The following is a 72,089-nucleotide window of genomic DNA, read 5'->3' as shown; positions in this document are numbered from 1 at the left end:
TCCAGCTCAGAGCCTTCTTCGCCGCTGGTCCTGTCCAGCTCAACACCCTCTTCATCGCTGGTCCTGTCCAGCTCAAAGCCCTCTTCGCCGCTGGTTCCGCCCAGCTCAGAGCCCTCTTCGCCGCTGGTTCCGCCAGTCCTGCCCAGCTCAGAGCCCTCTTCGCCGCTGGTCCCGTCCAGCCCAGAGCCTTCTTCGCCGCTGGCCCTGTCCAGCTCAACGCCCTCTTCATCGCTGGTCCTGTCCAGCTCAAAGCCCTCTTCGTCGCTGGTCCTGCCCAGCTCAGAGCCCTCTTCGCCGCTGGTTCCGCCCAGCTCAGAGCCCTCTTCGCCGCTGGTTCCGCCCAGCTCAGAGCCCTCTTCGCCGCTGGTTCCTCCCAGCTCAGAGCCCTCTTCGCCGCTGGTTCCGCCCAGCTCAGAGCCCTCTTCGCCGCTGGTCCTGCCCAGCTCAGAGACTTCTTCACCCCTGGTCCTGTCCAGCCCAGAGCCGCCTTCGCCCCCCGTCTCATCCAGCCTTGAACCAGAGCCTGATAATTTCCCCAAGAAAATTTTGAGGGGGGCTATAAGTCCTCTGGGGGGACCAATGCCATCCTGGCCACCCGAAGGGTCCTCTCCGCCGTGGTCACCTCCTCAGCCTGCTTCGCCATGGCCACCTCCTCAGCCTACTTCGCCATGGCCGCCCGAGGGGTCGTCTCCGCCATGGCCGCCCGAGGGATCGTCTCCACCATGGCCATCCGAGGGGTGGTCTCCTACTCCGCCATGGCCCCTGACCAGTCTGCTCCGCCATGGCCGTCTGGACCATCCTGGAGTCCGTCCTTCTACACCCGGTCCACCTACCCATCACGGACTCCAGGATGCCCACCCCCCCTCCCGTGTTCTGCTGCCTTCGGCGCGGGTCGCGCCTTGCGGGAGGGGGGAGTAATGTCACACCCACCGTCTGTCTTCCTCATCTGTGTGTGCACTACACTTCCCATCATCCTCCTTGGCACACCTGCACTCTATCAGCCATCATCATCATCACCTGCACTCCCTCGTTAACAAGCCCTATTCAGCACTCTCCCTTCACTCCTCGTCTGGTCTCGTCAATAGGGCTGGGGCGGTTGCCGCATTACCGCAATACCGCGGTCACATGATGCCTACCGCGGGTCTGAGCTCGTCACCGTCATCACCGCAAAAAAAAAAAAAAGCATTGGCCTGCACATGTGTGCACGTTGTGTCTAATTACATTGATTCTAATGACATGGATTGTGTCTAATGACATTGCGTCTTACATAAGTTTTGTTTAGAAAACCTTGAATCCATCAAAAGATGGAGCACATCCGACCTTTCGCGAGTTGGGGAGTGCAATGTTCCATGACACATAATAACATTCCATTCGTATTGACTATTAGGCCTATATGCGAGAGTACCTACAGACATCCCAAGTATCCCAGAAGTTCCGGGAGTCTCCCGCATATTAATAGCGGCTCCATGATGCCCGCAAATTAGTTTAGAGAAGAGAGGGAGAGGGAGCGAGAGAGAGCATCCTGATTGGCCCGTTTCGGTAAGTCAACCAATCAGTTGTCAGTGTGGGTGGGCTTTTATCTCTTCTTCTCTGACTGCGCGCGCCTCCCCAAGTGGTCGAGGCATTTTATGCTTGACGCGCTCGCCGTATACTATTCTTTGAAACGACAGCGGGCGACTCATCCTCTAAACCATCAGGAATCAGCAGTGAGAAGAAGTAATAAGGTACACTCGTGAATGTTTATTTTAGAACAACACTTTAGTACACCAAACTACAAAAGAATCGTGTAAGCAGTAAACCTTGAGATTATTAGGCTACCTGTGACATTAGAAACGTAACCTACAACTTAATTAACGTTATCTTACATACAACATTTTCATTTAGTTTTGTGAACATTTTTATAAAACATGGCTATTTATTTGTATTTAAAGGGCTTATGTGTACTATTGTAGGATTATTTTGTTTATTTAAGCAACTAATTTAGTCCCAGCCCTACTCGTCAATACATGTCTATTCATGACACACAGACTCACTACTTCACCTACCTGCATACTTACCGTTGATCCCGATCTTCTTCAGCCTGTCTTCAGTCCATCTTCAAAGAATCTTCATTATCTGCATCTGCAAGAGAAAGAGAGACTTTGTTATCATTCAGTTAAGCTTCATCCAATTATCTACTTCCTGTTTACTCACCTTTCACGCTGTGTCCGATCCATTCTGCTATTAAAATATCAAACTTACCATCTTGTCTGCTTCGTTTGTACGAAACCTGACACATAGGCTTCTATTGTAATTTAAACTTGCCGGCCCATAAAGTTAGTAAAGACAATGTTTAAAATAGTCCAAGTGACTACAGTGGCTCAAAACAAAAATAACGACTTTGTTCAACTATTAATTTTCTTCTGAGAGCCACGACACATGCGCCGAAGATGAACGAATGTCTAATGGGGTTGGAACAACATGACCGTGAGTGATTACTGACAGAATTTTCATTTTTTGGGTGAACTAACCCTTTAATTTGTTTTTGCTAATTCCCGCATCATTAGGCAGTACTGTAATGGGTCATTCTACAGAAACGTCCACTTTTGGTATGGCAAGATGTCTTATTTTTCTAACATTTAAACTTACACCACATTATTAGATTACCCTTTGACTTTATTAATACGCATAAATGACAGCTTAATGATTTTTTATATTTTTTGTGCATTTATTTAAAGACCGCATGTACCATTTTTTTGTCACTGTTGTTACCTTACTTCTTTGGCAATATTAAAGGTTTTTATGAAATATTATTTTCCATTTTTTTTCCAGCACATGTAGACAGAGTTACCGAAAAATAATAATAATGCAACAAATAAGGAGATTATGCTTTATTTATTTTAATCAGGTTTGTTAAAAGTGTGCTTGAATGAGGTTAGTTCGTTTGCGCAACCATGTGTTTGCTATAACAATGAAAATATTTGAAAACCAGTTAAAATCAATGATGCAATCCTTTAAATCTTAACTTTTGAGTGTAGCAGAATTAAATGGATGTAACATTATTATTATTATGTCACATGACATTGTGTTTAATGTGACAGAAAAAAAGACAGTAACACCAGTGACACAATGAATCAACAATGGCATGCATAAGACCAAAGATCATTATTCTTCAACTATAATTAAGTAGATGAGGCTAAATTGTTATATTTGGCATACAATCTAAATGAATAGCTTTGAATAAAGTTGATCTATAAATGGGAGTCACTGCTGTTACCCATAAGAAAGGTGACACCAGTCACAGTAACACCAGTGACCATTTTCATTTTACAAAATGGCTGCTGCAAGGTATCAAACCACATGTTGTCTACTACCACGGGCTTCTTTTCATAGATATTCAGGAAATTGGAAGAAGGAAGTCGAGTGATGTCATCAGTGTGATATTTATTTCAAAATAAGAGATTTTTGTTTAATGGTAATACCAGTGACACAACTCCAGGGGACCACTGCTTTCATTATACATTTTATAATATTTATTCTGCATTTTTTTTTTTATATGTACATAATATATTTTATAGTTATGTATACATTATTGTATTTTAAATGGTGTAAAAACCTGTTATTGACCTCAAAATAAAGCATTTTCCCTCTGTACGTGACTGGGGACGAGCACTTCTGTCATGCTTGGAATTCTATATAATTAATAAAAATCAAATATTGCCACATTGATGGCTCAAGAAGGTGTAATTGTTCAAATAACATATTGTTTTACTTTAAAATGTAAAGAAATTGCAACCCTAAAGTGTTTTTAAGTGTAATATTTCTGTAAAGGCTAGGGACAGAAAATGGACATTTCCATAGAATGACCCTATAATGACAGAAGGCTAAATGTGCAATTACGGTGTTGATCATTTTAGCCACTTGTAATTCCTTTAACATTCTAATTGTTGTGATTAGCTTGTAGAATAGGTCTGAAACGTTGTGAAAGTTCTGCAGCGTTGCTAATTTCACCATCTCAACATGTTTCTAACCATATGGAGCACAGTGTGTTTTGCGGAATATGCATTCATGACAAAATAATCACAACTGAAACTTTATTATGCCACCACAAATATACAAGTTATCAAACGAAACTATTTTAAAAGACCATCAGAGCAAAACAGAAGCCTATATAATTAAAAGAAACAGACAAACATGGCTGATGGCTCATTTACTACTCAAAGCCTATCCACTGGCAAATGTGGCTGTAATCAATCATAAATCATATTCACTCAGATGTACAAACTATTGAGCATACATGAAGAACAGTTATAAAATAAATAAAAAATGCTTAACTTATTTCGACGCTGAAATTATGTGACCGAAAACTGTTTATGTAAGCCGAGGAGCGCGCGCTAATATTTTCAGTGGAGCTTTAACATGAAACAGGAAAATCATTAATATTCATAAGCTCCATCCAGCGTCACCACAAAAATAGGCTTGTTTGAGATGCGCCTTGCCTCGCCTGAAATGTATGCGAGATAGAGTTGTGACGTTCGCGAACGAACCGATTCTTTTGAACGGCTCATAAACATGAACGATGGGAGCCGAGTCGCGGCTGGAGGGGAGCCGTTCTTTCTGTCGTTCTTTTTTTCCTATGCGTGGTTCACACAGATGCACACAAATTAGCTTCTCCGTGAGACAGAACAGTTAGGGAGGGGCGCACCCAGCGCAGGGGTGCTACTGCCTAACAGCATGATGATAGTTGTGCACGCATCCTTCACGTGAGTACTCCAGTGGAAAAAAACCTGCGTGCCTCTGTCATTGGGTAGGAGCGGAGCCATGACTTGTGCACGCTGCCGTCACATGCTTACTCCAGTTAAAAAAATAAACAAACAAAAAACACGTGCGAGTGCCTCTCTGTCTTGTTCTTGTTCTTGTGTGATAATGTTCTTGTGTGGAAGTGTTTGTAGTAAAAGCTGTTTTGCACAGAAATTCATTGCAGCCGGCTTTGTTTTTGATGTTTATTTGTGAGTAGGTATTGCATGAATAACATAAGTCAACGTAGCTTTACACATACACACACTTTGTACTAAAGGTAAATGTCACTGTCTAAGCAGAGGGATGTTGTGCAACCCTATGGAATATAGTCCACACATGACAAATGAGGTAATAATCAATATTTCAGAATAATTCAAACTCAGATATTGGTGTGTGATATCTGAGTTTTAATTATTTGACTACAAATCTCACCTCATCATTCCTCCCAGTGATTATTTCCAGGATAAACTGAGATGCCCCCAAGCTGGCTTCTTAAAACTGACTAAATATTTAAAAAGAGCCAAAAGAGCCATTCTTTTGAACGGCTCTTTGAAAGGAACGGATCGTCAAGATCCGGATCCCCTCAAAGAGAGCCATAAATCCCATCACTAATGCGAGAGTAGGCGCTGCAGTGAGGGGAGGAGTGAAAAAAGCGCAGGCAAGCCGGACAGTTCTCTCTTCTCGCAGTGAATCTGACACCTGTGAGATCAAAGATGGATATCGCGGGCGGGATTCACGCTCGTGCACAGTGTTGCTAATAAACTGGATGTATTTCAAGTTCTGTTGCTTTTATATGAAAATAAATAAAATGAACAAGACACCCAAATTTAATTCCATTCCAAATATCAATATTTTTTTCTTTAATACAGACATAATTATGTGTTTTTATTTATTTATTTTTTATAAAAATTAAATTGCATAACCCAAAGAGATTACACTGTCAGATAGTTTGGGAATATTCACACATACATACACACATAGTTCGAATTACAGGGGAAATTCTTCCCAAAGGGACAGAAATATCAGTTTTGGGGGGGGGTCAGATAATTTTTCTGATATTGTGAAACAATATAATTACAGTTACAATACAAGTCAACTCCTATTTTCACTGTAGGAACATTTTAATGTAAAGCGATTTCAGACACCCCTATTGTGGACCGTACCATTTTTAACCACCGTGGCTAGAAGCAACGGAGATAGAGAACGACTTCAACTTCTCAAGCAAGTGTCAACGCTGAATGACAAAACGCTTAATTGTTTCATAAAGTATCATTCTTTTCAACATTCCGTATTTGTATATTCAAAAATATTTAAAATAATCGAATTTAATAGTTATATTTTTTCAATGTAAATTTAATTTTATTGGTAACAGCCTAGCGTCTAATTATTTTAATTGAATCTATTTACCAAAGTTAAGAATTTGAAATGAAAGATGGAGCATACATTTAATAAAATTATGGGAAAATTGTCACGAGTCACACACAAGAGAGATCCAAGTGCAGTTCATTTATTGGGGTAATCCGTACTCACAATCAGTTCAGGCAAATGGTCAAAATCCAATAAGTCAATCCAAGAACATAAAACAAGAACAGGCAGCAAACAGGAACAGAAGTGTGAGGACATAAAACAAGGACTCTGTGACAAACACTGAAACTGACAGGGTATATATACACAAGTGCTAGACGAGGTGACGAGAAACAGCTGAACACAATGAACACTCAGTGACAGACAGGATCATGGGAAATGTAGTAACAGAGTGTAGGACACCGTGCGGGAAGAGGACCTCTAGTGGACACCCAGGGAACACAAACCAGACACTGTGACATAACCCCCCCTCTACGGAGCGGCTACCAGACGCTCCAAGACAAACAAAACAAGAGTCCGGGCGGGAGGTGAAATGGTGGAGGATCAGGGGGCGGGATGGGGGGCCAGGTCCATGGAGGGGAACAGGAATAGGGGGGAACAGCTTAGCCGGCAGCCAGGGTGAAGCAGACAGTCCATCTGGCAGCCAGGGCGGAGACGACAGTTCATCTGGCGGCCAGGGCGGAGCGGCCAGTTCATCGGGCGGCCAGGGCGGAGACGACCCCTCGGGCGGCCAAGGCAGAGCGGACAGTCCATCTGGCGGCCAGGGCGGAGACTTTCCCTCGGGCGGCCAGGGCGCAGGAACTGGAACAGACACCAACGGCTCAGGCACTGGAACTGGCACCACCGGCTCAGGCACTGGAACTGGCACCACCGGCTCAGGCACTGGAACTGGCACCACCGGCTCAGGCACTGGAACTGGCACCACCGGCTCAGGCACTGGAACTGGCACCACCGGCTCAGGCACCACCGGAACTGGCACTGGAACTGGCACCACCGGAACTGGCACTGGAACTGGCACCACCGGCTCAGGCACTGGAACTGGCACCACCGGCCCGGGAACAGACACCACCGGCCCAGGAACAGACACCACCGGCCCAGGAACAGACACCACCGGCCCAGGAACAGACACCACCGGCCCAGGAACAGACACCACCGGCCCAGGAACAGACACCACCGGCCCAAGTGTGTGCGTAGCCCACACACACCACATGGCTGTGGCCATAATGGCCAGTGTCGCGGTCACTGAGGGCTCAGGCGGCGCATCCATGGATTGAACAGTCTCTGGCTGGGCGGACGTGACGTGAACAGTCTCTGCCTCATTGTATCCCATTCCTCTCGAGAGCGTCCAAAATGACTGAGCTATGCAACCCACCGGCAGGCCCTGCTGACGAAAGCTCATCAAATTTTGGACACGCCCCATCCTCTCCTTCCCCGTGGTAGGAGGGAGGATACGGAACCCCATCATGCTGGATCTCTTAGGTGATTGAGTCCTTCTGTCACAAAATCCAATAAGTCAATCCAAGAACATAACACACGAACAAGAACAGGCAGCAAACAGGAACAGAAGTGTGAGGACATAAAACAAGGACTCCATGACAAACACTGAAACTGACAGGGTATATATACACAAGTGCTAGACGAGGTGACGAGAAACAGCTGAACACAATGAACACTCAGTGACAGACAGGATCATGGGAAATGTAGTAACAGAGTGTAGGACACCGTGCGGGAAGAGGACCTCTAGTGGACACCCAGGGAACACAAACCAGACACTGTGACAAAAATGCCCTTTATAAAGTTACAACAAATTATTCTGAGTGTTTTCAAACAGTGATGTAATGAAACATTGACAATTTAAGCTTGAAGGGAGTAAAGCCTCTGTTTAGGCTATTAAGGAAATGTAATTTTGCCAAAAGAAGAACTTTTATTTTAAATAGATGTTAATTTTAAATCAGCCTACTTCAGTGTGATATGTTACAATATTATTATGCTTTACTAAGAATTTGAATAATTGTAATGTGATGATCAGATGCAGATATCTAAATCAAAGAATATAGGCGGTTTGCGGGTGGATTATTTATTTTTAATAGTGGATTCGGGTGACTCAAAGTGCACCAGATTAATGAATTTATCTTTAAAAAGTACAAAATTTTCTTCCGGGGGGGCATTCCCCCGGACCCCCCTACAGGTACCAGGCTCCCCCAACAAAAAAAAAGAAGTGGGAAACAAATTAAGTGATATGATGATCTACAAAAAAATACACATTTAATTATCTTATTATTAAAATACATTATTATGATTTTACCACCTCCGCCTCATTTTGAGCCAGGAAAACCCCTGAAATAGGCAATAGGCTTCTTTTAAAGGTATTACTTTTACTAGTAATTAGAATGGTATTTCAGTGCACTTAACTTCTAACTTTTGGGAGTTGATCAAAACAGTTCTCTTTTGGATATATAATAACAATGAGATATTCTGTAGCCTACTGATTATCAGTTTGTCGCATGTTTAGACCTTGTATGTGTGTTGCACAACACATGTTGCACTTGGCGATCACGGTGGGGATTGATATGGTAGTGGACCATGATGGTCATAGAAGAAGTGAAGGAGCTGTACCCCCCAATTATGGTGGGGTAATTCGCACTCTGCATACACACATAAAACATGATATTAGAGTTTTAAAATCAAACATTTTAAAAGAGAACAATAAATCAGAGTTGTTTAAACCAATGAGAATTAAGCTGTGTCGTCAGCAAGTCGTTTCCCATCGTGCTTTTGATCAGCGCAGTCGGTGGAGAGCAACTGCGCTCGACGGCAAAATCCGACACGTCCGCCTTGCGCTCGCGAGAGATTTTTGACATACGTCAGCATGACATCAGAGCAAGGCGGACCGCACTCGGACACATTTCTAACCGGCATGCATCTCGCGCTGATAACCGGTGATCGATTCTGCGCAGATTTTGCTCATCTCAAACAAGCCTAATCTCAGACACCGAATATTTCAGAACATCTCGTGACACTGGCTGTTAGTCAAACGCCCACTAACTGGAAAGACTGGATTGTCCAAAGAACATTTTCGATTGCGCATTAAAAACGACATCCTAAAACTAGAAAAAATAACATTTTTAGAAAAAGCATTATTCATTTCTACAAAATTAATGTCCATAAAATGGTTTGTTTTAGTAATTCCTGGCTGCTTTTGGTCATTTGTTCTTCTTTTGCAACAGGTATAATTTTATATAAATGTTATACTTTAACATAATCATCATCACACTCATGTGAAACTTTGGTATGAAATCCGCTCATATTCCCCCAGATAACAGTAGTGGTGGAAGTATTAAAGGGGACCTATTATGCAAAATTCACTTTTGTATGGTGTTTGGACATAAATGTGTGTTGGCAGTGTGTACACAACCACCCTACAGTGATACAAATCCACTCACTCCTTTTTTTTTAATCCCCATAAATCATAAGCAGTCTCTCCAAACGACCCGTTTTCAGAGTGTGGCTTTAGTGACATCACTAAAGCCACAGGCCCCGCCCACGAGTGTTGACTGACACTGCCGTTATAACTTAGACCCGCCCTGATGCGAGTTTACACATCAGCCATTGCTGCAGCAATGCACTCACGAGAAGCGTCGAAGCATCTCCCAAGCGCTGAAGGTGTTGTAGCTGGATGTATTCATTCACATAGCTCTCTCTATTTACTCTTGAAATCTGCCAGCCACGCAGTGGATTCATTTTGTTTTCAAAGAAAATGCTCCCTCAACTCTACAGAAATTTATGTAAGTCACTTATGCACTTCTTATACTGTTTACTCAGCTCTAACAGCGATTTTCTGAAGAAAAACTGATGCTTCATCTTTTGTGTGACATACAGTAAACTTTATTAAACTCACCAGTATATTTTGTGTCATCATTCAGACAATTCAGATCGTCAGACGGAGTCCTACAGCAGGCTTGCATTAATATTATATATATTTTCTTTATTTCAGACTCAAAAAGGTCCATAAAAAAACATGTAAAAGAGACAGACAGACAAATAAAAACAAAGGATTACTATAATCCATATAAACAATTTCTCCAGTGCCTCCAAAGCAGCGAACTGTGTATACAATGCCAAATAGGTTATAATCGTAATTAAACTTAAATATACCTGTTTCAACTCCATACAGCATATATTCTCTGACTCTGTAGGCATTTTTATGGTCGAAATGAACACCATTACTGTGACTGTCTGTTTTATTATTATCATCTTCCCTGTTCTGGCTCTGATCGCGGCTGCTTAGGCTCCGCCCCCTGTGACGTGAACCAGCAGCTCATTAGCATTAAAGGGGAAGCACTAAAACAGTGCGTTTTTCACAGACCCAAAAAATGATGATTTAAACGTGCTGTAAATAAAATTCTGTTGGGTATTTTGAGCTAAAACTTCACATACACACTTTGGGGACATCAGAGACTTATTTTACTTATCTTGTGAAAAGGGGCATAATAGGTCCCCTTTAAAGCTTACTTGCAGTAGTTCAGATGCTCTTGTCCTACAGGAACAGAATCCAGAAGTCTTTGGTAACACTTTACAATAAGGTTCATTAGTTAACTACATTAGTTAACATTAACTAATAATGAATTGCACTTATACAGCATTTGTTCATCTTTGTTCATGTTAATTTCAACATTTACTAATACTTTATTAAAATCTTGTTAACATTAGGTAATGCACTGTGAACTAACATGAACAAACAATGAACAGCTTTATTTTGATTAACTAACATTAACAAAGATTAACAAAAACAGTAGGCTAGTAAATGTATTGCTCATTGTTAGTTCATGTTAGTTAATACATTTACTAATGTTTAATAAAGGAACCTTATTGTAAAGTGTTACCAACACTTTCAGTTTGAGATCGCTGTAAAGACTCACCTGTGCGATCCGTATGACTGATGTGTGTCACGTGGTACAATTCAATCTTTAGTAAAATATTTCAGTCTGTAGTAAAAGAGATTATGCGTCATTATCTGCTTTTTTCATCTGAAGACTTTTATTATTTAACATCAAAAGCAGCGTTCTGGGACATTATAAACGAGTTTACACCTGTTGTTGTTGTTCTAAGGTTTACTGGTGTTTTGGTGCTTTAGCGCCACCAGCTGGACAGAGTTTGGAGAGCCTTTCATGCCGGTTCTAGGATTGCGTGACTTGGGGAGTATTTTGAAAACTTGTTGGGGAAGCATCATTTTGTAATGTTGGTTGCTCACACTTGATTCGATTTATTTTAATCCTGTCATTACAGTAAATATCTTGTCAATATAGTAAATGCAGTGCTGAGAGTGTCTGTGAGGGAGAACTGTGAAAGGATGCGCCAGAAAAAAACAGTTGCAATGTCTCTAGTAATTTGTGTAATTGTGTGCTAATACAAAAAATAATTTGGTTCAAACATAGGCTATATGACTAATTAGACAGACTGGGGAAAACTAGGTCACCAAAAACCATTTAGTGATTTAAAAGCAAATAACAGAATTTTAAAATGGATCCTAAATTGAATAGGCAGCCAGTGTAATGAAGCTAAAATAGGGGAAATGTGCTCATGTTTACGTGTGCCCGTTAAAAGACGTGCTGCTGCATTTTGTATCATCTGGAGACGGGTGATGGAGGACCCACTAACCCCCACATATAGAGAATTACAGTAGTCCAGCCGTGGAGTTACAAAGGCGTGGATTACAGTTTCAAAATATTGTCTTGACAGAATTGGCTTTATTTTGGCCAGCTGCCTCAACTGAATGAAGCTTGATTTGACAACAGCTTTGATCTGACTGTCAAATTTAAGCTCAGGGTCCACTTTAACTCCTAGGTTTGTAATGCTAGGTTTAATATAGGGTGCCAAGGAGCCCAGATCTACAGGCGGGGTCCCAGTGGTGCCTCCAAAAACCATCACTTCTGTTTTTTTATCATTAAAATGTAAAAAGTTCAGAGCCATCCAGGCCTTTATGTCGTCAAGACAATTGAGTAGTTGTCCAACAGAGTTATCATTTTTCTTTTTATGAGGTACATAAATCTGACTGTCATCTGCATAACAGTGGAATGAAATGCCGTATTTTCTAATTATGGAACCAAGTGGAAGCAAATACAGAGAGAAAAGTAGAGGGCCGAGGACTGAGCCCTGTGGGACCCCACACAAGAGAGGAGCAGAGGAGGATACAGAGTCACCTACGCTAACACAAAAAGTTCGATCCGCTAAGTATGACCTAAACCACTCCAGTGCTATGCCACTGATGCCCACCCACTGCCTTAAACGTGAAATCAATATTTCATGATCCACTGTGTCAAATGCAGCAGTTAGATCTAAAAGCACAAGGATAACACAGTCACCAGAGTCAGTCGCTAAAAAGATATCATTAAAAACTCTTAAAAGAGCGGTTTCGGTGCTGTGCAAGGTTTTAAAGCCGGACTGGAAAACCTCTAGTATATTATGTTCTTCCAAAAAGGCCAATAATTGACTGTGCACAATCTTCTCCAGGATTTTTGAAAGGAAAGGCAATTTGGAAAAGGCCTGAAATTAGCAAGAACTGACGAATCTAGAGCAGGTTTTTTAATCAGAGGTTGAACTACTGCATGTTTTAAAATTCCAGGGACCACACCTGAGGTCAGACTACTATTTATAACTGCAACAACAGATGGTCCTACAGTGGGGAAAACCTCCTTAAATAGTCGAGGGGGGGGCAGCATCATTTGGAGAACCCGAGGGCTTCAAGTGACCAACAACCTCCTGTAAAAGAAAAAGTCACCGGCTCAAAATGATCAAAGACAGCCGAGCAGGGGACAGAGATTGAAGGGTCTGAAGCTGAAGGTGCAATTTGAGACCTAATAGAAGTGACCTTATCAATAAAAAAGCAAAGGAATTTTTCACACATAGCAGGGGATGCCTCCATACAAGCATTCTGTGGGGCATTTAAAAGTGAGTCAATGGTGTTAAACAAAACACGAGGCTTGTGACAATTTGCCAGAATAATATCTGAGAAATGTTTTCTTTTAGCATCTTTCACAGTTTCCTGGCAATCCCTTAACATCTGAAGAGACACCTGCAGTTTGTCCTTCTTCCACTTGCGCTCAGCTCTACGGCACTCACGTCTGGCAGCATGAGTCGTGACATTTAGCCAGGGCTCAGATTTAGTTTTAGGCTGCCTGGATTTTAATGGAGCCACAGTGTCTAAAACAGTTTGGCAGGTGGAGTGAAACCATGAGCTAAGCTCTTCTGTGTGCAATGATGGAGTTCTGACTGAACGCAACCGAGAACTGAGCAGCAGTGGAAGGGTTAATCATGCGACAGCGCCGAGCAGCAGCGCGAGGTTTAACTGTATGACAGGCAAGAGCAGTCTCAAATAATACAGGCATATAGTCAGAAAACACTGCATCACATATCTCTAGATTAAGAACAGGCAAACCATATGATAAAACAAGATCAAGTGTGTGTCCATGTTCTTGTGTGGGTCCAGACACAGATTGCACATGATTAAAAGAATCAATGAGGTTTAGAAAACCCTTTGCCATTGGCTTATCAGGACAACACACATGAACATTAAAATCCCCAACAATAAGAACACGATCATATTTAGGCATGATTTCAGCCAGAAAATCAGAAAAATCATTTAAAAAGTCCTTATTGTACTTGGGGGGCCGATAGACCACAACACACAACACTGTGTGAGCGCGACCAATCTCAAATAAAATAAGTATGTAATATTCAAAATACATGTGCACACCATGTTTTTCATAAATTACATCTTTATATATATTTATAAAAAAAAAAACACACATTTTACATTTCATTTTTATATGTAAAATCCATACTAAGAATCTGACATATATCATGTAAACAATATGCTACGCATGTGTAATTTGCATATTACAACAATTTATTTAATGCATTTATTTCAGCACTTATTTAGCCTTTGCTGAATTAAAGTATTAATTTCTTTCTTTTTGTCTTTATTTTTTAACTCAAACTTTTGAATGGCAGTGTCAAAACTGCAAAATAAACAATAATATATACATACATACATACATACATATATATATATATATATATATATATATATATATATATATAAATCAGTAAAAGCAGTTTCAACTGATGATAATAATAAAATGATCTTAGAATGATTCTGAAGGATCATGTGACACTGAAGACTGAAGTAATGATGCTTTGATCACAGGAATAAATTACAGACTGGAGAATGTTCACTCGCAAACTTATCAAGAAGAAGAAACGGGTTTATAAGATAAAGTGTGTTTCAGTGTCAAACTGTCCAGACTGATGATGAGGCGCAGAGTGGTCACTGGTCACGTGATACTGGCGGCTACTCGGACACACTAACCACAGTCGTTTGTGAATACGGACTTATGTAGAGATTTAATAAATAATAATAAATAAATAAATAAACATTCAAAGATGATACATTAAACAAACACAAACAAAGGGAAAAAGAAAGACGTCGAGATATTTGTAAGGGGTTGAATGCAGAATTGAGCTTAATGAACCGCACAGCGCCCTCTAGAGGAATACAAACTTCTCATTTTATTTCGCAAAAAAACACAACATTTTTACATACCTATAAGACACAATACAAATGTTCATACAAAATATAAATGAAAATAGCATAAATGAATAACAACCTCTGACTAATAAAAGCCGCTGTGCGCGCTCGTGAAGTCACGTGATGAGCTTCAGTAACGTGTCCGTCTGCAGAAACGGGAAGTTGGTGAGTGTGATTCACTCTCAGTACAGCTGTTATAACTTTAGCTTATTCCTTCATGAAGACACACTGTGCGCTCCGTTACAAGAGCTTCATCGCCAAGGGATAAAAGCCAGTCTTTGTTGGTGTCGTCGCTCCTGTGTCGGTGTTCTGTCCTCCGGTAAGTTTGCAGATCACACTGTTTACACTGGTGTTTTCTGTGCTCGCGACATTGTTTGATACAGATTCTGTGAATAATCGACAGTTTCGAGTCTTTCAAAGTCATCTAAGCTTTAGTTTTATCTTGATCAATCTCATCTGATGAAAACTGCTTTTCACGAGGTTTATACTTTCAGGAAAACGAAAATGAAACTTTATTGTGGAATGAATAGATTGTAAAGTAACTCCGATCCAATATAAATGATCCAATATAAACTGAGGGTTTTTAAAACCGGTCCTCGTTAAAATAGTTCCTCGTGTAATGCAGCAGAATTCCTCCAGAAAGAGGAACTGTAGCCCTGATTTGTATTTTCTGTCAAAACCTGTGATGATGCACGTGATCAGAAGATCACATGATCCATATGTCACCTCTAATATCAAACAGCAACCAGGTGTTTATGAAATATGAATATATGAACGGTGTGGAGGCCATAAGTGTGACCCAAATGTACAAGTTGAGTAGTTGACAAACACCACCTTTTTCCAGTTAACATCAAGATTATAGATGGAAAAAATACATGAAGGTATGAGGGGAAGTGGATACTTTACGTGCTGCAACATTACCTTTCCTTAAAGTTTTTCACAATTTTGCATTCACTTAAATAGTCCTGTGGTGTGTGTGTGTGTGTGTGTGTGTGTGTACACGCGTGTGTGTGTCACTCACAGTTTGGGGTGCGGCAGATTAATTTATAAAAGGTCACATATTCCATGTAGTCTCTCAATTAAAATGAAAAGTTCTTCATTGGCATTGATGGTTCCACTGAGAAACTTTAACATCCATATAATCTTTGCATTGCAGTAAAGCTTCTTTAAAGTGGAAAATGTTTATTTATCCCCTTAAGAATAGGGTTTCTTTTAAGAGCTGATCACTGGAAGCTTCTTTGGGGAACCGAAAAAATGTGAAAACCACCTCTATTTTTAAGAGCGTATAACAATAATTATACCAAAATGTGATGTTTAAAATAGTTTTAGAGGAAGTGTAGCATCTCTCGCTGCATGCCGCTGCTGGAAATCATCATCTGGCTGTTTTACAATAAAGATTATGGTACAGATTACAACAATTCCAATGTATAGTGGAATTTTTCTGATCTTTCCGAAGGCTTTGGTTTGTAACCCCTGCTTTACTAAAGGTGTCATTGTGAAACAGTAAAAATCCCTGAAAGAGGAACACACACTCTTCTCACACGCTCACTGAGTCAGAGCAGAAGAGGAAGCACTGATGTGTCCAGATGTGTGTCTCCGCTGATGTGTCCAGATGTGTGTCTCAGCTGACGTGTCCAGATGTGTGCTTGTGCTTCAGCTGATGTGTCCAGATGTGTGTCTCAGCTGATGTGTCCAGATGTGTGCTTGTGTTTCAGCTGATGTGTCCAGATGTGTGTCTCAGCTGATGTGTCCAGATGTGTGTCTCAGCTGATGTGTCCAGATGTGTCTCAGCTGATGTGTCCAGATGTGTGTTTCAGCTGATGTGTCGAGATGTGTGTTTGTCTCAGCTGATGTGTCCAGATGTGTGCTTGTGTCTCAGCTGATGTGTCCAGATGTGTGCTTGTGTCTCAGCTGATGTGTCCAGATGTGTGTTTCAGCTGATGTGTACAGATGTGTCTCAGCTGACGTGTCCAGATGTGTGTCTTAGCTGACGTGTCCAGATGTGTGTCTTAGCTGACGTGTCCAGATGTGTGTCTCAGCTGATGTGTCTAGATGTGTGTCTCAGCTGAAGTGTCCAGATGTGTGCTTGTGTCTCAGCTGATGTGTCCAGATGTGTGTCTTAGCTGACGTGTCCAGATGTGTGTCTCAGCTGATGTGTCCAGATGTGTGTCTCAGCTGACGTGTCCAGATGTGTGTCTCAGCTGACGTGTCCAGATGTGTGTTTCAGCTGATGTGTCCAGATGTGTGCTTGTGTCTCAGCTGATGTGTCCAGATGTGTGTCTTAGCTGACGTGTCCAGATGTGTGTCTCAGCTGATGTGTCCAGATGTGTGTCTCAGCTGACGTGTCCAGATGTGTCTCAGCTGATGTGTCCAGATGTGTGTCTCAGCTGATGTGTCCAGATGTGTGTCTCAGCTGATGTGTCCAGATGTGTGCTTGTGTCTCAGCTGATGTGTCCAGATGTGTGTCTTAGCTGACGTGTCCAGATGTGTGTCTCAGCTGACGTGTCCAGATGTGTGTCTTAGCTGATGTGTCCAGATGTGTGTCTTAGCTGACGTGTCCAGATGTGTGTTTCAGCTGATGTGTCCAGATGTGTGTCTCAACTGATGTGTCCAGATGTGTCTCAGCTGATGTGTCCAGATGTGTGTCTCAGCTGATGTGTCCAGATGTGTGTCTCAGCTGATGTGTCCAGATGTGTGTTTCAGCTGATGTGTCGAGATGTGTGTTTGTCTCAGCTGATGTGTCCAGATGTGTGCTTGTGTCTCAGCTGATGTGTCCAGATGTGTGCTTGTGTCTCAGCTGATGTGTCCAGATGTGTGTTTCAGCTGATGTGTACAGATGTGTCTCAGCTGACGTGTCCAGATGTGTGTCTTAGCTGACGTGTCCAGATGTGTCTTAGCTGACGTGTCCAGATGTGTGTCTCAGCTGATGTGTCTAGATGTGTGTCTCAGCTGAAGTGTCCAGATGTGTGCTTGTGTCTCAGCTGATGTGTCCAGATGTGTGTCTTAGCTGACGTGTCCAGATGTGTGTCTCAGCTGATGTGTCCAGATGTGTCTCAGCTGACGTGTCCAGATGTGTGTCTCAGCTGACGTGTCCAGATGTGTGTTTCAGCTGATGTGTCCAGATGTGTGCTTGTGTCTCAGCTGATGTGTCCAGATGTGTGTCTTAGCTGACGTGTCCAGATGTGTGTCTCAGCTGATGTGTCCAGATGTGTGTCTCAGCTGACGTGTCCAGATGTGTGTCTCAGCTGACGTGTCCAGATGTGTGTCTCAGCTGATGTGTCCAGATGTGTGTCTCAGCTGATGTGTCCAGATGTGTGTCTCAGCTGATGTGTCCAGATGTGTGCTTGTGTCTCAGCTGATGTGTCCAGATGTGTGTCTTAGCTGACGTGTCCAGATGTGTGTCTTAGCTGACGTGTCCAGATGTGTGCTTGTCTCAGCTGACGTGTCCAGATGTGTGTCTCAGCTGATGTGTCCAGATGTGTGTCTTAGCTGACGTGTCCAGATGTGTGTCTTAGCTGACGTGTCCAGATGTGTGTCTTAGCTGACGTGTCCAGATGTGTGTCTCAGCTGACGTGTCCAGATGTGTGTCTCAGCTGACGTGTCCAGATGTGTGTCTCAGCTGACGTGTCCAGATGTGTGTCTCAGCTGATGTGTCCAGATGTGTGTCTCAGCTGACGTGTCCAGATGTGTGTCTCAGCTGACGTGTCCAGATGTGTGTGTCTCAGCTGATGTGTCCAGATGTGTTTTAACTGATGTGTCAACTGTGTGTTGCAGGTCATGGGCTCTCTGTTTCGCAGTGAAGAGGTCTGTCTGGTGCAGCTCTTTCTCCAGTCCGGATCCGCCTACAACTGCGTCAGTGAACTGGGAGAGCTGGGAATAGTGGAGTTCAGAGACGTGAGGGTTTTGCTCGCTTTACTCTGTCGTTCCTAAAGAGGTCGTATGATGCTATTTTAAAAGTGCATTATCTTGTTTATTGGGTGTGATAGAACAGGTTAACATGCTTAAATGCTCAAAAAACACATTATATTTCACATACTGTACATTTTTGCAGCACCTCTATTCCCAGTCTGTCTGAAATGCTCTGATTTCTACAAAATTTGTACATGGGCGGCATTATGTTTGAGGAAGTTACATTTGGACCTGGATCGATGCGTTTTAGTCAGGTCTGGATCAGTGTTCTCTGTTAGATACAATAGCATTGTAACTTTGCACATCGGTTACATGCACAAACAGATTTAAGGAGAAAAAACATTAAAAAGCATCATATGAGCCCTTTAAGAAAGCCTGTGCTGAATTTTCATGTCTTATAAAGTGTCTTTACATTACACTGGCTTGCTGATGTCACAAAGAGGATGATGTTTGTAATCTTGATCTCAGCTGAATCCGAATGTCAACGCGTTCCAGAGGAAGTTTGTGAATGAAGTGAGGAGATGCGAGGAGCTGGAGAAAACCTTCGGTGAGTCTGTCTCAGCTATCTTCGTTCTGTGAACCGTAGAGCGTGATCTGCGTCTATTGTTCAAGAGTCATCAGAGCACAGAGAACGCTGTGTGTTTCTGGAAACCGTTCATCTAATGCTGCTTCTGCCTTTGAGCAATCTGTTATCAGTGGCGTCTCTCAGGCCACACGGCTGTAAACCAGTGTACCCAATAACTGAATATGCCACTACATCTACAGATGGTAGCGCTGGAGAAACATTTTTGTAAAAATTCAAGTTAATTTAATAAAAAAGTTAATTTAATCATAAAATTATTATTGTTTTGCATTAATAACTGCAGTTACTAATAATAGTACATGTTTGTTTATTGTAATGCACTGAGCTTGAATTGAGATGAAGATAAAATTAACTTTTATTAACAACAGTAACATGCAAAAACCTGATTTTTGTAGGGAAAATGTAAATCTTCTACTCTTATTAAATGTACCATTGTTACTCTAGTATCACACTGAACTGATTACCAGCTTCAGTGATTTTAAAAGGAAAGCTCTTTAATTGTTTTCTGGGTAATTCAGTCACAATATGAGGAAAAGTTTTTGTTTTTCTTGAGACTTTGACTTCCTACTTTTTTTCTATATTTTAGGGAGTGTAAATGGTTAATAAGTGTTCCTCTGCTGCCATCTACTGGTTATAGTGGTCTTTTTTTTAAAGTGCTGGTTTGCCACGCTGTTAGTTTTAGTTTAGTTTTCCTACAGCTTTAAACTTTTACAAATCATCACATTAAAAATAACATTAAAATTGGAAAATATTTAGAGCTTTTAAGTTCTAGAAAAAGTGTGAAGTAAAAAGTGCTTGAATTTCACTCTCAAAAGGTTATACTACGAAGCCTGAGATGAAAAATGTAAAAAACAAAACAAAAAAAACAACGATTTCTGCCACAATACCATGGTTACAGTTAGCGTTACTACAGTAAATCCATGGTGAATGCTGGTGATTTGTGGATTGAAAAACCTCCTTTAACTTTCATTACTTTAGCTTTTGGTTCTTTCATGGCTCAGTGTTTCTCCTGGTTTCCACGTCAGCTCTGTTTGATCTGATGGTTTATGACAGAATTGTGCGCTGAATTTGAATGCTTCCCACCAGATCTCGCAGTGCATTCATGTAATTAATACTGCTGCGAGTTCAAACGCTTTCTCACTGGATCTCCCAGCGCTGTAGTAGTGATGTTCTGAGTTCAGTGCAGTTTCATGTCCTATTACAGAAGTCAAATGGGTTGTGTCTGCAGTTTCATGTTGAATTAGAGGTTATTAAGGGTCTGTTTCTCTGTTGTAGTGTTTCTGGAGCAGGAGATTGTGCGCAGCCTGTCTCAGACGCTGCAGGCCCCGATCCCGACCCCGCCGGCCCCTCAGCCCCGAGAGCTGCTCACCATCGAGGAGGACAGCGAGCGCCTGGCCCGAGAGCTCAGGGAGGTCTGAACTGTGTTTAATGTCTGCCTGTGTTTAACAGCAACATGAAAACAAAACTGAACCTGCTTGCCTCTTATTATGCTGTTTTAAAGCTTCCTAATTTTGTTTTGGAGTCAATACGCTTATGCTACAATAGGCTTACATGCATCAAAAAACACTTTCATGGACCCTGTCCCAAATGAACTTCACACTTCATATGCAATGGTGCGGTGTACACATGTCTGTTAAAACATAAGATGAACAACTCAAACCAAACTCTTCCAGCTGTTCAGCCATTGAAGACCATAGTCTGGCATTACACAAATGAGTGACAAAACTACATGGGTTTAGCTGGAAGTGAGACTGGAATTACTGACAACTAGGGGTTGAATGACTTTAGACTTTAAGTCGACATTTATGTGATGAAAGTCGACGTCAAGCTTAAAGCGTCATGGCGGAGCATTAAAGTCAACTAGTCTGCGCATCCTCTACTGACGACTCGTTTCAGGCCATCGCAGAATCACTTCTTTCTTTTAGGAGACAATAACTTAATTTACCTGAATCTTTGAAACTTTGCTGGCATGTAGAGTTAATTTTTTTAAGTCCTCCTGTAGTCAGTAATTGTATCTCTTAAAACTCATCTTTGATCTGAGTTTTTTTCCCTTGAAAAAATGTCTTCATCCCTTAAAATATCTTGAGTGTAACTCGACACCCTTGCCTCATTTAGTATGCGTGGTTCTATGAATATGCAAATGAGCCCCGCCTCCACTCACTCACTCAGCTCAGAGATCCACTGGTTGACGATCACATGTTGATCTGATTGGTTACAAGGTAGTTTGTGACGTCAGAAACACCAGCGATTTCAAAGCGTGTTTTTGAGACTGTCTTTGGTTCACTGCAGTTTTAAGGAGAAAATACTCAGCAATGCTGTCGACTTATGAATTTACACATGGTTTGTCTTAAAGCATATTAAAAACACCACATAGACACATAAACAACATTAAAAGCTGGATTTACACCACAGGAGGACTTTAACATATAATTTTTAATTAAATAAATAATACAATCATATATAATAATAATTAATAAATAATAATAATTAATAATAATAATTATTAAATAAAAAAAATAAAAATTTTTTTAACATTTAGTCTTTTTAAACTGTAAATGTTATTGCGGTGCTTCCTGAATCAGTGTTTAGCTTCATTTTCACTGTGTCATGCTGTTCAGTCAAACCAACATTATTCAGACACCTTCAACATTTCTCACATTATAAGTTTATTCGCTATAGTTTAGAAAGTGGTGATAAAATATGAGCAGAACTCAGAGTTCTCAGATTTATGTTGAATATCTGTCAGCTGTTAAATTTAACTACACAATTAAATAATACCAGTTTAGCTCAACCAATCACCAAGCAATGCTTCATTGTGTTCAGTCTGTGTGTAAAAAGAAGAAACACTTCAGCAAAACAAGATCAGGTCAAAGTGTCAGAATAATTTTTGGTCCCAATTTACAGGTAGTCACTGTATGAAGAATTTTTTGGGTATAATATTTCACAGTTTAATTTATTTTGCTCTCCTCACTCACAGAAATGAACTATAGTGTCCTGCACACACTAGTAAAAAAATATCAGAAATTATATCTGGTGTCTGAATAATTTGATTGTATTCCCCTCTTGAATCCAGCACATCGCTGAAGTGTGTTGATGAGTGTTGCATCAGTGTCGTGTGTCCTCAAGCGTGTGTTGTGTGCAGGTGTCCAGGAACAGAGACAGTCTGCGCTCTCAGTTCACTCAGCTGTGTCAGTACCGAGGCGTCCTCAAGCAGACTCACTCGCTCACAGCATCACAGGTGCGTTCTGCTCTTCTCTCACACACTCCCTCGTGTGCTCGCTCAGCCTGAGGTCCTCATGAGTGTGTGTGTGTGTCAGGCCCCGCTGGTGTCGTTCGAGCCCGTGGCTCTGGCGGAGAACAGGCAGGACGTCCGGCTCAGCTTCGTGGCCGGTGTGGTCCACCCGTGGAAAGTGCCGGCCTTCGAGCGGCTGCTGTGGCGCGCGTGTCGAGGGTACATCATCGTGGACTTCCATGAGATGGAGGAAAAACTGGAGCATCCCGATTCTGTGAGCCCTCAATCATTAATAATTATTATTAGGTTCATATTGCATGACCCAAGTGAGAATGTATATGTACATACAGTATAAGTTGGGTGTATAATATGTGAGATTATATGTGACCCTGGACCACAAAACCAGTCACAAGGGTATTTCTTTTTTTAAATTGAGATTTATACATCATCTGAAAGCTGAATAAATAATCTCTCCATTGATGTCCTTCTGACACGTAAATCGGTCATTCATTTGTCAGAGTAAAAAAATGTGCTTGTCCAAATAAATAAAAAAAGATTATTTTTTTTTTGTATGTGTTGCAAATATAATTTATTCTGAAGCAATATCCTCATGAGAGTTCAGTCAGCGTTGACATATTTAAATTTGAATGTTTGATATTTTAACCTTTATAAAAGGCTTTTTTTCACTAGTCATTTTAAATATATGCTCCATATATCATTTTAAATTCTTAAATTTGATCATTAAATTTAATAAGAATAATAAGACTCTATAGGGCTGTTACCAGTCAAATTAAATAATTTACACTGAAAAATTACAACTGCATTAAATAATGTTAAGAGATTGTTTTAAGTATTTTTGAATATACAAATAACTTGTACAGTACAACTTTATTTTTCTTGTTAAAGTTGACGAGGAATATGATTGTTTTTCCCAGGGCGAGGATGTGCAGTGGACCGTGTTTTTAATCTCGTTCTGGGGAGACCAGATCGGGCAGAAGGTGAAGAAGATCTGTGATTGGTAGGTGATCGGGATATGGGGGTTTTACGGTACTGTACCGTACCGTACCACTCAGTGGAAACGAGGCATTAGAGAAAGGTCAAAGGTCCTGGAAAACATGGACATATACCATAGAATTTGAAGAGTCTGATTTCCAGATTTATTGGATCCTAGAAAAGTCATATTAAACATCAATAAGATCTTAAAAGATCATATGAATTTCTATAGTCAGTATAGTTTTCTGGTTCAGTGCTGAAGCGCTGCATGTTCTCTTTGAGTGTCTAATGAAGTGATCTCTGAAAAAGCATGTTTAGTCCTAATCTTCCTAATCCAGTCATCAGCAACTGGACAAAACACTGAGTTATTAAGTTATGAACCTTGTGGGAAATGAGTATTTTGCCTTTTTAGCAGATCAGTCAAATTTTGAGAGCTTACAAATATGCCACTTGATAACTATAATAAGGATAATAACTATAATAAGGACATAGTATTTACATTGCAACAGGACTGTAAAATAAAGTGCTACAAATATTGTAGTGTATGTATTGAGTAAATACTGCAATAATGTTCAATTTCAGCATTTTTGTGTGTTATCAACTTTATTATTTAGTTTATTTACTAGGGAAGTTAATTTAACACGTTAATGTGGTACAATTAATATTATATGAAAAAAAATGCAATAAAAACATTTTTAATAATAACCCACATTTTTTATGTTCATTTAAAGTTTTATGTTCATTCCGTAAAAGAGATTCACGTTTAAATCCTGCGCGTTCACAGTAAACACAGTTCAATTAAACCGGGCACTTGTTCTGAAGTTCTGATCGGGTTGATCAAATCTTGAAAATGGGTTGTTAAAAAAAAAAAAAGCATCCTGAAAACAGATTCGTCAGTTTGTGTTAGTAAGATTGGGAGATTTCAGGAACAAAAATTAGAGTATAATATAGAGGTAGACTTTAGGCTTCATATTAATCCTTTCAGGACAGTAAAGTAACAAAAAGAGTAATTTTAGTGCCATAAAATAAACAGCTGTCAATATCAAACAAAGATAATATATTTAATTTAAGTGTTTTTTGGGGTTTTTTTTATCACCATATATAAACAACATTAGCCGCGTTTCCATTACCCTTCAAATTGCACAAAATGGCAATACGCCAATGAAAATACGCCCAATGGCAATTTCGCAAAAAAACCCTGCATTTGCAGGTCACCTGACGTAGATGATGCGGTGTGTTTGGACAGAATACGATACAGAGTTCTTTATTAAATTCATAAAAGACAAAAGAATTACAGGAATAATGGATTCTAAACCTCAAATAAATGTCACAATCAAGACCTCGAAGCAGATATGAGGGAGAAACACTCAGAAACTCCTCATATGAGCCGCTCACAAGTATAATAAGGGTCGTTCCTTACCAATGCTTTGAAAACACACATCTCCTTCGATTAATAATAATGACCATTTCAGTGGCTGGGATATAGTACATAAACCTACCACCGTTGCCATGGTTTTTGGAATGATTTTACTTATCGCGAGAGGAAAAAATGAAGTTTTAGTCGCATAACATTGGTTAATGGAAACGCCGTCATTTCGAAATTGTTTTTTGTCGACATTTAGAAAAAATCGCAAAAGCTTTGCGCAGATCTGTAATGGAAACGTGCCTATTGACACAATCATCAGACGTAGTTTCTAATAACTGCATCCCTTTTTGAATGTTTATTCGATTGTTTTTGTTTTGGGTCACATGACGGGCTACGGAAACCCTAAAGGGACATTGTGATGAGATATGAGATGGGAAGAAAAATTAATTTTAATGCTCTTACGTTCCCTCGAAAAAACTTGCAAAAAATGCAAAGTTTCAGGGGAAATGCAAAACTTTTACGAGAGAACACAAAAACGTTGAATTGTATAATTTTTCTCTCATCTCATATTTTTTCCCATCACCATGTCCCTCCGTAAGATGTTTTGTAAGATGATTGTTTAAATGAAAAATTTAAAATGAAGGGGATGTTTGTTTGTTGTTTAATTCTCCTCAAATACAAAATCTAGATCAGGGTGATCCAGTCCGATTTTGCTTTGAAAAATCAGCACAAAAGTAAGATGGATTACTTAATCCTGGATAGCAAAACACGGGATTTCAAGTTCTATATAATTCTGATCCAGATGAAAAGTTTTGAACATCTGGGCTGTGGACTGTGTTGTACAGAAGTGAATGTGTCTTGTGTTCCACGTACTCCAGCTTCCACACACAAACGTTCCCCTACCCGGAGAACCAGGCCGAGAGGGAGGAGACCCTCAATGGGCTGCGAGGGAGAATCGAGGACATCCGATCCGTGAGTATGATCCCTCACTTCTGGCAGTTATACACAGTGTATGCACTGATGTCACTTTCCCACGGGAACACACTCCCTCATCCGGACTGAGTGGCAGAAGAGCTGCTGACTGGAGTTAATAGGGGAAACTGAGAAAACACCAGTAAAACAAACCAAATTTGCCTGTGAACACATTATATTAATACAATATTGGTCTAAATCCATGTGGTCACTCATATCAATGTTATATATATCATCATAACATCAAGCTCTAAAACTTGTATAGTCTTTTGTCAGTGTTTATTGAAAAGCATTGAATTATGCAGAATATACGATGATAAATATTTAATTGATGAGTCAATACAATATATAACAATACAATATATACAGTTGCAATCTAAATTATTCAATCCCCATTGCAAATCAGCTTTATTGGCAAAATTTACTTTCAGCTGCTTGCAATGAACAGATCAAACAAAAGTAATTGAAATAACTCAACACAACAAATGTTTCAAGTGGTTTCCCCAAATTTAACTGAAAATGCAACTTTTAATGACTTCTGCAGTTTCAGAATGATTCACCCCCCCTGAATGGACTCCCTCACAACAGCACACATCTGCAGAACAGGTGTTGTCTCAAGCACACCTGATGACACTGATCAAGGGCTTCATTAGTTGCACCAGGTGTGCTTGAGATAGAACACACAAAATATCTGAACTGGCTAGGTTTGTTGAGTGTCACGTTTGACTGCAAGTTAGAAATATGGCTAAGTCAAAAGTTAAGAGAGGATTTCATCACCCTTCGCAAACAAGGAACAGGATACAAAAAGATAGCAAAGGCACTCAATGTTCCTAGAGACACTGTTGGAAGCATAGTTTGCGAGTTCAAAGTTAAAGGAACAGTGGTTACACCACCTGGACGGGGCAGATAAAGGCAGCTATCAACGGCTGCAACCAGACTTCTGAGAAGGCATGTTCAGAAAAACCCTCGAGTGATGCAGAAGACCTGCAGTAAGACTTGCTGGCCACAGCCACTGAGGTTTCAGCTGCACAGATGGCTCCAATTTGCTCAAAATCATATAAATAAGCCACAGAAGTTTTGGGATTCTGTTCTGTGGGGCGATGAAACAAAACTGGATCTTTTCGGCCCTCTGGATCAGCGGTGTGGCTGGATCTAGAAGAATGAAGCATCAGCTGTGAAGAACACTGTCTACAGTTCAGCATGTGGAGCTCGTGATGCTCTGCGGCTGATTTATATCCTCTGGCACTGGAAACCTGCAGTGTGTGGAAGGAGAGATGGATTCACTGAAGTATCAGGAAATCCTAGGAGAAAACGTCATGTCGTCAGTGAGGAAGCTGAAGCTCGGGCGTCATTAGACCTTCCAACAGGACAATGATCCCAAGCATACCTCAAATCCCACCCAGGCTTGGGTTCAGAAGAAGTCCTGGAAGAGTCTACAGTGGCCATCATAGTCACCTGACTTGAACCCCATAGATAATCACTGGTGAGATTTGAAGGTGGCTGTTGCATCACGCAAACCCAAGAATATTCCTGAACTGGAGGCCGTTGCTCATGAGGAATGGGGAATGAGAAGCTGCTGTTTGGTTATACATCTCGTTTGCAGCAGGTCATGGCAGCAAAAGGCTGTTCTACTCAGTACTAAAGATGCTTGCCATGAAGGGGGTGAATAATTTTGAGACTGCATAAGTCATTAAAAGTAGCTTTTTCAGTTAAATATGGGGAAACCATTTTCGTTGAGCTATTTCAATTACTGTTGTTTGATTTGTTCATTGCAAACATCTGAAAGTCTGTACATTTTGTCAATAAACCTGATTTGCAATGAGGGTTGAATAATTTCGATTGCAACTGTAGGGTGTGATTTCACCCCTAAATGCAGCTTATTGACACAAAATGATAACTGCAAATCTGCCTTTCTCTGCCTAGATCCAGATGTTTCTGTGGATTACAGCGATCCATTTGCTTCTCTGTTCTGTAGCTTTCGTCAGTCTGTAAAAATATACCTCAGACGTTTTGTGTGTTTTTCGCGGCTGAAAACAAATGCTGCCACTCAGTGTTTCTGCCACTCAGTGTTTCTGCCGCTCAGTGTGTGTAACCGTGCAACTCCGGCTGACGGTGACCTCACATGCATTACCTCTACACTGAGTTACAGTCTCTCAGTAGATCAATTTGTCTGAATCCATTGTGAAGCGATCTACAAAGAAGCGTGAAGCGTGTGTTTGCTGATGTGTGTGTGTAGGTGATGGGTGAGACGGAGCAGAACCTGCAGCAGCTGCTGATGTGTGTGTGTGTGTGTGTGTGTAGGTGATGGGCGAGACGGAGCAGTACCTGCAGCAGCTGCTGATGTGTGTGTGTGTGTGTGTGTGTGTGTAGGTGATGGGTGAGACGGAGCAGAACCTGCAGCAGCTGCTGATGTGTGTGTGTGTGTGTGTGTGTGTGTAGGTGATGGGTGAGACGGAGCAGTACCTGCAGCAGCTGCTGGTGTGTGTGTGTGTGTGTGTGTGTGTGTGTAGGTGATGGGTGAGACGGAGCAGTACCTGCAGCAGCTGCTGATGTGTGTGTGTGTGTGTGTGTGTGTGTGTGTGTAGGTGATGGGTGAGACGGAGCAGAACCTGCAGCAGCTGCTGATGTGTGTGTGTGTGTGTGTGTAGGTGATGGGTGAGACGGAGCAGTACCTGCAGCAGCTGCTGGTGTGTGTGTGTGTGTGTGTGTGTGTGTGTGTGTAGGTGATGGGTGAGACGGAGCAGTACCTGCAGCAGCTGCTGATGTGTGTGTGTGTGTGTGTGTGTGTGTGTAGGTGATGGGTGAGACAGAGCAGAACCTGCAGCAGCTGCTGATGTGTGTGTGTGTGTGTGTGTGTGTAGGTGATGGGTGAGACGGAGCAGTACCTGCAGCAGCTGCTGATGTGTGTGTGTGTGTGTGTGTGTAGGTGATGGGTGAGACGGAGCAGTACCTGCAGCAGCTGCTGATGTGTGTGTGTGTGTGTGTGTGTGTGTGTGTGTGTGTGTGTGTAGGTGATGGGTGAGACGGAGCAGAACCTGCAGCAGCTGCTGATGTGTGTGTGTGTGTGTAGGTGATGGGTGAGACGGAGCAGTACCTGCAGCAGCTGCTGATGTGTGTGTGTGTGTGTGTGTGTAGGTGATGGGTGAGACGGAGCAGTACCTGCAGCAGCTGCTGATGTGTGTGTGTGTGTAGGTGATGGGTGAGACGGAGCAGTACCTGCAGCAGCTGCTGATGTGTGTGTGTGTGTGTGTGTGTGTGTGTGTGTGTGTGTGTAGGTGATGGGTGAGACGGAGCAGAACCTGCAGCAGCTGCTGATGTGTGTGTGTGTGTGTGTGTGTGTGTAGGTGATGGGTGAGACGGAGCAGTACCTGCAGCAGCTGCTTGTGTGTGTGTGTGTGTGTGTAGGTGATGGGTGAGACGGAGCAGAACCTGCAGCAGCTGCTGATGTGTGTGTGTGTGTGTGTGTAGGTGATGGGTGAGACGGAGCAGTACCTGCAGCAGCTGCTGATGTGTGTGTGTGTGTGTGTGTGTGTGTGTGTAGGTGATGGGCGAGACGGAGCAGTACCTGCAGCAGCTGCTGGCCCGAGCGCTGGTCCGGCTGCCCGAGTGGATGGTTCAGGTGCAGAAGTGCAAGGCTGTGCAGACGGTGCTGAACCTCTGCAGTCCCTCCGTCACCGACAAGTGTCTGATCGCAGAGGCCTGGTGTCCCGTCAGCCAGCTAACCGCCCTGCAGAGTGCCCTGAGGGAGGGAGGGGTGAGCAAGCACACACACACACACACACACACACACACACACGTCAGCCAGCTAACCGCCCTGCAGAGCGCCCTGAGGGAGGGAGGGGTGAGCACACACACACACACACACACACACACACACACACACACGAATGAATCTGTGTTTTTGAACTAATCACTTGAGAAACTGAGTCAAAGACGCATTCATGAAGACTGTCATTTTCCTAAATGAATAAGCGTTTTGAATTAATCGTTTGAAAGAGTGACTCACTGACTCACTCATTAACACTGTTATTTGCTGCCACCTACTGGTGGTTATAGTTTAAGTTTTAAAGCATCTTTCCTTTCTCTTTCTCTTTTAAATTTTATTTATTTTAAAAGATAAAACTTGTTGCATTATTTATACAATTTTGATTTACTGTTGGTTGATAGTTTATACACTATATTATTTCTTGTGATATTTTTTTTGTATCATTTTATTATAGTTTATTAATATAATATGAATTCATAACATAATTTAAAATTAATATAGAATGTGTGCTTTCCAAAAAAGAAAAGACAATGAGGTGCAATAACCAGATACAAAATTAGGAGGGATGTAAAAAGAGATGGTAAGTGGCAGTCAGGGCAGAGGGAAAGCATGACGTCACCTTACTGTCAAGATCAAATCGAAAAAGTTTTACCGAAATGTGTCATAGAGAATAGTGAGGAGTTGCAGCTCTAGAACAAAGTTTGAAGCATCTACACTAGAAAGTTCAAATGAGACTTTTGTGTTGGACAGACATTTATATGTTGTTTAGTCTGTTTGGGACAGATGCTTCTTGCAGACAATTCTTTTATAATGCCTTTATTGTTTTGGAGACTGCAGAAGAGGGAAGGGGAAGCTTAACGAGAAGGCCCTAGGCAGCCATTATAACGTGTTCATTATGATAACGTAAAGAGTTTAACTTCAGAAGCCTGTGTGTGTGTATTTGGTGTGTTTCCGATTTTATAGTGAAGTCATAGCCATAGATTGCATGTTCTTTGACTTCTGGAGAGAGGAATGTATTACTGTAGGCTGTGAATCTGTGATCCTTGTCTTTATTCCCATCATCATGAGATTTGAAATGTCCTGGAGATTTTCTGAAAGAGTGTGAGCCCTGATGTGTGCAGTACTGCATGTCCTTTAATCGTTCATTTCTCTCTCTCTCTCTCTCTCTCAGAGGAAGAGTGGCAGCAGTGTGGACTCGTTCTACAACCGCTTGCCGGCCACCTCTTCCCCCCCGACTCTCTTCCCCACCAACGCCTTCACCGCAGGATTCCAGAACATCGTCGATGCGTATGGAGTGGCGAGTTACAGGGAGGTGAACCCAGGTAACACACACTCTCACTCACTCACTCACTCACTCACTCACACACTCGCACATGCACACACACTCACTCACACTCACTCACACTCACTCACACTCACTCACACTCGCACACTCACTCACACTCACTCACTCGCACACTCACTCACACTCACTCACTCGCACACTCACTCACACTCACTCACTCACACACTCACTCACTCACACACTCACTCACTCGCTCACACTTACTCACTCGCACACACTCACTCACTCACACACTCACTCACTAGCTCGCTCACACTCACTCGCACACTCACTCAATGGGTGCTTCTCAATATCCCTCCTCGTCTCCTCGCTCCTCCGTTCTCCATCCTATGACCCGGAAACCGATCGAGCTCAGCCATCTTGAAGGACATCTCAATTCTCTAATTGCACCGCGAGGAGACGAGGATCGAGGAGTTAGGAAGCTTCCTGAGGAGTCATGAGCGAGGATACACAGGTGTATCCTATGCGGAAGAGTTTTATCGACTTAAACGTGACGCACGTCTAAATTCTCCTCCCCCTTCACATCGGTCACAATAATTTTAATTTATACTTTACCTTTGCAGTTTATAAACCACACATCTCACATATTTCAACAGGGTATCTTGCTTTATTATTATTTATTATGAATTTCTTAAATAACCAAACTTCACCAACATAAGGGCAGATCCTCTGAGCGCTGCTGATGACACGGTGAAGTGGCGCTCGAGTGATCAAGTATTCCAATGTATAAAAAAGTTACATTCGATTCCTCCGTCCTCGCGTCTTTTCCTTGCAGCCTTCCCTCGCATCCTACAGGGGGCGGAGCTGAGACGCGAGGAAAGGAAGCAAGGAAAGGAAACGAGGATGCACAAATAAGAAATGAGAAGCACCCACTCACTCGCACATGCACACTCACTCACACTCACTCGCACACTCACTCACACTCACTCGCACACTCACTCACTCGCACATGCACACTCACACTCACTCGCTCACTCACTCACTCACTCACTCGCACACTCACTCACTCACTCACTCGCACACTCACTCACACTCACTCGCACACTCACTCACTCGCACGCTCACTCGCACACTCACTCACTCGCACACTCACTCACTCGCACACTCACTCACTCACTCGCACACTCACTCACTCGCACATGCACACTCACACTCACTCACTCACTCACTCGCACACTCGCTCGCTCGCTCACTCACTCGCACACTCACTCACTCACTCGCACATGCACACTCACACTCACTCACTCGCACACTCACTCACTCGCACACTCACTCACTCGCACTCACTCACTCGCACATGCACACTCGCTCACTCGCTCGCTCACTCACTCGCACACTCACTCACTCGCACACTCACTCGCACACTCACTCACTCACTCGCACACTCACTCACTCGCACACTCACTCACTCACTCGCACACTCACTCACTCACTCGCACTCTCACTCACTCACACTCACTCGCACTCACTCACTCGCACACTCACTCACTCACTCACTCGCACTCACTCACTCGCACATGCACACTCGCTCACTCACTCCCTCGCTCACTCACTCGCACACTCACTCACTCGCACACTCACTCGCACACTCACTCACTCACTCGCACACTCACTCACTCACTCGCACACTCACTCACTCACTCGCACACTCACTCACTCACTCACACTCACTCACACTCACTCGCACTCACTCACTCACACTCACTCGCACTCTCGCACACTCACTCACTCTCACACTCACTCGCACTCTCGCACACTCACTCACTCGCACACTCGCTCGCTCACTCACTCGCACACTCACTCACTCGCACACTCACTCGCTCGCTCACTCACTCGCATACTCACTCACTCGCACACTCACTCACTCACTCGCACACTCACTCACACTCACTCGCACACTCACTCACTCACACTCACTCGCACTCTCACTCACTCACTCGCACACTCACTCACTCGCACACTCACTCACTCGCACACTCACTCACTCGCACATTCACACTCACACTCACACACACACACACACACTCACTCACTCACACACTCACTCACTCGCACACTCACACACACACACTCACTCACTCGCACACTCACTCGCACTCTCACTCACTCGCACACTCACTCACTCACTCGCACATTCACACTCACTCACACACACACGCTCACTCACTCGCACACTCACTCGCACACTCACTCGCACACTCACTCACTCGCACTCTCACTCACTCGCACATTCACACTCACACTCACTCACTCACACACACACACTCACTCACTCACACACTCACACACTCACTCACTCGCACACTCACTCACTCACACACACACACACACACACTCACTCACTCACTCACACACTCACTCACTCGCACACTCACTCACTCACTCGCACACTCACTCACACACACACTCACTCTCACACTCACTCGCACTCTCACTCACTCACTCACTCGCACACTCACTCACTCGCACACTCACTCACTCGCACTCTCACTCACTCGCACATTCACACTCACACTCACTCACTCACACACACACACGCACACTCACTCACTCGCACACTCACACACTCACTCACTCGCACACTCACTCACTCACACACTCACACACAAACTAACACTCACACAGCCCCGTCTCACTCTCCTGCCTGTTGTGTGTGTGCAGCCGTCTACACCATCATCACGTTCCCCTTCCTGTTTGCGGTGATGTTCGGGGACGTGGGTCACGGGCTGCTGATGGCACTGGCCGGTCTCTGGATGGTTCTGGAGGAGAAGGATCCAAAAATGAGGAAAAATACCAATGAAGTAAAAATATGACGCATCATGCACACACGTTTTCACAATACTGGAATTTCTGAATTTCACAACACTGAAACTTCTGTTATACCACATGGAAAAATTATGCAAGTTTGAAAATGAAGCACATTGTGTCCCAAACGCATGTTAAACAGTGAGTGCAGAAATGGAGTTTGTATCACGAGCTGCTTGATGATCACACCACAACTGACTATATCATTATTATCCTGTTCCTACTCATTATCTGAGCAGAGAGAGAGTGAGAAAGTGTAGCTGGTGCTGTAATACGACTATGAAACCATTTCAAATATTCAGAATCAGAATCTTAAAAACCCAGAATGAGGCCATGCTTCTCACAAGCAGAAGCCACAAAACAGCTTCTCTAGGAAGTGTCCAATTCTAGTTGTGTCTTATTCGTGTGTGTGTGTGTGTGTGTCAGATCTGGCGTATGATGTTTGGCGGTCGATACCTCATTCTGCTGATGGGTCTGTTCTCCATCTACACCGGAGCCATTTACAACGAGTGTTTCAGCAGAGGCCTCAACACCTTCTCCTCAGGGTGGCACGTCCGGCCCAATGCAGAGCACTACAACTGGACGTACGACACACACACACACACACACACACACTCACACTCTCTCACTCTCTCACATGCACACTCACACACTTTCACACTCACAGACGTTCACACACACACTCACTTACAGACGCACACACACACACACACAGACTTGCACACAGACGCACGCACACACACACTCTCACAGACGTGCGCACACACAGCACAGGTTCACTCAGTCTCACACACACACTCACAGACGCACACACACACACACACACACTGACCTGTCCTCAGTCAGATGGTAAATATGTTGCATGTCTCGATCTCTGTGTGTAGTGAGGAGACTTTCAGAACTAACCAGTATCTGGTGCTGGATCCCAACATCACAGGCGTTTTCACCGGGCCTTATCCTTTTGGAATTGATCCCGTAAGTCAAACAAATGAGTGTGTGAATGACACTGCCGTCCCCTGTTCTGCTGTAATACAGAGGAACACTCTTCACTGTGGCAGTGTGTGAAATCCTGCATGATAACTGTAATTCTCCCTCAGATTTGGGGTCTGGCCAACAATCACCTGACGTTCCTCAACAGCTATAAGATGAAGATGTCCGTCATCATCGGAGTCATCCATATGACCTTCGGTGTGTGTTTGTCCCTCTTCAACTTCATGTGAGTATGCTTGAGTGTTTGTGTGAAACATGCCAGATAAGTGCCTTCCTGTCGTTCCAAACCTATACGACAATATTTATTTGTATTCCACGAACGTCAATGGATCCACTGTTGTGGACTGCAACGGTGAATTTTATGTGTTCCACTGGAGGTCATTTTAATATTATTTATATACTATTATAGCATTTATTAAGGTTTTTGAATCAGCTATTATTTTTATATTTTAAGTTTTCTTTTAGTAATTTTCTAATGTGCTTTTGCCTTTTTTTTTAATTCGTGTTTCTGGTTATCTTTATTTTTATTTTAGTTTTGTTTCAGTAATTGTAATACTTTAACTTATTTTATTTATGTTTTTTATGTTTTTAAGAATTTCATCTAATATTTATTTTATTTCAGCCTTATTTCAGGTACAGAAAACCATGTTTGATAGTTTTAGATTTCATTTTACTTCACAATCACAGCACTGGTGGTACAGGTTTTAAACGCACTGTAATAGTCCAAAAACTTGCTCTGCTGCCTTGTGGTTTTGAAGTCATCAATGCCATTCCCCTTTACAAAGCATGCATTTTATTTGATTTCTGTATAAGGAATTATCACACTTGCAATGATCAGGTTTAAGATTTTCTGGATAAAGTCTGATTGGGAATGAACTTGGTTCTAACATTTCCTACTGAAAAACAGCACTGAAATATCCTTTTGTTACCGTTTGAAGCATAAGTCATGTATCTGGATATGAATCCTCCGTTTCTCCAGACACTTCCGGGACATCGGCAGCGTGTTTCTGGTGCTGATCCCGGAGTTGTGTTTCTTGCTGTGTCTGTTTGGATACCTGATCTTCATGGTGGTCTATAAGTGGGTGGTGTTCGGCCCGGTGAACTCTGACTCCGCCCCCAGCATCCTCATCCACTTCATAGACATGTTCCTGTTCACTGAGAACAAGGACAACAAACCGCTCTACACGGGACAGGTGTGTGCTTGCTGGGAAATCACACAACCAGACTCTCAGATTAAAGTGTGCTCTGTTTTATAGTTTTCAGATAATCGGTTTACATCTGTAATTCTGTACAGTGTATTTTCAAACAGAAGTGAGGACTGGATATGGCAGGATCTTTACGTCTTGTTCCAGTGGCGAAAATGCAGAACTTCAATAAACTATTTTCCAGTTTTCTGTTTGAACATCTTTGAACATTATTCATAAACTGATCGGGTGTGTGTGTGTGTGTGTGTGTGTGTGTGTGTGTAGATGGTGGTGCAGAAGGTTCTGGTGGTGGTGGCTGTGTTGTCTGTTCCTGTGTTGCTCCTGGGGAAGCCGACGCAAGAGTACATCACACACCGGATGAAGAGGACTCAGCCTTCAGTGAGCGCTCATTCTGAATACACTGTTTGGGCTGGAACCCTCCTATAGTTTTTTTGTCTTTTTTTTTTTTTTTGGGTTGTGTGTGTGAGAGAGACGGCATGAGAGTGTGTGTACAGTGAGTGAGTGTTAGTACAGTGAGGAGTGTGAGTACAGTGAGGAGTGTGAGTACAGTGTGAGTACAGTGAGGAGTGTGAGTACAGTGTGAGTACAGTGAGTACAGTGTGAGTACAGTGAGGAGTGTGAGTACAGTGAGGAGTGTGAGTACAGTGAGGAGTGTGAGTGAGGAGTGTGAGTACAGTGAGGAGTGTGAGTACAGTGAGGAGTGTGAGTACAGTGAGGAGTGTGAGTACAGTGAGGAGTGAGGAGTGTGAGTACAGTGAGGAGTGAGGAGTGTGAGTACAGTGAGGAGTGAGGAGTGTGAGTACAGTGAGGAGTGAGGAGTGTGAGTACAGTGAGGAGTGTGAGTACAGTGAGGAGTGAGGAGTGTGAGTACAGTGAGTGAGTGTTAGTACAGTGAGTGAGTGTTAGTACAGTGAGGAGTGTGAGTACAGTGAGGAGTGAGGAGTGTGAGTACAGTGAGGAGTGAGGAGTGTGAGTACAGTGAGGAGTGAGGAGTGTGAGTACAGTGAGGAGTGTGAGTACAGTGAGGAGTGTGAGTACAGTGAGGAGTGAGGAGTGTGAGTACAGTGAGTGAGTGTTAGTACAGTGAGTGAGTGTGAGTACAGTGAGGAGTGTGAGTACAGTGAGGAGTGTGAGTACAGTGAGGAGTGTGAGTACAGTGAGGAGTGTGAGTACAGTGAGGAGTGTGAGTACAGTGAGGAGTGTGAGTACAGTGAGGAGTGAGGAGTGTGAGTACAGTGAGGAGTGAGGAGTGTGAGTACAGTGAGGAGTGTGAGTACAGTGTGGAGTGTGAGTACAGTGTGGAGTGTGAGTACAGTGTGGGGTGTGAGTACAGTGTGGGGTGTGAGTACAGTGTGGGGTGTGAGTACAGTGTGGGGTGTGAGTACAGTGTGGGGTGTGAGTACAGTGTGGGGTGTGAGAACTGAGGAGTGTGAGTACAGTGAGGAGTGTGAGTACAGTGAGGAGTGTGAGTACAGTGAGGAGTGTGAGTACAGTGAGTGAGTGTGAGTACAGTGAGTGAGTGTGAGTACAGTGAGTGAGTGTTAGTACAGTGAGGAGTGTGAGTACAGTGAGGAGTGTGAGTACAGTGAGGAGTGTGAGTACAGTGAGGAGTGTGAGTACAGTGAGGAGTGTGAGTACAGTGAGGAGTGTGAGTACAGTGAGGAGTGTGAGTACAGTGAGGAGTGTGAGTACAGTGAGGAGTGTGAGTACAGTGAGGAGTGTGAGTACAGTGAGGAGTGTGGAGTGTGAGTACAGTGAGGAGTGTGAGTACAGTGAGGAGTGTGAGTACAGTGAGGAGTGTGAGTACATTGAGGAGTGTGAGTACATTGAGGAGTGTGAGTACAGTGAGGAGTGTGAGTACAGTGAGGAGTGAGGAGTGTGAGTACAGTGAGTGAGTGTGAGTACAGTGAGGAGTGTGAGTACAGTGAGGAGTGTGAGTACAGTGAGGAGTGTGAGTACAGTGAGGAGTGTGAGTACAGTGAGGAGTGTGAGTACAGTGAGGAGTGTGAGTACAGTGAGGAGTGTGAGTACAGTGAGGAGTGTGGAGTGTGAGTACAGTGAGGAGTGAGGAGTGTGAGTACAGTGAGGAGTGTGAGTACAGTGTGGAGTGTGAGTACAGTGTGGAGTGTGAGTACAGTGTGGGGTGTGAGTACAGTGTGGGGTGTGAGTACAGTGTGGGGTGTGAGTACAGTGTGGGGTGTGAGTACAGTGTGGGGTGTGAGTACAGTGTGGAGTGTGAGTACAGTGAGGAGTGTGAGTACAGTGAGGAGTGTGAGTACAGTGAGGAGTGTGAGTACAGTGAGTGAGTGTGAGTACAGTGAGGAGTGTGAGTACAGTGAGGAGTGTGAGTACAGTGAGGAGTGTGAGTACAGTGAGGAGTGTGAGTACAGTGAGGAGTGTGAGTACAGTGAGGAGTGTGAGTACAGTGAGGAGTGTGAGTACAGTGAGGAGTGTGAGTACAGTGAGGAGTGAGGAGTGTGAGTACAGTGAGGAGTGTGAGGAGTGTGAGTACATTGAGGAGTGTGAGTACAGTGAGGAGTGTGAGTACAGTGAGGAGTGAGGAGTGTGAGTACAGTGAGTGAGTGTGAGTACAGTGAGTGAGTGTGAGTACAGTGAGTGAGTGTGAGTACAGTGAGGAGTGTGAGTACAGTGAGGAGTGTGAGTACAGTGAGGAGTGTGAGTACAGTGAGTGAGTGAGTGAGTACAGTGAGTGAGAGTGTGAGTACAGTGAGTGAGTGAGTACAGTGAGAGGTGTGAGTACAGTGTGGGGTGTGAGTACAGTGAGGAGTGTGAGTACAGTGAGGAGTGTGAGTACAGTGAGGAGTGTGAGTACAGTGAGGAGTGTGAGTACAGTGAGGGAGTGAGTGAGTACAGTGAGTGAGTGTGAGTACAGTGAGTGTGAGTACAGTGAGTGTGAGTACAGTGAGTGTGAGTACAGTGAGTGTGTGTACAGTGAGTGAGTACAGTGAGTGTGAGCACAGTGTGTGTGTGTGTGTGTGTGTGTTTTCAATGAGAGTGTGTGTGTGTGTGTGTATATAACTATACTCTGGTCGTCTGTAGGGAGACAGGCGTCCTCTGCTAGCAGAAAACGGCTCTATTAATACTCACCAGGGAGAGGAGGATGCAAGAGGAGGAGGAGAAGAGGAGGTGAGAGGGAAATCGTTTTTATATTAATCATTCTTTTAACTAGTTATTTTTAATGATTCATTCAAACAGATTTGCAAAGCATTAGATAATGATGCTCTGAAATTGAATATAATGATTTGCCTGATCTGAAGCACAACTGGACCTGCCCGTCTGAAATTCTCAATGGATGCTCTGCAACAAAGTTCAATGTTTTTCAACTTTTGGTCACATGGCCGATGTACCATAAATAAATAACAGCACCATGCTCTACAATTCCAGGTCTTCTCAAGTCATGACAAAGCTTTGCGTCACAAATAAAGTCATACAAGTTTTGAAGCACATGAGGATGAGAAAATGATGAGAGAATGTAGGTGAACAGTTCCTCGGATCTGTGATTTATGATCTCACTCTTTGTGCCCTGTCTGTCTGCTGTGTGTCAGGAGTTTGATGCGGCGAATGTGTTCATGCACCAGGCGATACACACCATCGAGTACTGTCTGGGCTGCATCTCAAACACCGCCTCCTACCTGCGGCTCTGGGCCCTCAGCCTCGCTCATGCCCGTAAGTGTGTGTGTGTGTGTGTGTGTGTGTTTCACTGCTACCTGCAGCTCTGGGCCCTCAGCCTTACTCACCGCCATTGCCTCTGAGGAGCGTCTCCTCACGTGTGTGTGTGTGTGTGTGTGTTTCAGAGCTGTCGGAGGTGCTGTGGTTGATGGTGATGCGGATCTCCTTCCAGCAGCTCAGTTATCTGGGCTCCATCATCATGGTGTTTATATTCGCTGCGTTCGCTGTGCTGACCGTCTCTATCCTGCTCATCATGGAGGGACTGTCCGCTTTCCTGCACGCTCTCCGACTGCACTGGTGAGAAAAGCTTGAACTCACTCACACTCTCACTCTCTCACTCACTCACTCATTCTCTCACTCACTCACACTAACACACTAACACACTCACTCACGCACGCTCACTCACTCACTCACCGACTAACACACACTCACCGACTAACACACTCACTCACACACACACACACTCACTCACCGACTAACACACACTCACTCACTCACATTAACCCTGTAAGAAGCATTTTTGCATAAAAACATCTAAACAAGTGTCGCTAGAGCTCTATTAATCAGAGACACTGCCTCTTTCACTGTTTATTTACACATTTACTTCTCTTCTCTTCTCTCTCTCTCTCTCTCTCTCTCTCTCTCTCTCTCTCTCTCTCTCTCTCTCTCTCTCTCTCTCTCTCTCTCTCTCTCTCTCTCTCTCTCTCTCTCTCTCTCTCTCTCTCTCTCTCTCTCAGGGTGGAGTTTCAGAATAAGTTCTACAGTGGCTCTGGCTATAAGCTCAGTCCGTTTGCCTTCTCATCGGGATTCAGCGGCGGCTTCTCCCTCAAGTGACCCATGATCCTCCTCTGCTCACAGGACTCAAAACTGTGCTAGGATTACTTGGCTGGGGCCACAAAACATTTTAAAGTGCACCATTGAAGCATCTTTAATTTTCTTTTATATTTTAAACTTGAATACAACTGTACAAAAAAGCTCAGTTGAAAGTGTTATGAATCCACATCCATGTCTTTGACACTCTGCAACACTATCTTTGAAACCGTATCCAGACACTCGAGTCTTTTAGTGGAGTGAACATGATTTTAACTGAAGTGCACAGATGAAATAAAGTTGTTTTAACATAATCATTGAGACACTATGATGACCGACATCTAATGATGTTTAATGCTGCAAGTGCAGACAGTTATGAAATAATTTAGCAGTTATACATGTTGATTTCAGCTTGTTAATCAATAGTTTAAACGTCTTGATTTACTGCATTATTGAAAGGGAATATTCTTCGTCCAGCTGTTCTTTTATTGTTGCTTTTCTATTATTACAATGAAACTTTGTTTTAATTTTGGAGCTGAATCACAAAGTGCTTACAGTGACACTCGCTGATCAATAAAGACCAAAGTCTCTCAAAACACTGTGTGTGTGTGTGAGTGTGAGTGAGTGAGAGTGTGAGTGAGTGAGTGAGTGTTCTCATTAAAATAGTGAAACTTACCAGATATGTATGTATGTTTGAGAGTGATATAAATTGTCATGTGAATCTGCCAAAAAAAAATTTATTGCAGAACTTATACATGCATAAATACATGATCAGGGAAATGAAGCGTGGTTGTATATCTTTCAATGAACAATAACAACAACAAAAATACAAATAAATATATTTTATTATTTGCATATGTCAAAAAATATAATTGCTCTGAAAAGAAAAGCACAATAATAAGGTTAAATCATATCTTTGAATAAGTCGTCATAATGCATCAGGAATTTTGCACTTTTTTGTTATTTATAAGTCTAAGGGATGAAATAAAAGAGTTAAATTCAGCAAGAAAAAGAGGAAAGTGTGAAGGAGGCTTGAGCCATGTCTGCTTGTGAATGAAGAGTTCTGCACACAAGATAAAGAGATTAACAACACATTCAAGGAACAGCTTTGGGTTTTCATAATAAAAGATCATTTCTTTAAGGTTGAAAGAATGGTTCACATTAGTAGAGCTAAAACAAGTATTTAAATCAGCCTAAAGTGTGTTGGTTATACTACAACTACAGAATAAATGGGCAGCTGTTTCTTCAACAGAACCACAAAGAGCAAGTTTCATCAATATCACAATATTTAGAAATGGACTTTGATGGATTTTTTTGAGTTGATGGATTTTATGAAGGATTTTATAATTAATTTCCTTAATTTTGTTGGATACACAAAATTTACTTGGCAAAAGCCATGCCTTTCTCCAATTTACATTTGTTACAAAACAACCCACACACACACACAACCACACACACACACACACACTCGTTCGTTCGTTCCTCTAGGGGGCGGTGTGCGCCTCTGACGTCATTTCCTGCTCGAGAGTAACCCGTAGAAGAAGAAGAAGAAAACAAACACTGGGCGCGAAACACAAATATGAGCTCTATCTTTCATACGAGTGAACTAAATGTACTTTTATCCTCCGGACTGTAGAAACTACCCAACATGGTTCAAGAGTTTCATGTTGTGAGATGTTTTTCCTGTCAAACCTTTCAAGTACAGCAGGTAATGTTTATTTTCCTGACCCTTTAGTTCGGAATTAACGCTAAACCGGTTTGATTAATCGATTACCGATATCAGCTCTTTCTAGATCATCCATGTTTGCAGATGATTGTGATTAAAGCTTCACTAAACATACTGACAAAATAAGTGTTGTTACTTTTGATATGAAATATAGTCTGAGCTCTAAAAATCTGTCAGTTTTATTCGTTAACTTGAAAAATAACTAACGTTATAGGGGAACGTTTGGCTAAATAATGCACTATATATTACATATACATTATATTTTTACTTAAACTGTAGTGATGTTTATTGTATATTATTTAAATAAATCTGTCATAAGTTGTAATGACAGGCACCGTTTAAATGTGAATATTGCGACAAATTAAATAATCAAAATTATGTGCAATTTAAAATATTTTGTATATATATTTATATATATTGGAGTGTTGCTTATTATATGTAAAAATAAATAGCAGTTTAATTTAATTTGGACTGTTGTTAACTGTATCCTGTAATATTATAGTAATGTACTTTCTGGCAGGATTCCTGTATAGTTTACAGATTTATCTTAAATGGTTAGTTCACTCAAAAATGTAAATTCAGTCATTATGTACTCACCCTGATGTCTCTCCAAACCCGTAAGACCGTCGTTCATCTCCAGAACACAAATGAAGATGTTTTAGATGAAATCTGAGAGCTTTCTGTCCCTCCATTGACAGCTACGCAGCTACCACTGCCAAGCCCCAGAACACGGCAGTAAAGACGTCAGTCATCATGTGACTCCAGGGGTTTAACCTCAGCTTTATGATACGACACAAGTGCTTTGTTTGTGAAAAAAAAAAACAGAATTTACCACTTTATTTACAAAATATTAATCTCCACGTGCATTCATGAGAGCATCACGACGCATGCAGAACTGAATCTTCATATTTTGGTGATCTTACCCTTTTAAGAAAGATTGACGTGCTGTACCGGACATCCAAACGAATCTATATTGAAACCGATTTGTGATATTGATGTCACTGCTAAACTGATTCTCAGTCTCAGTAATAGTAAAGATCTCCTCCTCTAGGTGAAGAAGAGCAAGAGCTGGGCGTGTAAAGTGTGTGGAGAGAAGCAGTCGCTGAGGAAGGTAATGAAACACAAGCACAGCCTGACCTGGTGTGGTGAGACCGGTGTGTGTCAGCGTTCGCTATGTGTGTGTGTGTGTGTGTGTGTGTGTGTTGCAGGAGTTTGGTCGGGGGGCTGCAGCGGACTGTAGACGGCACGTTCAGAAGCTCAATGCTCTGCGAGGACGACTGGAGGACACACACACACTCGGGTCACGGCGGTGAGAAACACACACACACACTCGGGTCACAGCGGTGAGAAACACACACACACTCGGGTCACGGCGGTGAGAAACACACACACACTCGGGTCACAGCGGTGAGAAACACACACACACTCGGGTCACGGCGGTGAGAAACACACACACACACACACTGGGGTCACGGCGGTGAGAAACACACACACACACTCGGGTCACGGCGGTGAGAAACACACACACACACTCGGGTCACGGCGGTGAGAAACACACACACACACACACTGGGGTCACGGCGGTGAGAAACACACACACACACTCGGGTCACGGCGGTGAGAAACACACACATAACTCTCTGAAGACACGACCTCTGATGGGAGTAACATCACAGGTCACGCCAGTGATGTAATCAGATTACTTTTTCAAGTAACTAGTCTAGTAACTCATTACTTTTACATTTACAACAAAATATCGGAGTTATGTTTTCAACTAAGTAACGCATGTTAGTTTTCCATGTACTGACAGCTCTACTGTCCTCATGTAGAGATGATGGGTGAGTGCAGAGGTGTGTGTGTGTGTGTGTGTGTGTGTGTGTGTGTGTTTGTGTGTGAACATGATGGGGATTGTAGATGTAATGTGAGCGTTTACTCCTCTCACTGACACTAAAACAGATTCATATTCCTCATAAAGAGTAAAACACTGAAATGCAAACTCAGAATATCATGCAAACCTGCAATTAAATGTTAAATAACTCAAATGTACTTTGTGTTTAACTTTTGTTGTTATTAGGCAAGCAAGCCTATCCCAGTTGAGAAAAATGTAACGTAATGCATTACTTTCCATAGAAAGTAACTAAGTAACACAATTAGTTATTTCAGTGAGTAATAATGGAGTATTAGCAGCTCTCGCACCGGAGTTCTAGAGCTGACTGTGCCGGTTTCTGGCGTGTTCATCCCGCAGGAACTAGGACTCCTTCTGGAGGAACTCATTCACTCCTACGTCAGAGTCAGGTTTAGCTAACTAACCCTAACCCTAACCCTGACCCTGACCCTGACCCTGACCCTGACACTAACCCTAACCCTGACCCTAACCCTGACCCTGACCCTGACCCTGACACTAACCCTAACCCTAACCCTAACCCTAACCAGCGCTATAGGAACTCTCCTTCCTATAATTACATTACTTTTAAAAATAACTTTCCCCAACACTGGTTACAACCAGCCTAAAGTTGTTAAATATATTTTCAGGCTATTTATCATTTTCTTTACACCTTGAATGCATGTGAGTGTACAAATCTTAATCATCATACTTTTTTTTTACAAGTTTTAATATATATATATATTTTCCAAGGTAAACACTATATTTACCTTGTCATAAAAAGTTCAAATTATCTGATATTTTAAGAGACTTTAAAAAGTTTTTTTTTTTTTTTTGGTAGACTAAAGCTTCTCAAACATAATTAAGATGTAAATTAGGTCTGTTAATCAGTTAAAAGTTTGTCGAATTATAATTTTTTTCAATATTTTAATTATTTTATGACATCAGGACAGTTCAACCCTGATATTTTTTACTTTTTCACCCCAAAAATATAAAAAAAGAATTGTAATGAAGAAATTCAAAAAGCCTCATCATGCGTATGAAAAGCAGTTTTTAATGCAAAGCATTTTTGAGTAGATGAATATGTGAAGGAAGGTGAGCTTCACGTGACTGACCCTCTGACCAACTCGATGTTTTAAAGGGAAGAGGATGAGGAGGATGATGAAGAGGATGAAGGCCTGGATGGAGATCAGAGGAGTAAATCACAGGTAAAGCAGCACTGATGGACGCTCAGCATGAGGAGAGACTCAGACTGAGGAACGGTGAGATTGTCATATCTCTGTGCCTGTGTCAGGGAGCGTGTCATCATGTGAGCCGCTGGAGTAAATACACCGATCCCACATCTGAGGGTCCAGATGAAGATGAAGATGAGGAGGAAGAGGACCGGCACGTCTATACGGAAACACAGAGGTTCAGAAGCCAGGGAACCAGGTCAGCTTCATGTGTTAGCAAGACTCAATACTGTGGCTATAACTCTTTCCCCGCCGCTGACGAGCTCCTCCAGCTTTCAGCGTTTCCACTGTTATACTGTAGGGGGCGCTATGGACCACTTGCACTGAACTCCGTTATACTGTAGGGGGCGCTATGGACCACTTGCACTGGAGGTTGGGGGGGTATGTAAAAAATATTGCATCACAATAAGTGTAATTGTGATTGTCAAAACATTTGGTAACTAAATAGAATTTTATGCAGTTTAGTGACAACATGTTACAATGTTTACATTGTACAATGACTGGTATAGGATACAGTTTTTATTATTGCTTGACAAAAATTTCAAGATTTCAATTCCATTCTTGTGATTTGATTCCGATTTTGATTCAATATTGACTATTTTGAATACATGTTTATTTTAAATTTTATTTAAAAAAATAATCTCACCTAATGCTGTAAACATAGAGGGCCCAATCTGCTGGTATTATTAAAGGTTAAAAATAATATTAAATTAAATATAATGCAGTTTTTGTTATAATAACAATTATTTAATGACATAAGTAAAAATATAATAAATATGTAATATACAGGGATGTGATTTTTCCGGATTAATCCGGAATTCCGGATTTTCCGACCTGAAAATGTGACCTACGTGAATCATGCAGATCTGTAAAAAAAAAAAAAAAAAAATGGGGGGGGGGGGGGGGGGGTAATCTCACAGCCGTCACCATGGTAACCCGGGACGGAACCACAATCGCCGCGAATCGCGGCCACACCGGGCGGCACGTCAACATGGTTACAGATGGCAGAGAGATGCAATCTTTCCCCGCCCAGCGAGTGCTTGAAGTGCGTCAGAAACAGAGCGCGCGCGCGATCAGTTGTTGGTAATTTGTTGTGTAGCGTGCGCGACGCCGCATCCATATAACAGTTAGACAGCATAGCTTTTTTTTGAGGGCGCTTAACACACAGGCTCGTAGAAACGGGCCTGGCAGCTCGCGCCAGTTCTAGACGCGGTGAAAGTTTCCTGATTGTGACGGATGGCCGAATTTACGTGACACATTATAAATGAGCATTATAGTCTGCGATAGATACAGTGCCAAAAAGAAGAGAAGAGGATAAAAGGGGATAAAGACAGAGGTAAAGTGATGTAGTGAATGAACAGTTTATCTAATTGCATAGGAGTAAGATACTATAATTTCATGGCAGTTATTTTTACCTTAAACTTAATGTTAGCAGTTGTTCTGAGTTCTCCAGACTGTGTGATTTTGTTACAATCATGTCAGTTTTAAGACGCATTTTTTATTATCACTTTTTTATTAATGTTTTACCCTACAGTTGTGCAGTTTTGGGGGGAATACAGTACAGGCCAAAAGTTTGGAAACATTACTATTTTTAATGTTTTTGAAAGAAGTTTCTTCTGCTCATCAAGCCTGCATTTATTTGATCAAAAATAGATTTTTTTTTTTTTTTAATATTGTGATATATTATTACAATTTAAAACAATTGGTTTTCAATTTATTATACTTTAAATTATAATTTATTTCTGTGAAGCAAAGCTGAATTTTCAGGATCATTACTCCAGTCTTCAGCATGTGACATCCGGTCTATCACATGATCCTTTAGAAATCATTCTAATATTCTGATTCATTATGAGTGTTGGAAACAGTTCTGCTGCCTAAAATATTTGATGAATAAAAGGTTAAAAAGAACTGCATTTATTCAAAATAAAAAAAATATTTTCTAATAATATAAATCTTCTTTACTATCACTTTTTATCAATTTAACACATCCTTGCTGAATAAAAGTATTGATTTATTTCAAAAAAAGAAAGAAAAAAATTACTGAACCCAAATTACTGACCAGTAGTGTATATTGTTACAAAATATTTCGATATTTTTTTTAATTCTTATTCTTTTTTATTTTTATTTTATTACTTTTTATTCATCAAAGTATCCTAAAAGTATCACAGGTTATTAAAAAATATTAAGCAGCAGAACTGTTTCCAACTTTGATAATGAATCATCATATTAGAATGATTTCTAAAGGACTGGAGTAATGATCCTGAAAATTCAGCTTTGCATCACAGAAATAAATGATAATTTAAAGTATAGGCTAATAAATGGAAAACCAATTATTTTAAATTGTAATAATATATCACAATATTGCATTTTTTTTGTTATGTTGTTGTGTGTCATACTCATGACATAAGTTGGATATTGCACATTAAGCAGTTTAAGTTTGGTGTAAAAATTTTTAAAAATATATATTTTATTTTTTAAATTCAAATAAGTTGTTGTCATGTGTCATAAAAAGTTGGATGTTTTTATCGGGGGTTGGATGTTTTTATCGGGTTGGGGGGGGGGGGGGGGGGGTCTCAGTATATTTTCCTGCTTTTTTGTCCTTAGCCAATCACATGCCTGAATATAGTGTAGTATTAGTATAGTATTTTTTCTATTTAATTAACATGCTATGGTCGTTAAATGGCTTTCCTGAGGTAAATGTAACGTTATGTGACATAATTGTTCTCCTGCTGTTATATTGACCTTTTTCCGTGGTTGAAAAACACTAATTGGCCGATATTATATACTTTCAGTAAGTTGTAGCCTACTGCATCTTTAAATAAATAAAGTAACAGGTGATCGGTTCACGTGCACTTGAACTGAGGCGCTCAGCGATCTGTCACGTCACATTTACAAGCGCCAAACGTATTTTTGTCTGAATTTCGTAATAAAATTGACGGAATCTAATAGCTGAGAATTAGTTTAATATTAAAAGTACCTCTTTGCTCCGCAATTTTTCTGTGCGTGAGAAAATGGATGTGTGGCGTGAGAGCGTGTGAAAAGTGTCAATTGCGTGAGTCTCACACTCAATGCGTGAGAGTTGGCAGCCCTGTAAACATTCTGTGTCATTTTTCAATGTCAATCTTTTTACTATTTACATGTTCATGCCCAAAATGCTTAATTAATATTCAAAGAAGTTGACTGTCATTCTCCTCTACACTGTGCGTTACTGTTGAAGATTAATAAGGGACCGTTCGGTATTTATGGAAGGGGCCACCGGAGGAAAATAGGGGAGGGTCATGTCTTTTTATTCTTTGTTGAGGGGAGGGTCATCCAACTTTTTTTAGTCTAGGGGGAGGGTCACCCAACTTTTATATTCATGAAAACAGCAACATTTCAAAGTGGCTTGTTTGGTGCTATTTTTTTCCATTTAGCTCCATGTTGATCTCGCGTTATCAGCCCCCCTTCGATATCAGATGGGTCTGACCCAACAAAAATCCAGTTTGGCGCTGTTTGACAGTGCGCGCGCACTTCAGTTCGCGCTTAGAAAAAGTGCATCATGTCAGAACAGAATGGCAAAGAAATGTTTACCCGGCAAAGCTTTAAAGCACGAGCAAATAATGAACTTTTGTGATTGCGAATAAGTGCACAGTGTCCTGTGAGTGTAACTCTACCGCTGCATTAACATGTGATGTGAATGTACGTCGAGTTTTACAGTATTGGGACTGAGGCGCCAGAACTGCAGCTGATAGAATACTACCATATTTTAGTTTCCATTCTTATTTTGTTTCCACGATGTGTAAGATGTAGGGCTACCACATCTTTAAATTACTAGGCTAATAGTATTATTTAAGTTAACATAATAAAATACGTAGACCTACACCACAAAAACTAGTTGAGGATAAATTCGTTAAAATTGGGCGATTCCAGTGTTATGGACGTGACATTTGCAGTCAAAACTTGAAATATAAATTCTCAGAAAATGCATTTAATACCAATATTTTGAAACGTCTGAAAGGAGTCAAGATATTAGAAAAATATCAGTCTACACATGCGTTTTATATTTAATATGAGGGAAATACACGTGACGTGACAAAAAATCTTTTTTAGTAATTCTATAAATTACACTGTGTAAACCAAAAGATATATACTCACCGGATAAATAAAGATCGGCCTCCACAGAACATAAAATATTATATTATTTTTATTTTATTTTTCGTGTTCGCATTTATGGAAAAAACAAAAAAACAAAAAAAACAATGCTATGGGCGTGACAGTTCTCCATTACGGACATGACTGCTCTGAAAGCGACTTTAAAACTTTCACAAAGACCTCAAACAGAAAGCACAAAGCCTTTCTTTAAAGTGAATTTCATTTTTTATTAATTGTATCTTAATTTTAATCAATGTTTCATCTGGATTTAATAAATAAGTAAATATAGTAGAAAATAATCATAATACGGAGGCGCGGCGAGAGAACTGGACTCTTGTCTCCCAAATGAACTGAAACTCAGCGTATGGTAGGCTATTTGCCTCACAGACCTGAGAAATATATAGAAAGCTTGAAATGTCTACTTTTAAACAGAACAATTCATAACGAAGGAAAACAGACTGCTTTCTGCTTATGAAATGTGCATTTCTCTCTGGCGCGTTCTGAGAAGATCGCGACGCATCGTCAACTTCATCTTTGCAGTCGACACAGAAAACACTTGTTTATTAATAAACAATTAAAATGTCTCCTTGCTATATTTGACATATTAATAATCATTACTTTTGCCGGTTCTTTGTGACAGCTTTTAGATGCTTTATTCGCAACGCCACCCACATGTTGATATGAACAAGTCACACCGCATCAGCACCGAAAACATTTTTTTTTTTTTTCAAATCTAAAATAAAAAATCGTGATACGAACCGAATCGTAGGTTTGGTCTATCGTTACAGCCCTAGTAAGATGAGAAAGCAAGAGTTTATGGTTTAAAAACAAACAAACAATGGCTATCTGAACATCTTTGCCAAGCGCAAACCAGTACAGAAGTAGGCTAATCAATAAATTATCGAGGAGGGTCATGCCTTTTTTCACAATCATTTTGGAGGGTCATAGAAAAATGTATTGCTGGCGAAGGGAGGGTCATGTCTTTTTTGACAACAGATCTCAAAACTCCTCCGGTGGCCCCTTAAATAAAAAACGAACAGTCCCTAAATAGCCTAGCCTATTCAACATCGTTACAGGCACCGATCGCGAGCATTCATTCATTCAACTATTTTAAAAAGACTGCAATAAAGCACCAATGCACACAAGCAATCCTTTTTATTAGTCAAATTCATTAAAAATGTAAACTAAACGGGTATAAGTAGGCTAAGAGAAACACTGTTAATGAGAAGACTATAGGACTGCTGCAGGTTACTGGATAAATATATATTTAGCCTATTTATTATTCAGAATGAACAGTTGGAAAGAAAATATATTTATAGGAACATTTCAGCAGCCTCAAGATAATTAATACAGAGATCATTATTCATTGTTTTAATCAATTGGCATCCATGAAACGTAGTGATAATCTGCATTCTCATGTGTGTATGTGCGCTGAACGCTCTAACCGGACACTCCCGATATGTAATAAGTAGGAAGTAGTTGTGCAAGTAGCCAGCATCTCCTCATCCAAACACAGCAGAAGAAGAAGAAGAAGCTGATGTACTGCTTCTGTTCTCATCATCGCTCTGAATCACAATTGGACGAAGACTTAGACAAAAAGTTTTTTTGCTCAAAATGTTGCTTTTTTTAATGAAACTGAAATGAATTAAGCTTGAATAAACCAGATTTGTGTTGTTTACAAGCAGAGACTCTGTTCTTTCGTTTGATATATTACATGTTCAGATGTTCATACAGACAAATATTCTGAGGTCTTGTGAAAGTGACCAGAACCGCTGGCGGTGGAAAGAGTTGAAGAACTTGTAATTATTAATAAAAACAAAGAATCTCAGCACAAGAGCATCATGGAGAATGTTTAACTTGTCTTGTGTTTTCAGACTGCATTATTAACCATGTGAAGAAATAGCCGTGTTTAACGCTGTGTAGTGTTTGTGGACAGGAAACGGCAGAAAGCCTCCGGTGTGAAGCGTTCTCCTGATGTGTGTGAGGAAGAGGAGTCCTGGGCTGGCTGCTCTGGGCTGAAGAGGCCACATCTGGTGAAACACACACACACACACACACATCTGTGAAATACCCTGATCTAGGAGAAAACACTCTTCACTCTTGCTGCGTCTCAGTCGCCGGCTTACACTACGCCCTCAAAGTGTGTAGCAGAAGACGACACAAGCTTTAGGACACACTGTCATGAGTGTGTAGCAGAAGAGGAGAGGACACAAGCTTTGGGACACACTATCACATCATACAATTATAGAGTCCTTAACGGTTGCTCTCCGTCGCTTACACACACGCATCCTGTCACTCAAACTGACCTGTCAATCATCTTGGCAAAGTCGAATCCTCCAGATTTCATTTGATGTCCTTCTGTATCTGAGAGAAACGCTGATCTTTCATGACGAGGCTCTGCTCGTATTCATGCATAATTGATGCATTTAAAAGTTAATGGCCAAACGGATCTTTATAAAAGTCCACATTGTTATTGCTGATGAAATATAACACGGATAACATTACATACATATTTTTCTATCAGGTTAAACTTTGATTAGTCACTCAAACCTTCATCTAAACCTCTCACCGCTGGTCACGCACATGTTTTGTAGTTTTTAACACTTTTTACTCGTGTTTGTAGTTCCTGCTCCAAAGCGCAATGGGTTGTGGGTAATATTAGCCTTTAGAGTGTGCATGGATCCACACTTCGGAAATCCACCGGGAATAGTGGACGATCCGGGGAGTGGGGCACACTCTCTTCAACATATGCTCTGCTTTGGGACACTTATTCTAATCTCACACACACTTATTCTAATCTCACACACACTTATTCTAATCTCACACACACTTATTCTAATCTCACAAACTGTTTAGGGTGGATTGTGGACATTGAGACGCAGGTCTGACTTCTCGTATCTCTTGCAGCACGACAGGAGGTTCAGCTCAGGGTCAGGGTCAGGTGACGTGATCCCGTGCCATCGCACAAATCTCCCATCATCCCGTCGGGCTGTTTACAGCTCCACACACACACACACAGTGGAGAACCCTGGAGATAAAGCTGTCGCCGGGACCAGACCTAGCGAAACTCCTTCAGTGTCTGCGCGTCAGAGGCTTGAGAAGGACTCCAGATGGGATAAGTTCCTCAGTGTTGATGAGGAAGAGGATGATGATCAAGATCAGGCTTTCCCTCAGTGCTGTGACACAGCGATGGCTTATCCCACAGAAGTGGAAGATGGTGAAGAGCGCAGATCTCTGTGGGGCGTTTCTGTGTCCAGGAACACCAGCAGTCACACACTCAAGCCTTCAGGCTCTGAACACACACTCTGTGAACACACACTCAAGCCTTCAGGCTCTGAACACACACTCTGTGAACGGGCCAAGACGCCAAAGCTGTCCTATAACCCCGTTTCTCACTGATGAAGACTTCGACGACACATTTTGAAGAATAAGATGCATTCTATCTGAAACATTTTCTTTCAAGGATGTTTAACAAACATTGTGTGATGTTTCAATGTTCTCTTCAATAAATATAAAAATGCATTGGTAGTTAAAGGTGAAATATCATGAGAGTTTGTCCGTGTGTAAGTGCTATAATCGGGTCTCCGGTGCTTCTACCAACACAGAAAACATGAAAAGTGAAACCCAGTAACTGTGTTCTGGTGAGCCTTTCTCTGCAAGCGTGTCAGAAATTAAGCCGATCAGATTTCACTCAGGAAGAGGATCTTATTATAATATGCACTCGCTGCTGGTGATTCTGGATTCTGGATGAGTGAGATTGGCCTGTTCTGTTATTGCTGGAGTTTCTGAAGCTCGTGTAAAGACTCCGCCCTCTTCTGGACAGAGGCGGAGCTAAAGCTCATTTGCATTTAAAGGGACACACACAAAAACGGCATGTTTTTGCTCATACCCAAAAAGGTGCAAATTTGACAAGCTATAATAAATGATCTGGGGTATTTTGAGGTGAAATTTTACAGACACATTCTGGAGACGCCATAGATTTATATTACATCTTGTGAAAGGGGCATAATATCTCACTTTAAAGTCCCACTGAGGTGTCTTGATACGCACAGCTTTGTTTGATGCGTTGATGTAATTTCCTCTGAAACAGGGGCTAACGCGGGGCATATTGAATGGCTCCTCCCCCTTTTCAAATAGCCAATAACATTTAGTTTACCTCACAGACTGACAGCACTATGGAAGCGAACCCGAGTGCTGATGATGCGCTGGATTCAACAGTAGAGGATTCATTCATTTCATTCTTAACTAACGCACAGTTGGAAAACAGAATAAAACTCCAGCGTTTGAGCAACCGAACACACACTCAACACATATTGCTCTGTGACGAGTCAACGGTCGCTTCAGCCAGGTGGTGTTTATAGCAGAGGGGGCGGAGCTTCAGATTCTAGAGAGCATTTGATTGGACAGAAGATGTGATGAGAAGCTGAAGTGTGCGGTGATGTCATAAAAATCCCTGATCCATTTTAGCGGAAGTGAGAGACTGAGTTAAGAATACTTACATCTCATAAATTTGGAAGTTTTGGATCACAGCAGCTTATTCATAACCTTAAGCCTAACATATTCATATTAAAAAAACTAGATTTAGATCTCAGGGAGCCTTTACATTGTTTCCCCACAGTATTACACTTAAAAAAATAAAAATATCCAAATACAACAAATATTTTGGAGAAGGTTTTTATTGCGAAGAGAAAGGACAGAGTGTAGAAGACCAGCAGTGACATTCACCCGATTACATCCGTTTACTCAAACTGAGGATTAAACACAACCCAGGCTTAACTAAACTCAGCTCACTGATCATGACATCCATAACTGCGATTACACAAATATAGAGCTTTACTTAACAACAACCTGTAAGTAATATGCATATATGATGATGATAATGATCATTAATAGCATGAAGTGTTCTAATGACAGAAATGTTGAAAATATATATATATATTTTGCATAAAAGGCCAATAATGAACGTAAGTATGTGCTAGTCACCTGAGTAATCGTTATCCTGGTCACACTTTACAATAAGGTTTCATTAGTTAACATTATTTCACTTCTTTAGTTAATATGAACTAAAAATGAACAATACTTCATTAGCATTTATCATTTCAGCACTTATTATTACTTTACTAGTATTTTTTAATACTAATATTAAAATCAAATGTTGTATTTGTTAACATTAATGCACTGTGAACTAACCTGAAAAAACAATGACTATTTTTATTAACTAACATTAACAGAGATTAATAAGCACTTTAATAAATGTATTTCTCGTGGTTAGTTTATGTTTGTTAGTACATAAACTAATGTCGACAACTGAAACCTTATTGTAAAGTGTAACCTTAACATTTACGGCAAAATGTTGCGTATATAAAAGTATTAAGTGAGTATAGCAGTGCAGAGGTGTGTGTCCGCAGGTCTCGGCTCCTCTACTTGCGAGCGGTCTTGCTGTACTGGATGGTGTCCAGAGCCGAGCCGATGTCGAAGCCCTTGGCGTGCAGGAGTCGGGTCAGCCACCCGCCCTCGTCAGAGAAGCCCATGGACAGCATCTGGGAGAGGGACTCCACCAGCCTGGGGTCCGCATCTGAGGGACACACACTCGTCAGGGCACTGAGCAACCGAGACCGGGTCTCCATCATAAAACTGCTGAACTTTAAATATATATATATATTGTACGTGTGCCAAAAACTCTTCAGGCTTATAAACCCGTGTGTCCTCCAGAACCTTTATAACCCCAGTCAGAGGAAGACTGAACACGCGTCTCCTCCCCGAAATAACCATATATGAGCTTACAACGCCTCGTTAACTATGCAGATCCTCATCTGCATATCATTAGCATATTCATATTCATCCACGTGATGCCGTGTTTAACGGTGCAAGACATCAGGAGGATATGAGATGCGGATGTGCGTCACATTACAGTGATCAAAATAGTTTAGTAGCCGATCCTCGCCTTGTGTTTCAATAAATCAAATAGTATAAAATACATTTCAGAGAAAGTTTTTCTCATTCTTTTCCACTGGCCGAATAATATTTTTAATTGCTTGATATTTTTACTATAATGCGCTAATCAAACATTAAAACACATCATGACAGGAGAAGTGTTCAAAAGCAGCGCATCCACTACTAATATTTATATTTATTAGAATATAAAAAATTCTCGGTAATGATTTGATGCAATTTAAGAGCTTAACTCCATTAATGAGAACGGCATATTTAATCTAAATGTGTATATCAGAAATAAAATATCAGTGTTTAAATCATCATTTTATGTATTTAAACTGTTATTGTGAACAGTATTTATGATTATGACTCATGATGAATATTAAAGTGGTTTTCCTTCATCAGTTCCTCAGATCTCCATCAGTGTCTCCAAACGTCTCTGATGTTCGTACGCAGATCAGATGTGTGTGTGAAGTGGCGTTCGGCTCTGTGTGACGGTTATAACCGAGGCTGGACTGGGATAATCCGCTGGACGTCGGCGCAGTTTCACATCGGGAGTTTACATTGGCTATTTTAGTAGTAAAACCAAACGGTTATTCAAACTGGAAGTAAATGACACGGAGTAAGCAGGAGACGAACGCTTCCCCATCACTTCCATCTAACGCAAACTCTGCATATTCCTGGTTATAAATACTGAAGCTTTCTGCATTGAGATATGAATTATTGTATCTATAATTTGTTTATGATGAGACGACTGTGATTGGCCATTACACTCATAAGCTCCACAGAGTCATGTCCGCTGGGTTAAAGTGTTCAGTGCTGCACAGATGCACTTACCCTGAGGGAGGTGTGGGTACAGCGCCGCCTCGCGCAGACCCGTGGGTCCCTGTGTGTTGCTGGAGCTGGAGCTGGTGTTCAGCGGCGCTGTGTGACCCGGCCCGTCCTCCTCCACCCTGAGCGACTGCAGCTCTCCTGTGGACGGGTCCACCTCTTTAGAGCTCAGGTGAGTCCACTCCTCGTCACTGCCCGGCTCTCTCTGGCCCTTCAGGAGCACAGCAGCGCAGTGTTAGCAGGGTCACCTGGTGTGTGTGTGTGTGTGTGTGTGTGTGTGCGTGCGTGTTTGTGTGTGTGTGTCACCTTGGCCCCCTCGCTGAGGCTCTCTTCAGTGTTCTGGCTGCCGGGCCCCGAGCCCCGGGACAGAAGGCCCACACACCCGCTGTCGCTGCGTGCGCTGGACGGCCCGCTGGAGGCTGGAGTCGCTGATGTCACTGTGGCCCGCTTGCCCTCGTGCTCCACGTCGATGTCCACGTCTATCCCTGCAGAAAACAGGCATTATTACCCAGCATGCCCCTCCGGATGCAGTGTTAAACTAATAAAACCCATGCAGGGACTGACCGAGAGGACTCAGCAAGGCCGCCACTTCCTCTCCGATGTTCTTCAGGTACTCCATGTTGGCCTGGGAAGAGGCGGAGCCTGTGGAGGAACACACAATATTCAGCAGCTCATAATTCATATATACGCTGCAGTTCAAAAGTTTGGGGTCGGTAAGATGTTAATGTTTTAAAAAAGTCTCTTCTGCTCACCAAGGCTGCATTTATTTGATTAAAAATACAAAAATTAATAATATTATTAAATATTATGACAAATTAAAATAACTGTTTTCTATTTGAATATATTGTACAATATTCCTGTGATCAAAGCTGAATTTTCAGCATCATTACACTTCAGTGTCACATGATCCTTCAGAAATCACTCTAATATGATGATTTGATGCTCAAGAGACATTTATGATTATTATCAGTGTTGAACAGTTGTTGATCTGAAGTTGAAGAGTGAACACAGTTATGGACAGTGATTATTGTACTGTATTTTGATCTCATCTCACCGTCAGTGTTTCCAGGAGCGTCCTGCTTCGGCTGGTCTCCGGAGGGGTTCTGCTGAGCCTGGTTCTGGGCCTGAGCTTGAGCATTAGCATTAGCATTAGCATGAGCCTGAGCCTGGCTATTCGCCCACATGCAGTGTCTCATCTTACGCCACAACTTCCCACGAGGAAACCACTGCACACAGAAGCTCTCGTTTAATCAATCGTCACATTATTACTTGAAAAACAACATGTATGCATTAAAATAGAGCCGCAACTAAACATTATTTTGATCATTTGTTGGCCGATTAAAAAGCCCCAATTTTTCTTTTCTTTTTTCTTTGACAAAACACACTTTTCCACGTCCTGGCCAAAGCTGTCCTTCACACTAATGTGCAAACTGAACGCTCTGAGAACAGTGAATATATCTAGATCTATGTGCAAAAGAGCTATAAAACAAAAGGACAGTTTAAATCCCTACATTAAAAATGAAGAAGATAATAAATAAAAACACAAACTCAGTGTTCGCAGATAAGAGGATTGTTCTGCAGGAACACACACACATTCACTCCTGTTACTGTCATTTCTTTAGCCTGTAAATGTTAGAAATGTCTTACATATACATTTATTTACACACAGATACCACTATCATAAATACTTGAATTGCCAATACTTCAATGTTGATTTTTAAATCTAAATTTAACGTCCAACAACAGATATTTCAGCTAAATGAATATTTTTGCGCTGAATATTAACGTGTTCCTCTGTAATGCGAGTATGAATATTAACGTGTTCCTCTGTAATGCGAGTATGAATATTAACGTGTTCTTCTGTAATGCGAGTATGAATATTAACGTGTTCTTCTGTAATGCGAGTATGAATATTAACGGTCTTCCTCTGTAATGCGAGTATGAATATTAACGGTCTTCCTCTGTAATGCGAGTATGAATATTAACGTGTTCTTCTGTAATGCGAGTATGAATATTAACGTGTTCCTCTGTAATGCGAGTATGAATATTAACGGTCTTCCTCTGTAATGCGAGTATGAATATTAACGTGTTCTTCTGTAATGCGAGTATGAATATTAACGTGTTCTTCTGTAATGGCGAGTATGAATATTAACGGTCTTCCTCTGTAATGCGAGTATGAATATTAACGTGTTCTTCTGTAATGCGAGTATGAATATTAACGTGTTCCTCTGTAATGCGAGTATGAATATTAACGGTCTTCCTCTGTAATGCGAGTATGAATATTAACGTGTTCTTCTGTAATGCGAGTATGAATATTAACGGTCTTCCTCTGTAATGCGAGTATGAATATTAACGTGTTCCTCTGTAATGCGAGTATGAATATTAACGGTCTTCCTCTGTAATGCGAGTATGAATATTAACGGTCTTCTTCTGTAATGCGAGTATGAATATTAACGTGTTCTTCTGTAATGCGAGTATGAATATTAACGTGTTCTTCTGTAATGTGAGTATGAATATTAACGGTCTTCCTCTGTAATGCGAGTATGAATATTAACGTGTTCTTCTGTAATGCGAGTATGAATATTAACGGTCTTCCTCTGTAATGCGAGTATGAATATTAACGGTCTTCCTCTGTAATGCGAGTATGAATATTAACGTGTTCTTCTGTAATGCGAGTATGAATATTAACGTGTTCTTCTGTAATGCGAGTATGAATATTAACGTGTTCTTCTGTAATGCGAGTATGAATATTAACGTGTTCTTCTGTAATGCGAGTATGAATATTAACGGTCTTCCTCTGTAATGCGAGTATGAATATTAACGTGTTCTTCTGTAATGCGAGTATGAATATTAACGTGTTCTTCTGTAATGCGAGTATGAATATTAACGGTCTTCCTCTGTAATGCGAGTATGAATATTAACGTGTTCTTCTGTAATGCGAGTATGAATATTAACGTGTTCTTCTGTAATGCGAGTATGAATATTAACGTGTTCCTCTGTAATGCGAGTATGAATATTAACGGTCTTCCTCTGTAATGCGAGTATGAATATTAACGGTCTTCCTCTGTAATGCGAGTATGAATATTAACGTGTTCTTCTGTAATGCGAGTATGAATATTAACGTGTTCCTCTGTAATGCGAGTATGAATATTAACGGTCTTCCTCTGTAATGCGAGTATGAATATTAACGTGTTCCTCTGTAATGCGAGTATGAATATTAACGTGTTCCTCTGTAATGCGAGTATGAATATTAACGTGTTCTTCTGTAATGCGAGTATGAATATTAACGTGTTCCTCTGTAATGCGAGTATGAATATTAACGTGTTCTTCTGTAATGCGAGTATGAATATTAACGTGTTCTTCTGTAATGCGAGTATGAATATTAACGGTCTTCCTCTGTAATGCGAGTATGAATATTAACGGTCTTCCTCTGTAATGCGAGTATGAATATTAACGTGTTCTTCTGTAATGCGAGTATGAATATTAACGTGTTCCTCTGTAATGCGAGTATGAATATTAACGGTCTTCCTCTGTAATGCGAGTATGAATATTAACGGTCTTCCTCTGTAATGCGAGTATGAATATTAACGTGTTCTTCTGTAATGCGAGTATGAATATTAACGTGTTCTTCTGTAATGCGAGTATGAATATTAACGGTCTTCCTCTGTAATGCGAGTATGAATATTAACGTGTTCCTCTGTAATGCGAGTATGAATATTAACGGTCTTTCTCTGTAATGCGAGTATGAATATTAACGTGTTCTTCTGTAATGCGAGTATGAATATTAACGGTCTTCCTCTGTAATGCGAGTATGAATATTAACGTGTTCCTCTGTAATGCGAGTATGAATATTAACGTGTTCTTCTGTAATGCGAGTATGAATATTAACGTGTTCCTCTGTAATGCGAGTATGAATATTAACGGTCTTCCTCTGTAATGCGAGTATGAATATTAACGTGTTCTTCTGTAATGCGAGTATGAATATTAACGTGTTCCTCTGTAATGCGAGTATGAATATTAACGGTCTTCCTCTGTAATGCGAGTATGAATATTAACGGTCTTCCTCTGTAATGCGAGTATGAATATTAACGTGTTCTTCTGTAATGCGAGTATGAATATTAACGTGTTCCTCTGTAATGCGAGTATGAATATTAACGGTCTTCCTCTGTAATGCGAGTATGAATATTAACGGTCTTTCTCTGTAATGCGAGTATGAATATTAACGTGTTCTTCTGTAATGCGAGTATGAATATTAACGGTCTTCCTCTGTAATGCGAGTATGAATATTAACGTGTTCTTCTGTAATGCGAGTATGAATATTAACGTGTTCCTCTGTAATGCGAGTATGAATATTAACGTGTTCTTCTGTAATGCGAGTATGAATATTAACGTGTTCCTCTGTAATGCGAGTATGAATATTAACGTGTTCCTCTGTAATGCGAGTATGAATATTAACGTGTTCTTCTGTAATGGCGAGTATGAATATTAACGTGTTCTTCTGTAATGCGAGTATGAATATTAACGTGTTCCTCTGTAATGCGAGTATGAATATTAACGTGTTCTTCTGTAATGCGAGTATGAATATTAACGTGTTCCTCTGTAATGCGAGTATGAATATTAACGTGTTCTTCTGTAATGCGAGTATGAATATTAACGTGTTCCTCTGTAATGCGAGTATGAATATTAACGTGTTCCTCTGTAATGCGAGTATGAATATTAACGTGTTCTTCTGTAATGGCGAGTATGAATATTAACGTGTTCTTCTGTAATGCGAGTATGAATATTAACGGTCTTCCTCTGTAATGCGAGTATGAATATTAACGTGTTCTTCTGTAATGCGAGTATGAATATTAACGTGTTCTTCTGTAATGCGAGTATGAATATTAACGGTCTTCCTCTGTAATGCGAGTATGAATATTAACGTGTTCCTCTGTAATGCGAGTATGAATATTAACGGTCTTTCTCTGTAATGCGAGTATGAATATTAACGTGTTCTTCTGTAATGCGAGTATGAATATTAACGGTCTTCCTCTGTAATGCGAGTATGAATATTAACGTGTTCCTCTGTAATGCGAGTATGAATATTAACGTGTTCTTCTGTAATGCGAGTATGAATATTAACGTGTTCCTCTGTAATGCGAGTATGAATATTAACGGTCTTCCTCTGTAATGCGAGTATGAATATTAACGTGTTCTTCTGTAATGCGAGTATGAATATTAACGTGTTCCTCTGTAATGCGAGTATGAATATTAACGGTCTTCCTCTGTAATGCGAGTATGAATATTAACGGTCTTCCTCTGTAATGCGAGTATGAATATTAACGTGTTCTTCTGTAATGCGAGTATGAATATTAACGTGTTCCTCTGTAATGCGAGTATGAATATTAACGGTCTTCCTCTGTAATGCGAGTATGAATATTAACGGTCTTTCTCTGTAATGCGAGTATGAATATTAACGTGTTCTTCTGTAATGCGAGTATGAATATTAACGGTCTTCCTCTGTAATGCGAGTATGAATATTAACGTGTTCTTCTGTAATGCGAGTATGAATATTAACGTGTTCCTCTGTAATGCGAGTATGAATATTAACGTGTTCTTCTGTAATGCGAGTATGAATATTAACGTGTTCCTCTGTAATGCGAGTATGAATATTAACGTGTTCCTCTGTAATGCGAGTATGAATATTAACGTGTTCTTCTGTAATGGCGAGTATGAATATTAACGTGTTCTTCTGTAATGCGAGTATGAATATTAACGTGTTCCTCTGTAATGCGAGTATGAATATTAACGTGTTCTTCTGTAATGCGAGTATGAATATTAACGTGTTCCTCTGTAATGCGAGTATGAATATTAACGTGTTCTTCTGTAATGCGAGTATGAATATTAACGTGTTCCTCTGTAATGCGAGTATGAATATTAACGTGTTCCTCTGTAATGCGAGTATGAATATTAACGTGTTCTTCTGTAATGGCGAGTATGAATATTAACGTGTTCTTCTGTAATGCGAGTATGAATATTAACGGTCTTCCTCTGTAATGCGAGTATGAATATTAACGTGTTCTTCTGTAATGCGAGTATGAATATTAACGTGTTCCTCTGTAATGCGAGTATGAATATTAACGTGTTCCTCTGTAATGCGAGTATGAATATTAACGGTCTTCCTCTGTAATGCGAGTATGAATATTAACGTGTTCTTCTGTAATGCGAGTATGAATATTAACGTGTTCCTCTGTAATGCGAGTATGAATATTAACGGTCTTCCTCTGTAATGCGAGTATGAATATTAACGTGTTCCTCTGTAATGCGAGTATGAATATTAACGTGTTCCTCTGTAATGCGAGTATGAATATTAACGTGTTCTTCTGTAATGCGAGTATGAATATTAACGTGTTCCTCTGTAATGCGAGTATGAATATTAACGTGTTCTTCTGTAATGCGAGTATGAATATTAACGTGTTCCTCTGTAATGCGAGTATGAATATTAACGTGTTCTTCTGTAATGCGAGTATGAATATTAACGTGTTCCTCTGTAATGCGAGTATGAATATTAACGGTCTTCCTCTGTAATGCGAGTATGAATATTAACGTGTTCCTCTGTAATGCGAGTATGAATATTAACGTGTTCTTCTGTAATGCGAGTATGAATATTAACGTGTTCCTCTGTAATGCGAGTATGAATATTAACGGTCTTCCTCTGTAATGCGAGTATGAATATTAACGTGTTCTTCTGTAATGCGAGTATGAATATTAACGTGTTCTTCTGTAATGCGAGTATGAATATTAACGGTCTTCCTCTGTAATGCGAGTATGAATATTAACGTGTTCCTCTGTAATGCGAGTATGAATATTAACGTGTTCTTCTGTAATGCGAGTATGAATATTAACGTGTTCCTCTGTAATGCGAGTATGAATATTAACGGTCTTCCTCTGTAATGCGAGTATGAATATTAACGTGTTCTTCTGTAATGCGAGTATGAATATTAACGTGTTCTTCTGTAATGCGAGTATGAATATTAACGGTCTTCCTCTGTAATGCGAGTATGAATATTAACGTGTTCTTCTGTAATGCGAGTATGAATATTAACGGTCTTCCTCTGTAACGCGCCGGCGCTCTCAGTGAAGTCTGAAGAGTAACACAGACTGTTAGGACGAGCATTCACGAGGAATGGAAATACTGGTGTGGATTAGTAACACTCACAGGTAAGGATATAACCGACTGTGCTGAGGGAACATATCACACACACACACACATCTGTCTAAGCACCTGACAGGAGGCCACGTTAAAGCGGCGCTGTGCAGTTTCGGCTTTCGCTTGTTGCTCGCGGTTCCTCTATAGAGCTCGTAATTCGACTGGTGGAAAGTTTTCTGTATACGCGACTAATCGATAATGGCATTCGCTGTCGCTGATGTTGATTATGGAGTGTGTGGATGAGTGTTTGCGGCGCTACAGTAGAGCACACAGCAGTGAGGGCGCTTCACCTCGAACATGTTGCTCATGGGGTGCAGGATGGGCAGCATCGCGTGCTCCTTGTGGAGGCCCTGGCCCTGGCAGGAGGAGCACAGGTCGTAGTCCGGGCACACCGTGCACTTGAAGCGGGTCCCCGGCACCGGCCCCTCGCAGCCGTCACAGGTCACCCCGGGGTGCACCAGCGGGGGGTGTTGGGGGGGCGGGGGTCCTGGGGGGCCCATGTGAGGAGGACCCATGTGAGGAGGGCCCATGTGAGGGTGTCCGTGAGGCCCGGGGAACGAGAACCCAGGGAACCCGTGAGGAGAGGAGTCACGTCTGTGCTCCTTTCTCTCTGAAGAGGGGAGAAATATGAGTTGTTATTAATCGGAGATGTCTGTGTTAGTCTGGTCAAACTCCTCTTAGAGGCATGAGTTTGATAACAATTTATTTTACAGTGTCCTTGTTACATGAACTTACCATAGTAATAACAGTAAATTATGCATAATTACATGCAACTAACCCTCAACCTAATCCTACCCTTTTTTTACGCAATTAATTAATATTACTCAGTACTTAAATATATAATTACACTGTAACAATGACACCTAAAAATAAAGTGTAACCATGAATTTCTATTCGCATTCTTTGCATTTAATGTCATCATCATACACTTTTCCCACCAAAAGAGATTAAATTAATAAATAAGCTTTCCATCGATGCATGGTTTGTTAGGATAGGACCATATTTGGCTGAAATAAAAAATAAAAACATTGAGAAAATCTCCTTTAAAGTTGTTCATTTATGTTGGCGATTGTGCTGCATTCACTCACAACAATACATGTTTTATATATTTACGGTAGGAAATTTACTAAATATCTTCATGGAACATTATATTAAATTTACTTAATATCCTAATGATTTTTAATAATTTTGACCCATACAATGTATTGTTGGCTATTGCCACAGATAAACCCGTGCGACTCGAGACTGGTGACGTGATCCGGGGTCATGTATTATGTAAGTGGCAAGTAGCAGGAGAGGAAGCAGGGAACAGACATTATAGCATTCTAGACCTCAAATGCAGAGAATGAACTCAAGAACACTATTTAAACAAGTCTATTTAAAGGTGAAAATCCAGCTTTTAATGTTGTTTATGTGTCTATGTGGTGTTTTTAATATGCTTTAAGACAAACCATGTGTAAATTCATAAGTCGACTCCATTGCTGAGTATTTCCTCCTTAAAACTGCAGTGAACCAAAGACAGTCTCAAAAACACGCTTTGAAATCGCTGGTGTTTCTGACGTCACAAACTACCTTGTAACCAATCAGATCAACGTGTGATCGTCAACCAGTGGATCTCTGAGTGAGTGAGTGAGTGGAGGCGGGGCTCATTTGCATATTCATAGAACCGCGTAAACTGAACGAGGCAAGGGTGTCGAGTTACAGTCAAGATATTTAAAGGCATGATGAAAAACACTTAAATGTTTAATTTTGGTGATCAAAGATGAGTTTTAAGGGATAAAAGTATTGACTACAGGGGGACTTTAAATAAAATAAAAAAACAGCCAGGTAGTGTAACCATCAGGTAAAAAGAAAGTATTTTCCTTGAATAGTCCTGTGCACACATTTGTTTAAACAAATTTCTTATAGTTACAACATTTGACCTGAACTAGCCAAGCCTTTTCATAAATCACCTACTTCTTCAATTACATCTACTGACTTTGACACACGGGTGAAAGGAGAATTCAAAGCATTCATAACACAGCTTTTGTGAATCACTTCAACAGAAGCTGACACCGGTAGGCTCAGTGACAACATGAATGCAGTGTGTCCGGATTACATGCATACTATATAGTGTCTACTGTGGTAGGGCTCGCCTGAGCAGTCGACGAGAAGAGGCTCAGTCGAACAGGCTTAAATGAGTCGGTTAGTGCAGAATAAACGGACAGATCATTAACACCGCTGCTCCATGTGATGATCCAAGCGTTTGCCCTTTCATTCAGCGACATCAAACATGGCTTATGATATGAAGTAGCTTAACGTTAGTCACTTTGCATGGCCGCTAACTTTAACATTAACCTAGATAATGTGCATTATTATTAGACGCATATCCAGAGTGTGGAAGCTAGATTAGCATCGCGTTTACTTAATGTGCATTTCTGTCTATACGTGCGTTCACTATACAGTGGAGATGACGAGTCAGTGTCATCAACTTCATCTTTACTAATGTACGACTAGACACATCTTTAGTCGTGGCCAGCCTGATGAAGTTAGCTCTTATTCAGAACCAGTTCCTCCTCAGAGAGTGTGTGGTTTTGGACGCAGCCACAGTCGTAAAGGTTTAATGGGCCTCAGTGACACTTCCTGTTTATGGTTTTCTAGTCACATGACCACACAATGGCTCTGTGCATTCTGATCTGGCTTTGGTTTTATGACTTTTTTATACAGTTACACTACCTAGTCATTGTTTTTAATATTTTCAATGTTCATAATAGAAGAGTGTAACTGCGTATTGAAAATTGTAGTGAAGCCATGGTGTGTTTAAACTGCATTTCACTGTATTTATGAGTCGTAATATGAGAGATTCACATCACTGACACTTATAAGGTGAGGCGAGGCTTTGAAGTAGAGCAATCTTTAAATGTGGACCAAACTGCACTAAAATCTATGTGAATAATAGATATATAATATGTTCTAATAATGAGAAGTATCTTGTATGTGAATGTGTGACTTACGCTTGATGAAGAGCCGGAAGGTGTCGTCCTTCACCAGAGCCAAACCCATCATCAGCTCGTCGTCAGAGGAGAAAGCGATCAGGTCACCGTCCTCATCTACACACAACACACACAAGTCACCATTATGCTGATCATGTTTACATTTCGTGTAGATTCTGTCAGTGTCCTTTCACATGACATGTCATTTAATAGTATTATAATGCTCACAAAACTTTGTATTAGGGTGTCAATACGCAACAAAAAAAATATCTTACAATATAGTACCATATAAAAAACAAAACTTAATATAATATAATTAATTTTATTTTGAAGAGATTAATTTTCCTAAAAGTGACAGTTACATGTTGACAGTATACTGTCAACATAAAGTGACTATATATTAGTGACAATATATTGTCACTTTATGTAATCTCATTAAGACTTCGTGTAGTTAAGTTAAAACATCATGTTAAGCTGTTGAAATTGAGAGATGACAATAATAGTATGTTTACATACACGTACGATACATTTTTAAAACAATCTGACGAACCTTTATACTGCATTTGAAAGGGCGCAGTCCCGAGACCGACAAAAACATCGAGCACTTTTCTCTTCAAATACTCGAAACTTGTTGACACGTCCTGATCCACGGCGAAGCGACGGATCTCCTTGTTGCAGTCGTCCTTCCCGAGCAGGTAAGCTTTCACTGTCATCGACATTTTAGCGCAGATATCGTGTTTAGGCGAACCTTCAGACGTGTTGCGCAGCAGAAATCCTCTTCTTGAACGCGAGCGCTGAGTGCGTGAGAGTGCGTGAGAATGCGTCTCTTCCTCAGCCCTCAGTTCAGTATATACTCCTGCGACGTTATATGCAAATTCCTGCGCGCGTTCAGCCAATCGTAGACGCGAGCGCAAGTTTGGAGGCGTGGCCTCGCGCGTCTCACAGGAGGACAGAGTTCATGTTGACTTTGATCATGTGAGTCGCATTAGAAAACAGAATGGACTGAGGAATGACATGGCAATATGAGAGGGGAAATTCCCTCTGAATTACCCAGGGCATCACGGCCAAACAATACAGCATCATCATAAACATGCGATATTAATAAACATAATGTGAATGTCATCTCATTCACACATTCTCATTTTGAGACAGGGAATACCACACAACCTCTCTCTCTCTCTCTCTACACTACAGCTGTATAATAATATAGTTAAACACGTTTTTTTTTCCCCACATGTATATTATTATATATGTATATATTCATTTATTTAAATATTGATATATTATGTTGATGTGATGGTTGTTTTCCCACACGTGTGATACTGTCAGTGTGAGCATAAACTCATCGAGCTCTACTAACCCGCATAATCTGGTGTTTCTGCTACACTACAGTAAATAAAGTGCTGTGTCATCATGAATGACGGCCCTTACAACCCACACACAGTCAACTACTACACTTCATCAGTTCATCAGGAGGCAAAGTCCTCACAGTTTTTAAAATGTTTTATATATGTGTATATATACACACACACACACACACACACACACACATGTGCATTCATGTCCCAGTTACACTTATTGTTGACACATTTTTCTGACTAAATAAACATTACATCAAAAAAGAGAAACCAAATTATATAGGTTTCTCTGTCTCTTGGTTTCTTCTAAATTCTAATACAATTCTATTTTTTATTTTTACATTAATAATATAATGAATGTTCTATTTATTAAAACCATGTATAAATATCATCAATTTAGTTTTTAAGCATTTTTACATCTATTCCAAAAATAACAACCAAAGGCAGTAACAAAATATATTTTATTTGTGAACTGATGTTCAGCTGTTCTTTTTAATACTCATCTTATTTTCGGATCATCAGTTATCAAGCTCAGTACACTGGTCCGACACGAAGATGTGGGTTAAGGTTAGGGTCAGGATTAGGGTTAGGCTTGTGTAAGGGTCAGGTTTAGGGTCAGGGTTAGGGTCAGGGTTAGGTTAGGGTAAGGGTAAGGGTAAGGGTAAGGGTCAGGGTCAGGGTCAGGGTCAGGGTAAGGGTCAGGGTCAGGGTCAGGGTTAGGGTTAGCACCAAGCTGATTGACCGATAGAAAACCCACAGTCATCACGGTTTTAGGACATTTCAAGTTTGATTTTGACATGTCATAATGCAGTGATATTCCAGTGTCTGAGTTGTTTACTTACTTTTTAAAAAGTCTTCCCATTAACACCATTATGTTGTTCATTCTGGAAATTCGCAAATGCGCACAAAAAACAAGACGCGCGATTTATTGCACGAACCAGTCATATCCAATCATATCCAATCATAACCAATCATATCGTATCCAATCATAACCAATCATATCCAATCACAGCGCAATGGAGGCATTGCCTGCTCTCACGTGACTTTCTCCCCATTCATTCTCAATAACCCACATTTTGTAACATTTGCATTGTTTTATTTTTGTAATATGGATTATTTTCTCATCCATTACTGCTTCTCGGAGGAGGAAACGGCCCAGTTAAAGATATATATTTTGTTGATTTGTATATCCACAATACTAGAAATGTCAAGTCACATTTATTTCTATTATGTTTATACAATATGGATCGTTTCAAAGCAGCTTCATAGTGATTATCAGGAAAATAATAATCAAGGATGTAAACTTCATCAAATATGAGACAAATTCAAATCCCTCTGTAAAGTAACTTTAAAGAAACAAGTCAGCTGTGTGAAGACTGATGACTTTTATTATTAATAATAAAATATGAACATCCATATCTTTCAACTTTATCATTGAATAGATGACCTCAGTTTCAGCTACATGTAACTTTCCGTGTTGACACGTGATGACTCGAGTTCGTACATTATTCACAACATTTTCCACACACTCTTTATTCTCGAAGCCTCCCTTTTCTTCTTTATTCTCGAAGTCTCCTGAAGAGTCCGAGCGCTGGAGAATGCCGTCACTCCGGCGCGAGGAGGGCGTGGCTCGATCACATGACTCTGACTCACGCGCGTCACATGACTCCCTGTGTTTACAGGCAACAGTCGCTGATAATGAGATCAGTCATATTCGCCCTCACAGCTTTACCTTTAACATCGCCGTGAATAAGCAGAAACTCTCATTTCGAGACGCTTTTCTCTCAGCATGTTCTTCTGTTATCAGATTCCTGCCTATATGTGGGATTAGCCTTCTGTTTGTCACTTTACTTTTTATTGAAAGTTTTGTATTTTTGCAGGAACAACAGAAAATAATTGTTTAGATCATATTATAGAATTAAGCAAAAGAGCAAGGCAGATGAAAACAAAAACAACCGAAAAAAACCAAAAAAAAAACAACAAAATATAAGGGGGGAGGTCTTCTTGCAGTATACCAGTTAGTCTTCTTAGCCAATTGTAGGCCTTTCCTCTTGTCTTTGTCGCTCTTCTTTAAATACCGTCCATTTTTCCCATTTCTCTCCGAATTGAGCTTCCTGTAGGCGTAATCTGTACGTCAACTTTTCCATCTCATAGATTACCTCAATAATCTGGAACCATTGATCCTGAGTAGGAGAGTCCTGTTTACCCCATTTTTTTGTGATAGCTTTTTTTCCAGCTATTAACAGGATCTTAACCAAATATCTGTCCGATGGCTGTACATTCCCTTCATACAGGTTACACAAATACAGTACTGTACAAGTCATAGGAATCTTATAGCCCAGTATTTTCTGTAATGAATCATGTATCATAATCCAGAACTGTGTTATTTTATCGCATTTCCAAAACATGTGCGTGACCCACATTCAATTCACCACAATCTCTCCAACAGGGTATGTTTTTGCTTAATTGTTTGCTGTTAACTTTGGGGGTAATAAAAAAACGAACCAGATTTTTCCAGGAGAACTCCCTCCAGTTCCGTGAACTAGTGGACGTATAATGCATTTTCACCATATTTTGCCAATCTTCATCTGAGATATTTATGTTAAGTTCTGATTCCCATTTTTCTTTTATGTATTTTGTTGAATGTCTGTTTCTTATTATATTTTTATGGAGTTCAGATATGATTTTAATTTTGCTTTCCTTATATGCTTTGATTAAGATTTTTATCACACCGTTCATTTCACTGGAGGGGTTCACTCTGATTTCTTTCCTAAAATAGTTTCTAAGCTGTAGGTATCTATAGAATTCATGTTTATCTAGGTCATATTTTTCTTTCATTTCTTGGAAACTCTCCAGCTGTCCATCTTTCATTATTACACACCATGCCGTAATTCCCTTGTTTTCCCACCGTTTGAACCCTGTATCATATTTATTTGGTATAAAATTACTATCATATGCTATCCACCTCAAGACATTTATGTCTTTCTGTATTTTATATCTCTTTATTATACTGTACCATATTTTCAATGTAAAAGTTGTGATTGGATCTGTTTGGATTTTGGATTTCTTGTACATTTCTTCATCGCCTATAATATTCTGTATTGGGTTTTCCCCACATTTTATTTCCATTTCTTTCCATTTTGCGATATAGTCTGTTTTACACCAGTCTACAACATATCTTAATTGTGCTGCATGGAAGTAATCTTTAAGATGTGGAAGTCCCATTCCTCCTTCGTCCTTTGGCAGCCGGAGAGTTTCCATTTTTATCCTAGGCTTCTTGCCTCCCCAAACAAACCTTGATATTATTCAACTCCAGCTAGTAAACTGGGACTGGGGCACCTCTATGGGTAGAGATTGGAATAGATATAAGAGCCTTGGCAGCACATTCATTCTGATTATTTCAATTTTAGAACTAAAATCTAGCATTATTATGGACCATCTTTCAATGTCTTTTTGCATCTCTTGATTTATCTTATTATAATTAGCCTTGTATAATTTGGATAATGTTTTTGTGATCTTGACCCCTAAATATTCAATTTTTTTAAGTTTCCAATTAAAATTAAATGTCTCTTTGATCTCTTTTGCTGGGCTATAATTTATTGCTAACATCTGTGTCTTACTGATATTGACTTTGTATCCTGATAGCCGTCCATACGATTCTAAGAGTTTAATCAATAGAGGCAGTGATTCATTTGGACGTCTGAGGTAGACTATGACATCATCTGCAAAAAGTCCTATTTTTTGTTCTATACCATTCACAGTCACTCCCCTGATCTCTTGGTCCTGTCTAACTGCTTGCGCTAGAGGCTCTATAAAAAGAGCAAATAGGGTGGGTGATAGGCAGCATCCTTGCCTTGTCGATCTTTGTAGTCTTATTTTGTCTGTCAAACTTCCATTAATTTTTATTCTAGCAGTAGGCTCTTGATATAGTGTCTTTATGCACTGTATTGATTTATTGTTGAACCCGACTCGTTCCAATACTTTGTATAAAAATTCCCAGTTGACACAGTCGAAAGCTTTTTCGGCATCTATACTTACTAATAATGTGCTTTCTTTGTCTTTTGTTGCTTGATCTATCACATGTAATGTTCTCCTAATGTTGTCGTGTATCTGGCGTCCTCTAATAAATCCTGTTTGATCTTCATCTACTATTTCTCCTACAAAAGAGTTCAGTCTTTTAGAAATAATTGTCGTATATATTTTGTAATCCACATTCAATATTGAAATTGGTCTGAAATTGGCACAACTATTTTTTTCTTTTCCTTGTTTTGGTATTACTGTAATTATTGCTTCAGCCCAGGATGGAGGCATTTTATTGTTTTGAAGCGTCCAATTAAAGGAGGCTAGGAGCAGTGGAAATAAGTCCTCCCCAAACATCTTATACCACTCTGCTTGGTATCCGTCACTTCCCGGTGATTTATTATTTTTCAGTTTATT

The 72,089-nt window shown here is 40.9% G+C and overlaps 3 protein-coding genes across 4 annotated transcripts; 2 read left to right on the top strand and 1 right to left on the bottom strand.

Annotated features, from left to right (window-relative positions):
* Positions 1–14,843: 14,843 nt before the first annotated feature.
* On the top strand, positions 14,844–40,566 carry tcirg1b (T cell immune regulator 1, ATPase H+ transporting V0 subunit a3b). The gene is made up of 20 exons (XM_084132583.1): positions 14,844–15,050; positions 18,506–18,625; positions 19,109–19,187; positions 20,499–20,635; positions 22,366–22,461; positions 22,541–22,729; positions 23,391–23,473; positions 25,693–25,786; positions 29,328–29,540; positions 30,724–30,874; positions 33,559–33,698; positions 34,129–34,286; positions 34,587–34,677; positions 34,800–34,918; positions 35,672–35,885; positions 36,162–36,275; positions 38,958–39,044; positions 39,464–39,584; positions 39,713–39,884; positions 40,325–40,566. The coding sequence occupies exons 2-20, from the start codon at positions 18,509–18,511 to the stop codon at positions 40,419–40,421; spliced, it is 2,472 nt and encodes an 823-aa protein (XP_083988709.1). The 5' UTR covers positions 14,844–15,050; positions 18,506–18,508; the 3' UTR covers positions 40,422–40,566.
* Positions 40,567–41,920: 1,354 nt separating this feature from the next.
* mrnip (MRN complex interacting protein) lies at positions 41,921–52,917 on the top strand. 2 transcript variants are annotated; one of them, XM_084132434.1, is made up of 8 exons: positions 41,921–42,105; positions 43,175–43,234; positions 43,332–43,432; positions 45,147–45,213; positions 45,300–45,436; positions 51,305–51,401; positions 52,276–52,657; positions 52,700–52,917. In XM_084132434.1, the coding sequence occupies exons 1-8, from the start codon at positions 42,046–42,048 to the stop codon at positions 52,765–52,767; spliced, it is 972 nt and encodes a 323-aa protein (XP_083988560.1). In that variant the 5' UTR covers positions 41,921–42,045; the 3' UTR covers positions 52,768–52,917. The 2 variants fall into 2 exon arrangements, with proteins under 2 accessions (XP_083988560.1, XP_083988559.1); XM_084132433.1 differs by having other exon boundaries at positions 52,276–52,917.
* A 1,111-nt stretch (positions 52,918–54,028) lies between these two features.
* On the bottom strand, positions 54,029–67,128 carry sqstm1 (sequestosome 1). Its single transcript, XM_084132432.1, has 8 exons — positions 66,845–67,128; positions 66,316–66,411; positions 63,613–63,932; positions 57,188–57,359; positions 56,698–56,775; positions 56,440–56,618; positions 56,140–56,344; positions 54,029–54,943 (listed from the first exon to the last, which is right to left on the bottom strand). Exons 1-8 carry the CDS (start codon positions 67,011–67,013, stop codon positions 54,789–54,791), a joined length of 1,374 nt encoding a protein of 457 aa, XP_083988558.1. The 5' UTR covers positions 67,014–67,128; the 3' UTR covers positions 54,029–54,788.
* Between the last annotated feature and the right edge of the window lie 4,961 nt (positions 67,129–72,089).

Source organism: Abramis brama (assembly GCF_963993115.1).
Source record: "Abramis brama genome assembly, chromosome: 13".
Taxonomy (NCBI): domain Eukaryota; kingdom Metazoa; phylum Chordata; class Actinopteri; order Cypriniformes; family Leuciscidae; genus Abramis; species Abramis brama.
This window is presented reverse-complemented; position numbering and strand designations above follow the sequence as displayed.

Coding starts and splice junctions, on each gene's coding strand:
- tcirg1b (XM_084132583.1), top strand. CDS start 18,509: ATGGGCTCTCTGTTTCGCAGTGAAGAGGTCTGTCTGGTGCAGCTCTTT. Junction 29,541..30,723: donor GTGCCCTGAGGGAGGGAGGG/GTGAGCAAGCAC, acceptor TCTCTCTCTCAG/AGGAAGAGTGGCAGCAGTGT. Junction 34,919..35,671: donor TTGTCCCTCTTCAACTTCAT/GTGAGTATGCTT, acceptor CCGTTTCTCCAG/ACACTTCCGGGACATCGGCA.
- mrnip (XM_084132433.1), top strand. CDS start 42,046: ATGGTTCAAGAGTTTCATGTTGTGAGATGTTTTTCCTGTCAAACCTTT. Junction 43,235..43,331: donor AGAAGCAGTCGCTGAGGAAG/GTAATGAAACAC, acceptor TGTGTGTTGCAG/GAGTTTGGTCGGGGGGCTGC. Junction 45,214..45,299: donor ATCAGAGGAGTAAATCACAG/GTAAAGCAGCAC, acceptor TGCCTGTGTCAG/GGAGCGTGTCATCATGTGAG.
- sqstm1 (XM_084132432.1), bottom strand. CDS start 67,013: ATGTCGATGACAGTGAAAGCTTACCTGCTCGGGAAGGACGACTGCAAC. Junction 66,412..66,844: donor CTTTCAAATGCAGTATAAAG/GTTCGTCAGATT, acceptor TGTTGTGTGTAG/ATGAGGACGGTGACCTGATC. Junction 56,345..56,439: donor GCCTCAGCGAGGGGGCCAAG/GTGACACACACA, acceptor GTGCTCCTGAAG/GGCCAGAGAGAGCCGGGCAG.